Source organism: Saccoglossus kowalevskii, chromosome 18 (genome assembly GCF_978046115.1).
Source record: "Saccoglossus kowalevskii chromosome 18, keSacKowa6.1, whole genome shotgun sequence".
Lineage (NCBI taxonomy): Eukaryota > Metazoa > Hemichordata > Enteropneusta > Harrimaniidae > Saccoglossus > Saccoglossus kowalevskii.
Window position 1 is genome coordinate 16,994,875 of NC_140658.1, and position 62,827 is coordinate 17,057,701.

At 34.1% G+C, this 62,827-nt stretch overlaps 2 protein-coding genes and 1 long non-coding RNA gene across 4 annotated transcripts; 1 reads left to right on the forward strand and 2 right to left on the reverse strand.

The window, feature by feature from the left end:
* Window positions 1-4,734: 4,734 nt before the first annotated feature.
* LOC100367908 (serine/threonine-protein kinase Sgk3-like) lies at window positions 4,735-31,682 on the reverse strand. 2 transcript variants are annotated; one of them, XM_085492818.1, is made up of 12 exons: window positions 31,592-31,682; window positions 15,176-15,362; window positions 13,500-13,583; window positions 12,372-12,520; window positions 11,432-11,566; window positions 10,397-10,538; window positions 9,230-9,474; window positions 8,071-8,194; window positions 7,510-7,605; window positions 6,445-6,552; window positions 5,579-5,719; window positions 4,735-4,993 (listed from the first exon to the last, which is right to left on the reverse strand). In XM_085492818.1, the coding sequence occupies exons 2-12, from the start codon at window positions 15,248-15,250 to the stop codon at window positions 4,829-4,831; spliced, it is 1,464 nt and encodes a 487-aa protein (XP_085348944.1). In that variant the 5' UTR covers window positions 15,251-15,362; window positions 31,592-31,682; the 3' UTR covers window positions 4,735-4,828. The 2 variants fall into 2 exon arrangements, with proteins under 2 accessions (XP_085348944.1, XP_002730613.1); XM_002730567.4 differs by lacking the exon at window positions 31,592-31,682 and adding an exon at window positions 31,094-31,234.
* Window positions 31,683-31,896: 214 nt separating this feature from the next.
* On the forward strand, window positions 31,897-53,677 carry LOC100367604 (intraflagellar transport protein 52 homolog). Its single transcript, XM_002730565.4, has 13 exons — window positions 31,897-32,039; window positions 36,993-37,120; window positions 37,438-37,525; window positions 38,294-38,423; window positions 39,481-39,556; window positions 44,417-44,485; window positions 44,701-44,827; window positions 46,144-46,299; window positions 46,838-46,992; window positions 48,429-48,516; window positions 49,494-49,602; window positions 52,459-52,604; window positions 53,176-53,677. Exons 1-13 carry the CDS (start codon window positions 32,022-32,024, stop codon window positions 53,218-53,220), a joined length of 1,335 nt encoding a protein of 444 aa, XP_002730611.2. The 5' UTR covers window positions 31,897-32,021; the 3' UTR covers window positions 53,221-53,677.
* LOC146731632 (uncharacterized) lies at window positions 33,517-34,896 on the reverse strand. Its single transcript, XR_014926949.1, has 2 exons — window positions 34,318-34,896; window positions 33,517-33,821 (listed from the first exon to the last, which is right to left on the reverse strand). It is a non-coding gene; the product is annotated as an uncharacterized LOC146731632 (long non-coding RNA).
* Window positions 53,678-62,827: the final 9,150 nt, after the last annotated feature.

The following is a 62,827-nucleotide window of genomic DNA, read 5'->3' on the forward strand; positions in this document are numbered from 1 at the left end:
ACGAAGAAGGAAGCCAAAAGTGGGAGAAAAATATGTACAAAATGTAATGATAAAGAAGTGGAAAATGAAATCCGTGTTATTTTAGACTGTGAGCGCTATAAGAAAAAACGAAAATTGCTGTTTATAGAATGTAACATAATAAATAAACAGAATAGAATAAACAATTTTATAAACTTATGCAACAACAGTTTTCCACTAGTTAAATACCTAAAACAAACAATATACAAAAAATAACGTTTTTGTTTTATGGTAATTTTTTCTTTAAAGTATTGTTATTGTAATTTTCTCTTTATTGTTGTATTTTTCTTACCATACATTACCCACAGATGGTAATTGTTGAGTAATAAAGTTATTATAAAGTGAACATGACATTCTGAAGTGTTCTTCATCCTCCACTTCATTCTTTGAACATACCTCACATATTTTTTCCTTGCTGGGGTTTTTGGTCTAGTGTGTCTTCCCTCTGGCTTTTCAATTTATAATTAGTGGTTATAAATGGTTAATTTACATGTACTTCCATTCAAGATGTTCTTCTAATAGAGTGAATACAGTATCAGGATATCAGTTCATAGAGCTATTTGATACTTCTGTGGAATTTGAGGGTATTCAACCGTCAAGGCATTGTGCTTGGCAAGTTCAAAAGTTTTATGAAAGTTATGCAACAAAGTAATTTGAAATCAGTCTTGTCACAATTTTAATTAAGTTCAAATCCAGACGAATCAATTATATTTAATCGGCAGGCGCTTCTCCATTTCACAAAGTTGTTGTACATAATTAAAACAATTAGTAACCACCTTTTGAAGTTGATAAATACAAACATGCAGCGGAGCTAAAATACATACTGTTGCACTTTTCATTTGACGAACTCAAGTTCCACACTACTCAGTTTTTAAACAATGTTTTCTTTGTACGCCACCATATCCCTCGGCATTGCAAACAAAGATAGTATAACCGATTCACCACCAGACTTTCTTGCTCAATTTTGTCTGCACTTTTTTCTTATATTCTTCAATATTTCTGAAAATGAACCCTAATTTTAGTGCCAACAGATAAAATTTGAGTCAATTTTCAGTTTTTACTCAAATAATTTGGCTATTTTGGTCCCAATCTCCTGAAAGAAAGTGCAGGCTATAATCTGAACTGTTTTGTGAATTTGTGATGAAAAGAGGAAACTGGTAGTGAAATTGATGATCTCACTAAGGAGCCACATTTGGGGTGTTACATAATAGTCCAATGTAAACAGGTCAGCCTAAAAATGACTAGGAGCACCTCGACGTGGCAAAACAAATACACTCCTGTAAAAAATTTCATATTAACTTATCCATTTGTTAACTTCTTAAAATTCTGTAGAGGTGATTATTTACCGGTACATATTAAATCATCTTACATCATAATAGAACATCATTAATTTCACTAGGCACGAGGATCATACTCAGACATTGGAGCCACAACAAATCATTTAAAAAATATTTATTGCATAGTAAAATCTCTTACATAAAATTAAACATGTACAATTCAAAAAGACTTGACAATTTGACCCAAAAAGATACCTGTATTTCATTTTCCATGAATTGTTCCATGATTTTAGTAAACATGAAAAATGTTAATCTACGTCACTAACTATGCATCACATGGTACTTGGTTATTCCCTGCAAAAATACAGACGTGAATTTTGAATCTATGCAAATGAGCTCATATTTGAACACAAGTTTCCAACAATTGGTATGAAATTTACTGTGAACGAAAAAGCAACCTAACGAGCAGTATTATTACATTTGAATTTTTTTATATTGCTATTTCTTTTGCAAAACAGGGAAATATATAGAAATACTGCTGATTGGGTTGCATTTTCGTGCACAGTAAACAAGGAGTGGAAGACACGAGCAAATGAGTAGCGAAGATCTGAGAACTATGTCTATCTGTCTTATTATTTGAAGGCAGTGAGTAGAGCCAGGTGGGACCTGTGTCAGCCCACAACACAGTATCATGTTTATTGAAATAGGACACGGGAGATAAACTGATGTGATATCATCGATTGTGAGGATATCACATGACTGTCGCTAAAAATCATAGGAAATAGGAATATTTTAAAGATTTTACAGGCACTTTTTAAAGAAATTCATCTGAGAAAGCATACATAAGATGGCTTGAAACTTTCAAATGACCAGGAAACAACTGCCAATCTCAAAAAAAAAACATTACTCAAAACACCTCATGGCAGGAAAGCCTTCAAACATTACCAGTAGACAATAGTCATCACCAGAGGGCGCTAGTCATTACTGGTTTTGGCACAGAACAACACTGAATTGCTATTTACAAGCAATAACATGGAATCCAGAACTATATTAAGAGCATCAAGAATGCATAATACTTGGAAGATACACTAACCATGGATGAATAATACCTCCATGCACTAACCTAGCAGGACACTTCCTTTTTTTCAATATCATAAGGATACATACATACTCCCTAGGTTACCCAGCAACAAAAAATCTAGAAGTTACAAATCTTAGCATCAACAAAGATGGCCAACACACCATGGCAACCAACAATAAAATCACACACAGTAAGGGTTTGCACATCAAACAATGACAATTGTTGACATAATAATACTTTGTCAAACACAAAAAAATAAATTGAATGGTGAAATATTGTTCACAGAAATTCGGCTTTGGCTTTAGATGAAGGAATAACAAACCAATGTAGACCATTCTGTTCCAATACCTGAATATTTACAAGATATGTGCATAACAGAACTAAGGTGGCCTAGGGTTAAAGGTCACATAAGTGTGACATAGCTATGACCTTTGCATTTGTTGGTTGGTTAGTTAGTTAGTTAGTTAGTTAGTTATCTCCTCCATCAGTAATTATAACTCTGCAGATAATGTTATTCTTTGCAGGGAAAATCAACTCAAAACATAAAATTCATAAACTTTAAAAAGTTAAAACCATAAAATTCTTTTCTTTGGGCTTAATTCAAATAACAATATATAGAACAATTTAGAACTTTTGAAATGTGGCCTTGAAAATAAAATTTTCAAATACTTGTACACAATAAACTTTACACACTGAAACTAGTGAAGTTGTTACACCCCCCCCAAAAATATTCAAATTGAGTTAAAATTTGGCATGCAGATTACTTATTGCTGTTTGAGCAAACATTTTATCAACAAGCAAACAATTATAAAGTCAGTCAACCAGAATAGTATTTTCGATTAAATAATTTTGAAAGTTGAGAATTATCATATTATTCAATAAAAATGTTTGTGATTTTTGAAAGATTATTTCATGAGAAATCGAAGTAAAAAAAAAAACCCACCACAACAAAAATGTTCTCATCAGAAATTTAAGGATATTTCAAACATCTGATATTAATTTTATTGTAAAAGTAATAGGATTTCAGTTTTAATTAAAATGCAAATGTTAGAAGAATGGCTGATTATTCCAACAAGAAAATGTTCCTAGTAACACCTTATATGGGCATACAAAATTAACATCATAATATCACAGCTAAGTGTACATGCAAGTTATAAAGAAAGCCACAGAAGTCGTAAAAACCATGCAATATCATGTAATTTGCATAATTACAGAATTTAATTTCAACATGAAAATGTTTTAAAAACTCCACATCGTATAATGACTAAATCAAATAATTTAGCATGAAAATTTCTCAAGACAAACACTCCAGGTATCCATAATTACGGAATGTTAGGAAGACTGGCAGGTAGTTATCAATTGGTGGGTCATTATCACCTGGTAGGTAGTTATCACCTCGTAGGTAGGTACTACCTGGTTATCATTTCCAATCATTACAAGAAAAAGACTTCTGACACTGTAGTCATGACAACAGTGACTTTTGACCCCATAAAGTAATGGCTGAGACTACAACTACAACTACAACTACAAATTCATCTAAAACAGAAAAATAAATTGCAACTAAATTTAAAGAATTATCACATAAGGAAAAATCCAATGATTCCGATGTTTGGTAGTGGCTTGAGTTAGGAGGTATTTAGGAACAAAGAAAACAAAAATCTTGATATGCAAGGAAACACAATCTTTGAGGAATAAGTTATTTCTTTGAGGTATATTTAGACATCCTGAATATTTATTTTTCTTTGAATTTTATTATTTTTTATCTCAATATTGGCAGTCTTATTTTAATGTAAAACTGTGTAATCTGAGTGAACTTATAAAGCTTGGCTTTTTCACCAAAAATAAAAGAAAAATATCTACATCCTCAAAGCATAAAACCAATACATTACATTGATAATCATGGAAAACAAATATACAACGGCGCCATCTATCATATACAGCGCCCCCAATGGTAGAAAGTGAATGAGCACCATTCATTCAAATAAAACATTGAAAGCTTTGTAAAATTAAAATAAAATTAAAATTAAATTAAAATTAAATTAAAATTAAAATAAACATAAAATTAAAATAAAATTGAAGTTAAAACTTGAGACTGTTCTGTAGTTTACCTACAGTTTGTCTTGAATCATATAATACTTGTTAAGAAGTTGATATACAGCCATCACAAATGTTGTTCACCAAGTATAAAATTTCAGCATCAGTGTTTCACTGTTAAATGCCCAACCTGCACATTGTCTGTTTAGTTCAACCATTTTGCTGGCAGGGGTGAGCAGCATGTGTTGTGAAACCATCTGAGTGAGATTAAAAGTCAGACTTTCTCATTCCTTGTGAGGGGTGTGAAGCTCATGTCTGTGGTACTTTTTAGAAACTGTTGCTGCTTATTATTAGTGGAAGAACGCTCTGTAGTTGATGAAATCCAACCATTTTGGTTTCGTGGAGTGTGTAGAGCAGTCTAATCATAGGATTCAGGAGGAACATACGAAAATCCCATAAATGCGTTGTCTGCTTCCTGGACACTGGCACTGACACCGTTATGATCCATTGATTTGCCGACCGATTGGGGAACAGGTTCCCGTACAAACTCAGGATCGAAATGCCTCAAGTCCATGTGGCCAGTCTAAAGAAGATGATGAGAGACAATACATGAAAGAATACACCTATGCTATTATTGTACGAAAATACAAACTAGTTCAAGAACAAAAGATCGCAAAAAATGACTGTTGAAAAATTTGAGTTGTATTTTACTCATGTATTATGTACGGTCGATGCGATATGTTTATAATCAAACACACTGCTGTATGGATAATTGAATTGTAGCACAAGACCAACTGAATTTAAAGCCAGGGAGTCGTCACCTGCGCATGCGTCAGATGGTCATAGCGTGTCATTGTTTACAAACAAGCATCTACCCATGAGCCTTTGCGATGTTTGCGTGTGTTGCTATCATCGCTTGGGACTCAATTCCCGCACGTGCATAGGTGACGACCCTCCCGCTTTAACCTTTTGAAGTCCAAAGTCAATTTAAATCATCTTTCACAAAATAATTCCATATAAATTTTTCCAGATTTGCAGGAAATGACAAAATTAAAGAAAAATGAGAAAAGTTATGGTATTAAAAAGGTTAAAACAGTTTGTTAGCGATGTCAGGATTTTTATTTGATTCTTTGTAGACATCCCAGAATATTATCTTGTTTCTACTTACCACATTAGGGTTGTATGGTGGCGGTATTTGCCTCGCTTCCAGTTCATCCCAGTTGATGGTGCTGAAAAATGGATGATTTTTAATATCTAAGAAATCAGCCTGGCCCGCACCGAGTCGATTCTGGCGGTCTTTCTGGAGAAGCTGTGGGGAAAAAAGAGAACCATAGAAGAGATGTCAACAGAAGATGTTACAAAGGTGATGCTCTCTTATGAGAATCAAAAAAGCTGCTACTGAAGACATCCGTTCATACAACAAAACACTACATGATGAGTGCGCCCTCTAACAGGATTTTGTAGTGATTTGTTGTATGAATGAAAGTTGGATCGCCTTGTTAACTACTGTGGAATACTTTATTTTCGCTGGAATTAATTTTCTCTGAAAAGACTTTTTGGGCGTTTTGTATGGAATGTATTTTCACTGATTTTTGATGAGTTTAATGTGAAATATAGGAAAAAAGGTATATTCGCTGGATTTTATTTTCACGGTATCCATCCCTTCAGCGAAAATAGCGAAAATAAATTCCAAGCAAAAATAAAGAGTTCTACAGTATTAGGTATCTTCAAAATAAATCCAGATTGTATGTAGTTGTAGGAAGCTTGTGAAGGCACAAACCAAATTGTTGTGACACCTATTTCTTATGTATTTACATTTATTTTGTTTATAACACGTGATTATTACCATATCACAATCTCCATAACTAAGTTTATCGAAAGTTCATTCGAAGATTTGTAACTACGGGCAGAGGTCAATAAACTTTAGTCGAGACACCTAGGTTTATGATTCCTACGGCTAGAGATGTTCTCTAGTTCAGAAATTGAATGAGCTTGTTAAGACACAAAAACTCAAATGATCTCTTTGATACATACCCCTTCTAGCAGCATCCTTGCTGATTGTGATACATTTGTACGTAGACGTAGTGGCTTATAAAGTATATTATCGTACATCTCAGCGGTGTCGCGGCTATAAAATGGTGGCTGTAAAAAAAAAATATCAATAAAATAAATGTCATTGAAAAAATACGGCCTTTTAGTATTTCGGGGACTCAATATAATTCACATCATTTAAAATTTAATTTGATTTTTTGAAGTATGTGCACTTGTGCAAATCACAGAATTGAGCTTATGGGCAAAATGATCCAGTGAAAAATGTTGCAATTTGGTTTACATTCGCATCTATTGGAGATGCACTTCTAATAAAGCAAATATGATAACGGCATTCACCTCTGAGAAACACTTGTAGACATTTTAATTGACATCATTTTATGAAAAAATGGCCGCCAGTAGGACATATTCAATCGGATCTTGAAACAAATGGATATGCATATACATTGTACATGCATATGCCATCATGTATTTTTTTTGAACAAAACAATTGGTGTTCTAAGGACACCCAATGAAGAGAACAAAAGCACTGAGGTAAACGATTTACATCTCCGGGCAACAGCCTCCACGACCTCTGAGAATTTCAAGCTTTGAATTACTGTAATCAGATAGTTACACGTTTAAGTCTGTTTTAAGCAAAATTAGTGTATCAGATAATTAAGTTTCAAAGAGGGTTTAGTTTTATATTTAAACCCTATCTTTAAATATGGTAACAGTATACTGTAACACAGTTATAGCGCCCTCATTGGTATAACAACAAGACTGTAAGTGATAGAAGACCACTTTCTCGGAAGTCGAAGATACAGCATTTTGCATGTGCACAAATGCCATTTTGAGGTGTAACGTGACGTGCATGTGTGATATTGTACTTCTGAGTGTACCGATCAAAGTGACAAAAATAAAATTTCTTTTTATCAAATACCAACACTTGGATAGTTGTAGTTGCACCACGAATAAGGCAGGTGTCGTTCTTGCTCCCTAGTCCCACTACTTCTGGAAAAGTGGTCTATTATTTACAATTTACCACTGAGGGCGCTACACAGTACTCACCAGTCCATACATCATCTCATAGAGAACAGCACCAAGACACCACCAATCGACTGAACGGTCATATTCTTGTTTACGAAGAACTTCAGGTGCCAAATACTGAAAAACAAATATGAACAACAACAGAAATTAATCTAAGTCAATAATGTTTTTACGTTGATTTTTACAAAGCTTTTCAAGACTGTGGCCATATTCCATAGGTTTAACAATCAGAAAATTGGAATCTTCCATTCAGCAAAAAAAAAGAAAAATTAAGCAAAAAATAATTATTTTAGAGTAATTCATTTACACCGCACATTAACATTTTCATAATTTGATTAGAAAATGAATCTTAGCAAAATTCATCCCAGTCTTAGGAACTTGAGTGAAATTGATGATGCTGACAATTATTAGTTGACAACGATTTAGAATTGTTTAAAATAAAATCAAAGATCACAGTTATCATGTATTAAAATTTCAAGTAAAAAAATGCAATTCACACACATTGTAAATGCTGCATTGGATCCATATCAAACACAGGACAGTGACAGTCGGTTTTTAATAAGAATATAACAGATCACTCACTTCCGGTGTTCCACAAAATGTACCAGTTGTTCCAGTAGCTGTTATGTTCTCTTTACACAAACCAAAATCAGTGAGTACAACGTGTCCCTGAGCATCCAATAAAATGTTTTCTGGCTTTAAATCTCTGAAATTTGAAGAATATAGAAACAAAGGTCATGACAGTCAGTATGCACAACTCTGATGCTATCTGGGAACTACATTATGGTAGCCTTAATTATATATTTTCAATTCCTGATTCCCGAATTGACAGTGATTGCGTGTTCATCGCTTGTGTGCTTGAGCATAGAGCATGACTTGAGGTCAACAAAACAGGTGGGTAGAACAGATTTTGAATGTTCAATTTATTTTCTCAGCAAGAAAACATATTTTTAAACTGGTAATTCACATTTATCAGCAGTCTTATATAGTTTTCCTAGCTGTTCCTTTTTGAACCCACCCCTACTAATACCTCTGTTTCAAATATGCCACTGTCTTCGTTAATTTACGTCCCACCCACCCCTGTTTCATCGCGTCTGTCGGTGATTCAGAAATTATACAGTCATGTAATAACAGCGGTTGAACATTCCACAGCGCCATAGTGTCAACGTTATCTCGACAATATATTAATTATAGTAATTTGCATGTATGAGGGCAGACTGTGTCAGTTATCCTCGGGGCGGACATCCGGGCATTTTCACCGCCTGGCAACCATCGGTGAAAACAAAAGCAAAAAACTCGCAGAAAACGGTACTTTGGGATGGTTGTTGAGAGTCCCCTGAACAGTGTAACAAGATTAGCCCTACTTGTGTAACATATATAAATTCTGTTTTTCAGGATTACTTCAAAGTTGAGTTTGTGTTGTTTTCTCGAATTTTTACCGGCTCGACTGGCGTTCCACAGCAGCGCGCACATAGCCCATAGAAATGCATGTACAGTGGTGCGCGTCTTAGCAACGTGGAACGTCTTGTGACGTAGCTCCGCCCCCGAGGATATCGGTGATACAATCACTGTACTGCCCTTACACATTTCTCCTAGTATTCTTATGATAACCTTATTATTATATATTTTTTTCCTGCTTGTAGTACTAATTTTGTGAGAAATCGGCCAAAAATGACAGCAAAATAGAATCACATGGTACCCCTTAATGTCCATAAATGTAACCAATCACTGAGCAGCTCACCTGTATATGATATCAAGCGAGTGAAGATATCCAAGTGCACTTGCAATTTCGGCTGCGTAGAATCGAGCACGACACTCTGTGAAATATCTTTCTTTTTGTAAATGGAAGAACAGTTCACCACCGTTGACGTAGTCCAGGATAAAATACAACTTGTCTTTGGTTTGGAAGGAATAATGCAAGCCAACCAGGAAGGGGTGTTTAACATTCTTTAGTAACACATTACGCTCAGCCATGATGTGTTTTACCTGCATATGTAATATATAAAAAAGTAAGATACCAGAAAGTACAAACATGCAACAAACCCAACTCAATTACAAGATTTGATCTGTGTACTATAGTAAATAAGCTTACTCTAAGGTGCTTAATTATAGCTGCTAGGATAGTTTTAAGCATATGAAATTTAAGACTATATTTTTGAAAATTTTAGATCTACTTCTGCATCAAAATTTACATGTTTGGTAAAAAAATACATCTACGTTCTGAAAAGTCACGTTCCATGTTGAAGTTTGCAGATAAGCATGTCACTATTGGAATTCTTAACATGTTTGCTATAAAATACTTAATTTTCACTTGTAATTTATTTCGCTGAAGAGATGATTCAGTGAAAATACATTTTCCCCTATGTTTTACATTTAACTCGTCAAAAATCGGTGAAATTAAACTCCATACAAAACACCCAAAAAGTTTTTTACAGCGAAAATTAATTCCAGCTAAAATAAAGTATTTCATAGTGTCATTTGAAGGCCTCTGTGTAAAAAAAACAACAACAAAAACAGTGTATTCTGGACTATTCAAGTAAAAGTAAATACTGTAGAATACTTTATTTTCGCTTGGAATTTATTTTCACTATTTTCGCTGAAGGGATAATTCCGTAAAAATAAAATCCAGCGAATATACTTTTTTTCCTATATTTCATATTAAACTCATCAAAAATCAGTGAAAATAAATTCCAAGCAAAACGCCCAAAAAGCCTTTTCAGCGAAAATTAATTCCAGCGAAAATAAAGTATTCCACAGCAAGACATTTTTCAAGGATTGCAATTTGATGGGATTCTTGACCCCCCCCCCAAATACTTGCTAAAAATTTCACAATTTTTCTTGTGTCTTGCAAAAGTAAAGTGGTTTACAGTGTTTTAGGAATTTTGATCAGATGTCCAAAAAAACTCACCTCATTTCGTTTCATAATAGCCTGTTTTTGGAGCACCTTAACTGCAAAAACTTTGCCTTCTTTCTTGTGCTTGGCTAAGAGAACTTTACCAAAGCTTCCTTTGCCAATGACCTTTAAGAAATCATAGTCACTCGGCTTGACACTGAAAAAAAAAATGATTCATTGTTAAAGGAAAAGATATTCATCACTGGGACCACATCTTATTTCATTACATGCCATGAAAAATCATTTTAAAAACATCACAAATGCATGTCATGAACTTGAAAGGGAGGCAAGGTGATAATGAATTTATAATCTGATACTAATGTTGTGTTGACCCATACTATAAAACTATACTGCCTCCTTGGAAAATGAAATTACATTGGGCAAATAGTAAAAAGTAACATTATTTTTGTTTCATTAAAAGCCAATAATTTTTTTGAAAATTTAACTTAAATAGTTTTCTTGTTTGGCAAAACTGCTAAACTACTGAAATAAGAAAATATTCATTCACTTTTAGTCAGCTTGCTTCTGTCCCAATAAATCTGCTTCAAAGTTTATATTAAAAAAGTCATATTTTAATGATCCAGTAAATAGACACAATAAATACAATTTCTGATTATGTACACTATAACTGGATTATTATTCATCTAATTCAACTTTGTTCACATTTCTTAAGACATAATAATCTGATTTGAAATTATCGTTTTCAACTTTTGGCTAAAAACGCATCACGAACACAGATCAGACTTGAATTAACAAAAATAGAAGGCGCTGTGCAATAATTTAACAAAATGTATAGAGGGCGCTACTCTATTACCCACAACACTCGACAGAGGTCACTGTATCGTTAGCCCAGAAACCTACATAAGAGGACATTATACTATTGATATTGAAACCCAGACAACAAACATTATATGCTATTAACACTCAAAAAGAGACATCAAAACTATTTAACTATTTACTCATGCCATCTAGATTTGGATAACTGAAACATTATTACTTATCTCACATCTGGCTTAATAAGGTATATATTATAAAACACTAAATACTCACTTTTGTTTTTCGGTGCCCCCTAGATTAATTTTGTTAGTGTCAGAGCTACTGTCTTGGTCCTGTTCTTCATTGCTGTCTTCGTCCACAGATGTATTACGAGGGTTGTCAAGCAACAGGAACTCTCGTACATCAGGGCTATATTATAAAAGCAGATTTGATTTGAAACATTCTTCATTATTCATCATCTGTCATCATTCATTTATGATTTAGTAAATCACTGAATAGAAAATTTTTTACCTAACTATGATGTCATCATTTATTATTAATTTGACCAATCAATGAACAGAAAAACTAAAAAACTATGATGTCATCATTAGTTCTTTGCCAATAAGTATGTCAATACAGTAAAATCTGTATTAGAAGCCGCATCCCTGATAGAAGTCGCACCCATTCTTTTGAAACAATTGAGAACCAAATATTCATCATTTCTCATATGTGTAGGTGCTCTAGTAGAAGCCGCATCCTCTCTGTTGCATTGTACATTGTACCATTTCAATAGTAGTCCCGGTTTCTAATACAGATTTTACAGTAAATGCATTCATGTGGTACTGTAAAATCTGTATTAAAAGCCACGGCTTCTATTTAATGATACACTGCAACAGAGGGGATGCAGCTTCTATTAACGCATCTACACATATGAAAAATGATGAATCTTTGGTTCTCAATTATTAAAAAAGAATAGATGCGGCTTCTATTAGGGATGTGGCTTCTAATACAAATTTTACAGTAATATACTCCCAAAAACATCAAAATTTGAAATAATTTCTAGTCAAAAGAAATAATTGGCAATTGCTCCAATAGATGTATATTCACTTACAGTCATATTTTAATACAATAAATGCAATTATTGGTTGATGTCACAGTGTAATTTAAAATGCACTTCTAATAGAGCAAATACAGTATTTTGATTTTCAGAAAGAAAAAAAAAACCTTTACTTACTTGAGTAAGACTTTTTGATGTTTTAAAAGTTTTTGTATAAAGTCGTCCAGTCCTTCTCGTCTCTGTTTTATAAAGTCCTTATCAAAATTGTTGCCAAAGATTTTTTTTCCTGGAAGTTTTAGATTTATCTCTGGATATTGTTTCTTCAGCTGTGAGAACAGAGAATAAGGGATAAGAAATATTATTATATATCTGGCACAGAATAAAAATTACTACTCTGTAAAAAGCCATATGAGCACTTATTCCAAATTGTATCAGCACTCGATTACAAATTTTCAAAGTTTCCAAAGTCACCAACAAAATAGCGTTTGAGATTATTGATATCACATTAAAAACTATTCCCCCTTTTCAAATTGAACATGGAAGCGCTATATATTTTGCGATTTCAGACTATAATCTGATTAAATTATTACTACAAGCAAAGAAAAAAGACGTATAATAATAAGGTTATCATGAGAATGCCGCAAAGTATGCACTCAGGCAGTAAGGGATTGCATCAACCTCCAGATGTGCCAGCCAATAATGATCCCCATACTGCCTTTGTGTATACTTTGCGGTATTCTTGTGACAATCTCTTAGAATAGACCAGACTATACCAGAACAAAGCAGATCAAACCAGACTTGACCTGACAAACTAGATAAAACCAGTCTTGACTGACCGACCAACCAACCAACCGACCGACCAACTAACCCAGACCAGACTAAACCAGCAAAACACTAACCCTTTGAATGCAGGAGGTTTTCCTCTCAAAACTTTGGTGCCACATTTTGCAATTTTTTATAAAATTTGTTTGTTAATTTTGGACCAAACAGACAGCATTATCCATTGGTACAGATCTCGATTTTTGAAACAAATACTGCAGTTTTATTTTGTAAAATATGAAAAAAGTTGACCTTTCAAATTAAATTTACTGGAAAAAAATAACTGAAACACATGAACAAACCAAACGTTATCTTACAGTGTATTACTTTATCAGGAAATGGTAATTTTTTATGTACTTTACCTTGGTACAGTGTGACACTTGATGTAATCTTTTCATAATCTAACTCATTAAAATAAATAGGTTACAGGGCTAGCCAAAAACTTCTGGAACATTCAAGTGAGGAATATAATTAATTTAAACTCACCATATCATAAAGTCTGTTGAATTCATTATACCTTCTGAATATAAACCAAGTTTTGTCCCCTTTTGAAACAACAACCTTATACACCTGTAATGAAACAAAAAGATTATAATTAAACTTCTACTGTTGTATAGTCATAAAACATGGAGTCATACATGTATGGTAGTAGCTGAAAGCCCATGTCAGCTACCATTTTAAAAACTGACAAAAACTGAGTCAATTATTCCAAAACAAGATTGCTCAATACAAAGTATATGTAGAGCGGATAGATACGGTAATAGAGGAATAAAGTCACAACTAAATGAATATTAAACATAAAGCTCCTGAAGAGTGAGGTACTTGTACCTTACGAAAGAGTGTTGTAGAGTTTCAATATTCATGTAGTTGTGTATTAATTCCTCTATTGCTGTGTATATATTATGTTTGTAACTACATCATGAGTGAAACTAGAGTGAATTTAAGTACAGCGGCGGTGGCACAGGGGGGTGGGGTGGAACAGAGGGGGCAATCAACCCCTCAAATAAAATTGGGGGGGTCGCCTCTCCAAAATCAAGCTGAAACCCTTTGTGTCAGTAAAATTCGCCCCTCAAAATGCAAGAAATGGCATTTCAGAGGCATTTCAAAATTTGTAAAAGGGAGCACAGATTTGGTGAGCAGATCTCACCCCTCCATGTTAAATTTCGTGTCGTCGCCTCTGAAGAACATTTCACATAAATTGTCATCACATAATTGTATAATCTAAACTTGTTGTTATATGTACTTTCCTGTGGTTTCAAATACCAATGTAGGTCTGATTCCCTGTAACCATACCCTCATATAATCCGCCAATGGATTAAACAATTTATTATAAATTAATTTGTGATCTGAAATATTTAATAGTTCTCAAAATAAAATTGAGTTTTTAAGATAAATTTATATTTTGTGTCTACTGAACATATTACTGCTAGCTCATATTAGATTGAAAATTACATTTATAAACTTTTTTCAAAAAATAATCTTCAAGAAATTGTGCTGCAAAAAAGGGATCTGACTGATCAACTTCAAATTTGCAGTACAATTAGTTGTCTGTCTATTGAACAAAAAAATATAAAATATGACATGTACATAGTACCGGTAGTAGTGTTTCCTGGTTTTGATTATAACATCCCCAAACAGAAAGTTAATGGAAGGGAAATTTCAACTGATTACTATTGACAAATACATGTATTATCATAAAGGAATCATCTGAAAATTACAATAATGTTATACCACTATTGAAATTCACATCATTTTTTAATCTTTTCAGCCCATGTTACTATGGTTATTAGTAACCATGGTGAGACGGGACAAAGTTATGGGATATTAAGCATATATTTTCACCACAGAAACCAGGACAAAAATAAAATAAAATAAAAAATATCTGATGATAGGAAATTTATTTTAAATAGTTTCCAGTAAATTTCTTGGCTTACAAATACACTTTGCAAAGAGATGCATTTCTGATAAAGTACATGCAATACTGAAAAGTACACTTGTTGCTATATTTACAAAAATATCGCTGCATACAAAGAATGCAGTAGACGTGTATACAATCACACTGTTCACTTCAGACGCCATTCCCGAACACAATTCAATAGCAGATACACTCGTACGCACCACACATACCCGAAATGACAACATACTGCGGCGGTTATACTCACAGTGAATTTCTTTGACTTTTCCCACGTCTCAGCATCTGGAATACGCACACTAGTTCGATTGTCTGTTGTCGCCATCTTTACTCTATGCGCATACCCGAGTGGTTCACAATACTAATAAGTTTTTTTTTTTTTTATAATAATACGAACTGCTTTCTTAACACTGTCATTTCATGGTGATATGATATCTCTGAAACATAATTAAACAATACTGAGACTCAGTTAAACATGTTTGATATTTCAACTTGAGCCACATGCTGATAGAGACATGTCATGCTAAGTAAAGTAAAGGTCAGAAGAGGGACAAACAGAATCAAAGGTTGAATCTATCATACAAAGGTCATTTATGAGACATCCACTGATTTTTTACATTCTCTGCATGATAATGACCTGTACAGTGCTTTATTAATATGTATATGTGTTATAATGACCTGTATAAGTGTTATAATGACCTGTATATGTGTTATAATGACCTGTATGTGTTATAATAACATGTTTACGTGCATGCCATAATTCTATAGTATAGTATTAAAATGACCTTTATACGTCATAGTAACCTACATATACATGTACGTATGTATATTAACCTGTGTATGTCAGAATTAATAACAAAACAATATCTTAAATAACACATTAATAGAAAAGGAAATTAATTACATAAAACAGATTCTGAAATAATATTTCTCAAAATCACACCTCATCTAATTGCACTGAAAGTTTAATTGAAAATTTAAAATACAATTAAATAAAAACATTAGTTTTACCTGGGATTAGTTTCCTAAATTAAAATATTACATATATAATCACACACCATATAATTACTGTTCGCCATAATTAATTAAATGTCATTAGTGTAATGATTTACCAGTAGTTTTGAACAACAAATCCAAAAGTCAAAGGTCAGACGGCAATCAATGTACATGTATTCATTGATAATTGTATTCTGGCTTTTTAAAATACGACTTATTTTGACTACTATAAAATACTTTATTTTCACTTGGAATTAATTTTTGCTACTTGTGCTGAATGAATGATTCAGTGAAAATAAAATCCAGCGATTATCTATATTTTACAGTCAACTCGCAAAAAATCACTGAAATTCCATACAAGACATACAAAATTAATTCCAGCTAAAATAAAGTATTTTACAGTATACATATGCTCCTGAATTAAGCGTGTACTGTACGGTCTGGGCGAAACATAGCTTATAAACTGGCTCTGCACTGGCTTTGTCGTTTCATAAAAACTTGTAAAGCGACAGTGATTTTGACTTTGTATTACTGACCCATGTTACTAATATAAGTCATATTTGATATTTGATGATTTTATACCAAGCAAAATTGTTAAGTTGCGCACCGAACTTACTGTATGCCATTAATAACGTATGGCCAATGTATCATCCCTCATTATAAATCAGTTCACAGACGAATGTGCTAGCGACGCCGCATCCCTGACATTTTCACTAATGACCAAGTAGTAAATAGCTCCCATCTAATGCATTTCACGAAATTCGACTCAGGGGATCCTTTCTCATCTGCCAAACTAATATAGTTTTCTATATATAGTTATATTTGTATGCAGTCAGTGGTCTAGTACATTGATCATTTAATAAACGTCATGTCACTTTTACTGATTAATGACAACAGAGACAGATGATGCAATTGCCGCTACATTGTACACAGTGTAGTGTTTTTCTCCAACATGTAGTACAGTATACTGTCATATACTAAATATTCGGGATAATTCAGTGAAAATACCTTTTTTTTCTACATTTTACATTCAACTCATCAATAATCAGTGAAAATAAACTCTTTTTTTTCAGTGAAAATTGATTTCCAGCTAAAAAAAATGTATTTTACAAGGATAGGATGACATCATAAATAACTTATACCTTATACAAAACAATAAATACTCAATTGTAAGAAATTATTTTAATTTGTTATACAAACATTTTAAGAGATAAACTCAAATTAAATTCAGTGTACCATAGTTGCTCTATTGAAAGTGCATCACACATAAACAAAAAATCAAATTTGTTGTATATCGAATCATTAACAGTAGGCAAAGGGAGTCTCATGACAACACTTAGGGAGTTACAGTACACCCTAAGTATAGCATAATAAGTTCACTCTGGTCCGGCATGGAAGTAGGAAGCACTTCCCAGGATGTAAGGTGATCGGCACAAGAAATATATTTGTATGTTTCCCATAAAGGGAAGTGGTCATCATGCATCATGTATGTAAAACAAATGTAAAATACATTGTTTATTAATTTGAAATTCGAACGTGCACTGAGTGACGACCACCACCCTTTAAGGGAAGGATTTGCTACTGCATTGTATGTATACGATATGTACCTAACAATGAGAGTAACAGTCATGACCAGTAATGACCAGTAATGACCAGTAATGACCAGTATTACCGTAAAATCTGTATTAGAAGCCGCATCCCTAATAGAAGTCGCATCCATTCTATTTGAATAGTTGAGAACCAAAAATTCATCATTTCTCATATGTGTAGATGCTCTAATAGAAGCCGCATCCTATCTGTTGCATTGTACCATTTTAATAGAAGCCGCAGCTTCTAATACAGATTTTACAGTACAACCAGTGTTTTTCCTAGCTAACATTCCCGTTTGAAGACAATCCCTCATATACACTCTGCAAAGGTTGATGTACATGCACATCAAAGAAATTACACATTACATTAAAACAGTGCTCCAATACAGAAAATAAATGACACATTGATTTAACCAAGACTGATCATTTATTGGATACTGTGAATACTCATCCAATGGTAAAACACTTTGCTAAGTATGTATATTATAGTTTTTAAATAACAGACTATAGATGTATTTATTAATTATCGCTGAGAGCTCCTTGCAATCAACATTTTAAATTTATTTACATGCATGGTTCAGATTTCACCTGTGTTGTATAACAGTGTATTACATTGTACTGCATCTTGTTTATTGATTTAATGTTGCAAGTTAGATGTTGGTCTTGCCCCTCTTTTAATGAGCTTTGACCCTGTAACTAAGACTAATTACTTGTTGTTATGATAATGGAATCTTCCACTCTGAGTTGAACCAATCCCAGTTCTGTATTGAGAACATTATGCAAATATTCAAGTTACCAGATTTTTGGAAGGAGTAGTTCTTGTTTACTTCAATGTACTCTGATGTATTTAAATAAATGGGACCTCATGGATCTCTGATTTGACTTTATGCCACTTGAATCTATTCTACTCCACACAACACAACCCTTATTCTCTAAACCTCACTTTACCACATTAGTGTTGATACTGCTGTACTATTTTAAGTCAGTGTTGTGTCAAATAAATAAAAACAAATATATAATATACATATAACTTCCTCTCAACAGGCCATTTGATTGTTCTTATTACTGAGGAGATTAGAGTAAAGCTTATTTAAAATCTCCACTACTTTAATGTTGTACTTTGTACTCTATATGCAACAACACCCTGCACAGTATAGTCTCACAACAAATTTACTTAAACTGTAGGGGTTTACCATTAGAAGCTCTGGAACAAGAGTAGGTAGAAAAATTTGCCAATCATTTTTTTTCTAAATTATTTTCGGTAGGTTAATACACTTCAGCAGTGAGGTTAATACATTTCAGCAGTTTTTGTTGTTGTTATTTTCCCTGCAGAATTTTTAAATGTTTTCAGGGCTGATTTTATAAAGCCAGAATTCAGTTTTAGTGGTATACTCCTTTTAGGATTAAAAATTAAAGAGAGATTTAATAAGGTTCTCCAATGAGTGACTGTGTTGTATTGGATTTCTTAAATGAGTGTACTGGTAGTAACTTTAATACTTCATGAGTTTACTAAATTCAATATCACATGGTCATGAACTAAAGATCCTAATTATCAAATGCAACCGTTTCACAGCTTTTTGAAGCCATGAATACTGCATAATAGCAAATTGCATGCATGTCCATGACTTATTGTCCAATATCTCATTTGCATTTGGGGGTTCCTTGAACTCAGATTAACGTTAGTGACAATTCATTGCCTTCGATGAATGATTTTTACCCTTCCATGGACAAATTGACATTTTACTTTGAAAGTAGGTAATTCTATCAGCGGTCTTAAAAAATCTCAGACATATTTGGCTCCTAGCACATCATGTAAACGAATACCAGTGTGTTGCCAAGTCAAGATCAAGAAATTAGAAATTCATATATGTATATATACGACTATGAACACTAACACTACTAGACTATAGATGAGACATTAATATTTAATATTAATATTTTGAACAGAAAAGAATAATTGTCTAGTCATCAAATGAGACATTTTTTGACATCATGGAAATGACGCCATAATATTAAATTGCATGTCTCAAACAATCACATCATCAATAGTCCTTTTGATTCTGGAGGTGGGATATCGTAAATATCCAGTGGTCTGTATCACATGTACATGAGATGTACAACACATTACCAGTGGTATATAAAAAGCAATATGCATTTTTTTCCTATAGTCCAATTCTAGTGATTGACAATTTAATTCACTTTTAACTCTTTATTTACTAACTAAAATTTCAGACAACAATTTGGCACATTTTAATGGCAATTATGTCAATATTTTTTCAAATAATTTTGAATCAGATTGACAAAATTACAATTTGGCTATAGATTTTGAGTAAAATATTAGGAAACGGGTTACATGTACATTTGTATATGTGTTTTATTTTGTGATAGGTGACAAAGGGATTAAATTAAACCTTTGAGCGCTAAAGTAAAATTTTGTCACCTTGACATTTTAAAAATCCACAAGACTAAAAAAATTAGCCCCAAAATATATGGAAAAATACATAAAAACCATCAAAATTGTATCAAAATTTTGGTGGGAAAAATAATATAAATGATTTTTTCTCAGTAATTTTTATTTTCGCTGATCTTTGAAAAATAAAGTACTTGCCACCGTAATGAAATACGAGGAAACACGCCATTGACTATTAGGAGGCGGGGAGGACTAAATATTATCTTTGATATGTATGACCGGATTCCGACAGTAGCATTTAACTGCTGTGGGCGAGTATAATGACCAGACTGTTACCGTAAATGCCACCATTCATAATGCAACAATGGGACATGTATGTTACACACGGTACATTTATATTCATCTCTATGAATGTCCTTGCTATTTCAGAATCCATACATACGTCAATGCTAATTTACTGTCAACTGTTGTCATCTTTCTGTCAGTCGTGATGACTTACAATAAGGTGTAACTCATTTGCCACCAACCCAAAGCCAGCAATATGTCATCACTGAACCATAGTTCAAACTTGAGACAAAGCTGATTTTCCTGATACCCAACAACAACCTTCAAAATATACACACAAGTCTAAAAATAATATGTCACTTTTCATGGACAGAATGATATAATAAACTTTGACAGTTGTATTACTGTAAAATACCTTATTTTTATTTTCGTTCGGAGTTTATTTTCGCTGAAGGGATGATTCAGTAAAAATAAAATCTATAGCAAATATATATTTTTTCTATATTTTACATTCAACTCATTAAAAATCAGTGTAAATATATTCCATGAAATACACCTAAAAAATCTTTTTCAGCAAAAATTAATTCCAGCTAAAATAAAGTATTTTACAGTACTTACTAGCTAGCACTTAATGAAGACCTTTGACTTAGTTATTTATACAGGGGGGGTTGAAATTAGAAGAGTTGTTTGTGCACTGGGCTTAATGGAGATTAACATTACCGATCCCAATCACAACCAAGATCTGGACTTACTGAGAAGAATTTTGACATGCATAATTTGTATTTTCATTCTTGGTTCCTTGTGTTTGCATTGTGCAGGAATGGTCAACAAAACTTACTCCAAGATATGTCTATGTTCCACCTGTTGGAGCTGATACAAGTGTTGCATAAAAATATAGTAATACAACAAACAGCCACTGGAATGTATGAAGCAATTACAGTAAGTCTCAGAAGTATTGGGGTAGCCAATGTACAAATTCGCTAGCGAATTGGCTAACTGCTTGGGTTTTGACTAAACAGTTGGCTTTAAAATCTCGCCGGCGCCGACTCATGGTCGAGTCCACTCTGGGAATGGAATGCTTTCACGTAGCCTGGTACGTGGTCTGGATTTCCCTGAATGATTTGTTTTGCGAGGCGTGATAATGTGAAAGTAGTTTCCCTGGTCAGCCTGAGAATGGCCAAAGTCATCTGGCGTACAAGTGATAATATGATAAATGCGATTAATCCACCGATATTTACTATATCGGGGTAGCCATCTTAAACACTGATTGAAGCTAAATAATGAGACAAGTTGAGAAACAGTTTCCTACAAATCAGGGAGAAAATAAATCTTCACATCCAAACGATTTGCTGGGGTAACATTTAACCAACCGCTCATAAAATTCGACTTCATTCCTCGTTTTTGCATGGACAATCTCTGTATACAAACACCCATTCCACAAAGAAAATAGAACACTTGACCGTTCAGTCAAAACCAAAGCAGTTAGCCAATTCGCTAGCGAGCTTGCAAATAAGAAACAGGTCAATTTGATAAGCGAAATTATGCCGAGAACTGCAGGCATGTTATTGTTTCAGATGTAATGCAAGTACAATACTGGCAATAAAGTGAAAATTAGAGAAAGCGCATCTTTGACGTTGGAGCGTGGATTAATCAAGCACGAGAAGTAAACAATGCGACAAACAAACCTGCTATCACCTTCTAAGCGTACTTTGACTCTTGTGCGCAAGTAAATAAAAGGAGAACAATGGACCATACTGCTGATTGTTCTTACAAGTCAGTAAGCTGACGCAGCAACAATAAAGATGAACAAGGGCAGAGAAATATCAAGCACTTGTTACCATCTCACATAAGTTATATCGTATAAATCAGAGTCTTAAGGAATTTCCTTTACAGGTACAGCAAATACTTGAGTTTCTATAGCGATGAGTCATTATTATTGATTTCACAAAAAGTCAATGCCAGATTACCTGTTCATTGATTTCACGAATCGTGGCAATCTATTTTTACTTGTAATTTTCTTTCAACAAAAAGAGAAAATCCATTTCATGGCAGGAATACTTTCATATTTCAGATATCCTTGAAATATATTGATATTTCCGGGTACATTGCGACGTCCATCGTTTATTTTCAACACTTTTCAAAAGATTTCTCATAAATTTTAACTAAATTTAAAAATATTACATGGAAATTTGACACTGTAAAATACCTTATTTTCGGGCCGAAAAATGGAAGTATCCGACACTGATAATATTTTTAAGCAGCCCTGAAGACCAAAAAAATAATAAAAATAATTTGAGTACAAAATAAAATACAGGTTGTACAGGAAAAAATTTTGCTGAATCATTGTAGTCCCAGTGTAGCTATGGCACAACAGTAAAAAGGCTAATTACACATGAACAAAACAAATTTGATCTAGCATGGAAATGTATATTGTAACAGTAGAATTTCCTGGTAATGATGCCAGAGTAAACAACATCATAGCAACAGGTGCTGTTAAAAATAATACATATATCTCATAAAAGTCCACAAGTTAGCAGAGTATACATGGATGGTGCGAAAAATAGTGTGCATTGTTTCTCTAAGTGGAACAGCTGGGTTATTGGGGGGGGGGGGCAATTATTATAAGAAACATAAGATTAAAAGGATATGGAAAATAAAAATAAATAAAGTTATTACTGTATTAATGTTGTACATTGAAAAATGTATTGTGATAAGGCGGAGAAAAAAGGATTGTGTTTACACCAACCCTTATTTGAGGTGAAACTTTATTATTATTCACTTTATACAAATTAGGATGTTCTACCCACAAAAATAATTTTCTACATTTATAATTTTTGATGTAGTGGATGACCAGAATATGACAAAGGGAGCTCTCTATACTGACTACGATGACTGCCATTAACGGTCATTCTGTTTTAATATTAAGTCTGCATAAACTGCATGGTTTTGATAGAAATAACCAGTAAAAAGGTAGTATCATTTTTCATTCATTTTGGCTATGATATAGCTAATTAAATATAAAAGAAAAAACTCTAATTGCCTTCCTAATATTTTGATAGCTCCTTACTAGAAACATAGTACATACCAGAATTTGGTCCTCAGTCTAAATAATATGTAGGGAGAGTAAATTGAGGAGTGGGTCGAACAATTTACAGGAAGTTATTTTGCCTTACGGGAGGCGACACCAAATAAAGTTAACTGGGGAAAACAGCAATTATACATATCAGACTTCTAAATTTTTTTTTTCCCCTAAAAGTTCAAAAATAAATCACTAGTGATATCTATTTACATCGGGAGACACACTCAGGTAATCTACTTGGGTGGCAGTTTCTTGTTTATTTTCAATGAATTAATTCAGCCACTAACACAGCCTAATGTGTTTTCTTCTGAAATAAAACATAATAAACAAACAGTTTTGCAAACAGCTTTGATTTTTAGAGACAATTTTTTGAAAATTTGATGAATGAAAACTGAACATTTCGTAGCAGTAACAACTTTTATGGAGTAATACAGCATGAAAAGTTGCTTTGACGAATCCTATAAAATCCTCAAATCAAAAAATTTCTCAGCACGGAATTACATTTAAAAGCACATACACCCAAAATTGCATTTTCGGTATTATTTTCCAAATATCAAATATGACTAGTTTTAAACAGAGAGACGTTTCAGTCATTTCACATACCGGTACATGTACATTTAACCCTATGTGCTACTAACAAATATGGTAGTAAATTTTAACTGTATTGACCTGACTTCTCTGGAATGAGGAAACAATTTTTGTCAGTAGCGATTGAAATTTGTCCTTTTACCTACTGTATACAACTCACCAAATGTCTCTGGTACACAAGTTATTCCTGTACTCTGCGCCAGAAAATTAGAATACAAAACTCTTTATGGGTTTACCAAAAATGTTTATTGAGTACACTTTTGACTTTGTAAAAGTTGCAACAAAAGTCAACACGATTTCTTGATTACAACACAATTATTAGAAAGTATATTTAAATCAATTTATTTTGGGAATTTTTTTTTTTTTTTACCAAGTACCTTGTGCTAGTGAGTACAGTCAAATACTGTAAAATACTTTATTTTAGCTGGAAATAATTTTCGATGAAAAGTGTTTTTGGCTGTTTTGCATGGAATTTATTTTCACTGATTTCTGACAAGTTGAATGTGAAATATAGAAAAAAAAAGCATATTCGGTGGATTTTATTTTCACCGAATCATTCCTTCAGTGAAAATAGCGAAAATAAATTTCAAGCGAAAATAAAGTATTTCACAGTACCGATAGGTCAGGTATGCTGAATATCAGCGCGGTCGATTGAAGCTGAATCAATAAATATGCAGTTTTACATGGATGCTGTAAAAAATGTACAAAGACAGAAGAGAGTATTGACCCGTGTCTAATCATATGCTTTGTAGTATACATTATTATTGTTTGAGCGTACCTTAATGCCTCAGATGGCTAGCAGATGGATTTGCCTTCACCAAAAAACTTATAATTTTTAAAGCGAGTATCGTTCTTATCAATAATAAAACTTATCCTTTATAGTATTTACAAATATGAGATTTATATAAGTAAATATCAGATAAATGTTCGGTTCAAAAACAAGCTTTCGGCCAGCTTTAAGGCAGTTAAATGTGAAGTAACTTGGACTATACTGTAACCTTCCTGATCTAACAGATGAAATCCAACAATGAAAAGTGTGGAATATTACTGGACAAACTTTTCCGCAATCAACTTTGTTTTGAAACATGCCAAACATCTTTGAAACATAAAACATTACTTACATAAGTACATTACATTACTAAAAACAATGTAAGATACAGATACCACAGTTGATTACAAAATTACTGAGTCTATTGTTTGGTTTTAAAAATGGTGATTTTTTTTTATCAGTCATATGCACATATGACTCCCTACTTCCGGGCATACAGTAGGTTGGTAAATAGTTAGGAAACACTCCCCTTGAAGTAGAAGTAGGGTAGAAGAGTCAACCATTATTTTAATATTCATATTGAAAAGCCAGAGTTCCTTAAAATGAAATACATATATTGTTGTTTTGAAAAAGAAAATTGTTAACAAACAGTTTTAAAATGTCAACCCTTTATCTGTTTAAAAAAAAAAAAATTGCTTACCATTTTTGAGAAGGATTCTTGAGTGATTTGGTGAGCAAAATAATGCAAAATTGTGTCCCCACTTATCCAACAAGTGAAACTTGATATTATGGAGTATAAACTAGTGGCACATGGCGGTTATTCTCGAAAACATTATAGGTATGATAAGCTATGCATAGTGAGCCTTCAAATGTACTTAGGACAAGGCTACAGGAAATCTACTCTATCCTTGTTCCAATGACAAAGAGGTCTCAGATTTACTAATGCCTTGAAGATTTAGAGTATTCATTTCACAGCAAGGCTATATCCATAGGAATAGTAAATAGTCAGTGACCTGTACATAGGTTATCCTTGGTTACATAAATAAATTTGAATTTCTTATGGGCAGAGATGACATGTCAATACCGCTTGTGCAGTTCATATCATAGTTTAGTTTGTAAATGATGATTCCAAGAAACAGTGACTTTGGTGAAATTCCATCATCATGAAAACACCTAATTTATCAAAATGTCAAAATTTGCATGAAATTCCATAAATTATCTAATTGCAAAAATTTTATTAGCCACGATAATTTATTATTTTACATACAGTACATGAAAAACATAAAATTGAGCAGGAAAAAAAATTCAAACTGATCTGAGAGATTGTGAAAATATCAGAAATGTTGAAGCTCTACAAACACAATATGGACGAATCTGTATTTACGGGCAGGAGGTGCAGACATATAGGTAATTGATGCAACTTACACGTACATCAATGACAGCAGAATGACCGGTATTGTACAGAAATTATTGTATAAAACCTAATCATGCCAACCACAAGTACTGAGTACTTGACAATTCCATAACTTTAATCATTTTCAGCTGGCCATATTGATCATAAAATATACAAATTGGCCTGTGTCTACTTGAGTGATGTACTTATAAGACAAGCACACAAGTATTTTTTTCACACTGATTTTTAGTATTAATACACAAATTGTTTTGTATTTATCGAAAATTGAAGTCAATCACAAAAAAGTATCGTAAAATTATTTTAGTACCCAATGAGTATACACGTATGAATGATCGATGAAATGTGTGACGTATGTCAGCGGAATAAACAAGTTATTTTTAACATACTGACGCCAGCAGAACTGAATTGGATGTTTACTCACAATGGAGCAATTCTGAAAGTATACTTGTACATTTCATGTATATTCAACGGCACGATGCTGCCAATCAGAAGGATTTGGCAGATTAGGAAATATAAATACATGCAAAAACATTATAGTGGACCCGGCCTAAATACATTCACATATTTTTATACATTCATAACAAAATAAAGACTTCTGTATCTGTATAGAATATGTCATAATTAAAAAAAAATTAAATATTTTATTTTATAGATATATATTTTTATTATGCTAGAATGGTTTTAAACTTTACTGTGAACCATGTATTCAAATCGTGTCTTTGTAATGTATATTATTGTGTAACAGTTGTCATATTAACCTTAGATAATGAATGCATTGTAATATTTTGTGTCAAATAAAATAATTTACTCTATTCAGAATATTTTTATGGACAATATTAGATAAAATATCCTCTCTAACTCATTAGGAAATTATTGCAACACAGCATGTTTCTTATAGACAGAAACATCATATGTAATAAATAGTCGTATCATATTGTATACATATGGATATCGTTATATAATTTCAACAATACCTTACCAGAATTATCCCACACATAGCATATAAATAATATGGGGGGGGGGGGCTGAATGCTCACGCTATTACTATTACTATTATAACCAGACTCAGTATTAATTGTATTTTCTCGTCTATTTATTTATTTATTTATTTATTTATTCTTATTTATTATACTTTAGGATTTACAGCGATGATATGGTTTGTCATTTTAATAAAGTTTTATATTGCAGTGTTCATAAAATTATATTTTATTATATTTATTGAAAATGAATCACAGTTGAAGCTGTTTATGGATATAATTTTTTTTTTTTCAGTGAAATTATTGGAATTACAATATAAAACTGGTAGTTTTGAAATAGATTGGGAATTTGAATTTGTAAGTAATTAAATGAAAATCAGATATGTTTTTCGCTCTCACTGGTGTTAGTGGACAGAGTACATGAATCTGATACCTCATTTTGAAAGATGAAAAAAAGTAAATGGTCTTGGGTAAATTAAATCGATGAAGATAAACAACAAGAGCATACATAAAATATTTATAGTAAACGTTTTACACCCACTTCGTTTTTCACAATGCACATATTTGTTATATTTGTTATAATTGTTTGTTTTTGTAATGAATTCTATAACCTTCCCAAGTGACGCAAATCCAGTTACTTTTCCACGATATGTGAAGCGCACAATTTACTTGCCAAGCAACAGTAAACAATACAATTTTTTAAGTGGTAGACTGCGGATATTTTTTCACATCCTAAAAAAAAAACCCACAAACAATAGCTGATACTTGAGACGATCTAAGGTACACTTTTCCCAGGCATGGCGCCACTCAACACGCTCTAAGATAAAATAATGAATATCAAAGTGACTTAGTTGGTAAAACTATACCTGTTTTTTTGCTACTGGTATATGGACTCTTCTACCAATACTACTCCAGGAAAGCCTCCCAAAAATTGCTATCTAAAAAAAATCTAATTGCAATAGTTTCCTTATTGCAATCTGTGTTTACCTACACAGAAAACATACACAGTGTTTACAAGCGCTGATGCATTGCAACGGTTTATATTTAACTTGACATTCACTTCTAATCAATTTACTATTGGATTATTGCAGCAAGGGCATTATTTTAACCCCAAGACCTTGTGTCTCATTTCCAGAGATCAAGGTCGAGGTCAAGACCAGCCCTTTGACTTTGAGCTAAACTGACCTGGGTCAGCGATGTGTTTTTAACAGTAAGTATAAATTAACTCGGGGTCGAACCCCACATTTTGTTACATGTACATTCACTTACACAGATTTCCTCCTTTCTCAAACCAAAGACATTAGAAAGATTGTCTTTGCTCAAACATGAACAGTTACTATTATATGTATATATGCAAACAGGAAAATTACTACTGTAATATGTGTAATTCCATACAGTGCCCTCACTGTGCATTTAATGTTTATCAATGTCAACTTGTATGTAGAAAACACAGAAGGTGGGTGTTGCTTTCTGGGTTGCTTTAAAGTATGAAGTTAGTAAATCATGCAAAAAATGACAGAGTGGTTAAAAATAAACCGTAGACCATAGAAATAAGATCTATGACCAAAACAACTAAATTTTTTTCTCCCTAATGTTTCATAGAGACAAAGTTATTTTAAGAATAAGAAAAGTTAAAAGAAATGATGAAGTTTCACATTATCCAAAGAAGCTGTTATCATCAATAAACTAATGGTAACATATTGCATGTATAAGAAGCACGACCTGATGATACCGTGAACACAATCATTTTTCACTGGGCTTTAATTTTGCTTATTTACCTGATCAGTGAAATCTGCTACATTAAATCAGTGCAAACATAGAACACAATAGAGTGTTGTTTCAATAGCACAAAATATGTGAAGTAAAATGCATTGAATAAAGCTGTAATTAAATCCACGTGAACAATAAATTCTTCTACAGTATGTGGTTTTATTTATCGGTAAATTTTCTACGGAAGCGCATCATAGATTAGACATTTCTAATCAGCATTTCTATCAATACATGTACTGTCCATATCCTATTATCTCCTACTGCATTCCATACATAGCCACACTCAGTATTCGCATTAATATTACTACTAGTATTATCTGATCATCTAAAAGTACATGGGGCTTATATGTTAATGATTATTAGAAAAAATAAAAATAAAAAATATAATAATAATAAAAAAAATAATAAAAATAAAAAAAAATAAAAAAATTAAGTGAATGAATTAGCAATGAAGATCTTATTGTTATTACTAGTACATTATTTAATTTTAATATTACAGTCTATTATATCACTACTTTAACAATTTACATGTACATTGCAAGTATATTTAGCCACATAATGAGAAAAAAACTTATGTAACCAATTCAAAAATGTAATTACTTCAACAGAAAATGATACGCAAAGATAATAATATTGATAACATTGCCAGAAAGATGGTTGTTACAATATAACTTCAAATTTCCAAATTTTATGGGAAACTTTATTTCAATTCACAAAATTGTTTTGCGAATGACTACTGTAAAATACTTTATTTTAGCTGGAATTAATTTCCATTGAAAAGATTTGTTGGGTGTTTTGTATGGAATTTATTTTCACTGATTTTTGACTAGTTGAATGTAAAATATAGGTAAAAAGGTATATTCGTTGGATTTTATTTTCACTGAATCATACCTTCACTGAAAATAGCGAAAATTAATTCCAAGCACTGCAAAGAAACCAAGTGAAATACAAAGGACATACAAAATACAGACTGATGTTTTTACCAACAAAACACTGCAACTTTCATTCAACAGTATTTTATTGACTGTGTCAATTAAAGAAAACTACTTTTTGGCGGTTAAAGTAACAGTATGGATAGAGATAAACCTGTTTCTGAATTCAACCTCTGACCTGACTATTGGCCCTCATTACTCGTATAATCAGATCACACCACAGCGACTAGTTGAACTGTTCTAGAATGAACACTGTTTTAAAAGTCTGTACAAATTATTTAAACCAATATTTAAAAATATTCAGAAGGATCATACTAATCTCAGCATATCCAGTACATTAAAACTAAACACACAACACAAAAGAAATAGTTTGCTAAAATAAATCCCAGGGATTGCCAATATCCCCTGCAAAGATATGTCATGAACAGAAGGGAATGCTTGCAAAAAAACAAGATTTTACAAGTGATATGGTTAACCTTTAGCTAACAGAAAGGCACATTTAAAACCACTGAAGACTTCAGTCTGAAGTAGACTTTTTATAACATTTAGTTTAATTTCCGTAGCTACTGTACAACACAGTATTAAACTCTGAACAATGATAATGTGTCTAACACAATAGCTTGTTACTGATGCAATAAACTTCAGTAAAAGCCTGAATACTGTAAAAGCATTTACTAGTATTTTCACAGACATTTAATTAATTTCGCTATTTTAATGCTTTGAGCAATTTCACTGGATGTTAAGTTGGAAAACTTGGCAGGGAAACAATGAGTTCTATTGTTATTTTACATGTTCTAATGGATTTAATTCAGCACATCTTACTTATCGTCGAAATAGCGAAAATAAAAACCAGTGAGTAATTAATGTGTTTACAGTACTCAATTCAAATTGCAATGTGTGAAATCTTAATCTGTGAAAATTACATTGCTCTTAGATACCGAAACACTGAAAAGTGTTGTATCAAATTGCAATATATAATTTTTCTAAATTTAACGATTATGTTTTACTTTATATGCTGAATTTTGTTTTTGCAATATATTACACCAGTATCACATATCAATACTAACAGTATGGAGTTACATAATATTATCAATACAGGGTAACAAAGAATCATGTTACTATACTATGTCTTCAAATAAATACGACAGTTTTACTGAACTAAATTAACACGCCAGCCAACCATGTCACTAGATAACTGCGAGGACCGAGAAAGATAAAGTAAATTATACCGGATGTCCAACACGCCAACAATATGGACAACGTGGACAGCACTTAACGATAATTTTCAAAATCGACTCGCATGAAAGATCGCTATCAAAATACTTTAAAAACAAATGTAACCCGTTTACTGGAACTTACCGACCACGAGTAAAGAATCTGACTGTGTTGATGGTGGCGTGATCGATACCGATGGGCGTAAACTGAACAGCTGATTTGGCAATGTGGTGTCGATGACAGCGCTCGATATTCCGGGAATTCGAAGCACAATACTAGCCGGATAGTGTGGTTGCGATGGTGTGAGACAACTATATACCAAGTTTGTTTTCAAAACAAATACTGATCACAATTACTTTCGTTGGCGGATTACGGGGCGGTAAACAAACATGAGGCCATAAAATACGTCACACACTTTCGTCATCCTCGCGGCTAGTTAGGATGAGTGACCTTTGACCGCCCAATAACAAAGCAATGTATCAACGAAAACGTACACATACCCGGCAAATAAAATGTCAACACGGTTGTATGCTTAGCGGCAGAGATGCGTATATATCACGTGTTATTTACGTATCCACGGATTCCAGAACATATTGCTGCATCAATGTATTCGAAATAATAACATAACACGACGTTACTTACCGGTAAACACTGCGTGAGTTCTGAATTCATCTTAGAAACTACACTAAACCATTCGACGTGACTTCACTTGGGCGATGACAAGGTCACATACTGTAAGGTTAATTTATCATTAAAAATATTTCCGTTCAAACTAGAAGATATTTCAGCATTAAATATACTTAGATATTCATATTTTGCTTATGATATTTCTAAATTTGTTTTCACATAATGGATTTTCTTACAAAGTTCGTTAACTGTTTTTCAATTTTCGTATTAGTCGTACCGCGTTAACCTATGCAGTCCTATAATCTCTCCGCTTATTTTTGTATAAGCTTTTTTGATTGGTCATTGAGCGAAGCCAAAATGACACCAAGTCCAATGAAAATGAAGATAACAAAAGCTGTTTCCCATAATGCTTAGCTAGCGACTGAAATTCTTGAGCATCCGAAACATGGCGCCGACTACGGAGGTGAGATTTGTATTCATGTTCTGTTTTGATTACGATAAAAATGGGTTTTCATGCATTTACGAAAGGTGGCATGTACCAGAAAACCACTTTACTCTCTTGAGCTATGTTTTTATTCTTAGCAATGTAATTCTAGCCTTGAAAGTTTTGATTTAGAAAAAGCAAACGAGCGATAACATTTTGACATCTTAACTTTTTTGTGATGATTATGTACATACTTTTCTTCAACTTTTTCATTCAAAATTATTTCTTCAACTTAAAGTATTCTAATTTGTAGTATGCTACTCGTGTTCATAATAGTACTGTGTTAAGTGTTATTTGAATAAGAAATTTGCGTATATGTTTCTATGACTACTGCCAACAAATTTAACAATTATTAATAGCGATATAATAACAATAATATTAATGTTGTAAAGATCCGTACACAAAATATTTTATTTATCATTTGGACAATAATTGTCATTCTCGTCAATTAACAAGTGTTTTTGTTTAACCTAAGCATAGAAAATTAGTTATTGTACAGCATTACTGAATCCATTTTTTTTTATAAAATTTTCCTGTGGATTCACACATTAATAGGATCATGTTTCCTGCATGTTGTTGAGTAACATACAAATGTCATCTTTGTGGACATAGGCTTGTGCACTTTTTACTCAATGCTAACATTTTCATGATTTTCAAAACATAACATTCTGGTGTCAAATGATGTGAACACTTCTTGTAGACTGTGTTTATATCATCAAACTAAAATCTGAGAATCATGCCCCTGAACAAACCTCGTACCTTTTAACAGTGTGTGCCCTTGAGTGGACTGATTTTGTTAAAATTTAATCCAAGAAATCAAGGTGGATCAAGAAAATTGATAGTATGTGGGGAGCAAACTGAATGCTTTCTTTTCTTCGTTGTTTATACATCCATTTGTAAACATAAATGTGAATTTAATTCAAATTGTAAATTTTATAGCTATAACAAATGTTTTTCAGGATTACTAAATCAATATATAGTTTTCTTTTACCTCATCATTGATGTGCAAAGAAATAAGCCTAACTAGTTATTGCGCCACGGCGAGTCTTTGCATCAGTGACACATCATATCGATTTAAAGGCATCTAACATGTGAAAAAACTTTTAAAAACATATTCAAAACATTTTCCACTGACATAGCCCCATGAGTCAGCCTAAATGTCACCTTGAGCACAACATGTACGTTTATGCTATCCTTAGACAACTATTCTGCAAACCTGGCTAGTAGTGTTGTCACACGCAACGTAATACTGTACTACCCAATCTGATTAAAATCTGATGTAGTGTACGGGCTTTAATTATTTTGGCTATAAACTTATTTTAATTTTATTTTTTATTACTTTTGTTATTAATGCCTTTTTATTTTATTATTTTACTTTGATTTTGATTTTCTTTAATTCCGCCCTACATACATCTGATCCGACGCCTACGTAAGTCCCGTTCAAATCTCGCATAAGTAACAGCCAATCACAGGCTCCCTTTTATACAGGCTGTCGGTTGCTTACTTTTCAGTGTAGGGATACTCTACGGGCAATCTTTCTGTACATTATATTTTGCCCACTTGAATAAACCATTAATAGAACATTGCTAGTATATTTTTATTTACAAAAGAAATTCCACAGCATTTTACAATTGTTGTCATTACATTGAATATTTTGTTCACTTCCAACAAATGTGTACACTTCCTGATACATCTTCGCCAGCCACGGTTCGTTTATTCAGTCATCGCTTCAATTTTACATCAAACACTGAGCATAATTATCTAGAATGGAAGCAAAAAAATAAGTAAATCGTAATGATTAGAACACTGTAAACAGCTATAGTAAACAATGCAAATTTTAAATTGTATAACGGTCACCGGCCCACGGCATCGACGCAGACAATTGGAGCAAAAAATATTTCCTGATCAATTGCGATGTGTTCCAAATAAAAAATATTTTATTCCAGTCCAAATCAGCTCAATTACTTTAATTAATAAAGAGTTATTGTATAATGTACAAAATGTTGATACATTTTGATGATTATTTACAGCTACGGCTTCAATACCGTAGACGGTTTTGACCCGATCGTCAACAAAACATCACCCGTCTCCAGGGCAAGCGACTAGAAAAAGACACCGGTGTTCGGTCGAACCGGTGGAAACAAAATCGTCACTCCCAGAATAACTACGCAAAATAACGATCTAAACTCGAACCATTCGAGCCACAATATAAACATAAAAAAATGACTTTCGTTGCATTTGACAATGATAAACTTACCGAAAAGCAGTGTTCTTCTCGGTCGCTAACGTCGGTATAATCCGCCATTTTATTTGAGTGTGTTTGCCACCTGACTCTGCCCAGTGACGTCATCATGTGCGCTATAGAAGAAGGTCTGTGATTCGTTGACTAAAATCGTCGACAGTGGGTCTCATTGAAATCTCGTTACATAGGCATCGGCTCAGATGTAGGTAGGGCGGAATTTAAAAAAAAAATCACAAAATCAAAATCAAAGTAAAATAATAAAATAACAAGGCATTAATAACAAAAGTAATAAAACATAAAATTAAAATAAGTTTATAGCCAAAATAATTAAAGCCCGTACACTACATCAGATTTTAATCAGATTGTGTACTACCGTAATTGGTATAGTACTGGTGTGATGGTTCAAATACCAAAATGGCAACAGTAACATAAAGACTTTCCTGGCGGCGATGATAACATACGGACATGGAGCCAACAGATGAGGTTTCAACTGGTACTGGTATTATTATACTCTGCAAACATCAAGTACAATAACGCGGTAAAACTCCACTACTCCAATAACTAGATACTTAAACTCCAACACAATTCAACGAGATCTCCGATCTGAAGTCAGTGCTGAACAACTCCTCTATAATATACCCACACTGTTTATAAATAGACCATTACATCAGCATACATAATGAGTCTGGAACTTACTACCAATTTCTAGAATGTTCCATTACCTTCTATTGCCTCCTACAGTGTTCTATTACCTATTCAACCATTTTCTAAAAAAAATCTAGAATATTCCACCCAGACACAGTACAGTTCTAGAACATTCTCAGTGACACGGAAGTGGTAAATAAGTCGTATGCGACAAGTGTGTCCTCTAACCGGTCTGATTTTGTAAGAATGCAGAGTCAAAATGGAATTCGTCAAAATCAAGTTGAGACTGCTGGAAAGATTGGTCTTTAAGGAAAAATGATGCTGTATGTGGCTGTATAGGATATTGATGTTGTGGCCTCAGATTTCTTCATTTTTATGCTTATTTTGTTTATAAAATGTGAATTTCATTTTACCAAAATACAAAGTTCACAACTATAGTAAGATGTTTTTTGCGATCACTATACTTATTGTAATGTAACGCAGAAAATATGACACCATGAAAATGTGACGGTGAATAAGTACAACTAGTTGTTGCGTCACAGCAAATCTTTGTGTGTCTGTGGCAGGTTATGGTTTAGTGAGAACACTGTCTAGCAAAACCTGTTATTATGAGTGGCTTCTTTTGGCATCAATGGTGGAAGTGGTTTGCTACCATTACTCTCCAGTCTTGCACATCAAAATTATGATACATTTTGTTTAGCAAACCAAGATCTGCCTCAGGCTAACTTGGAGTTGTACTATAATACTGTAATGAGGCATTTCTGTCTATCAAAGGGAATACTAATTGCTAATGGTCTTTTAAAATGTACTGGTATAGAATAAGGGGTATCTAGGAGTCTCACCTGTTTATCATATTTGCCAAACATTTGTACTAAACGTAAACATGTTTTGTTTTTACCTTTGACCATTTCATTGAGATACAAGTGAAATTATCGCATTGCCTAAAATATGTATTTGTCTGTATTTTGCTATAAAAGGTATTGTATAGTGAAAATGTACATAATTCCCAGTGTTTCTTGAGTATTCTACTTAAATTTGGATCTTGCATGACTATGTTTTATAGTTAAAGTCATTGAAGTGGGAAATAAATGTGTCTACCAGCTGTCCTTGGTTCCTAAGTTGTCCAATCTAATCTCTAGAGATAGGCTTTGTTATTTTTTAATTCATCTTTCATTATCTTATGTAATCTGTAACTTCCTGCAAATGTGAGAACCTTTACAACCAGTAACATGCGTGCATACATGTATTAGATGATAACATTTCTTAGAGTACTGTAATTGAAATTGTATGCCATTGATCCAGTGTTGCATCAATCATCGGAAAATATGTGATCGGAATGAACAATTCCTATATTTCTAACATGGCTATGCGCCCTCCACCAATCAGATCGCCAGAATCACGATTTATATTCTCTGTATAGATTGAGAGAAGTTAGTTAGAACTTAGCTTTGTCAGCTGATATTGATTGACTGTACCACGCAAAACAAAAATAAAATTGAATAAATTGTTGCTATGTTAGAAGCCTGTTATAAAATGACACGCCCTTTATACAAAACCATGTATAAAGGGCATGTCATTTTATAACCTATACATAATAAAATTTACACAAACATAATATCATAAAAATTGTTGAAAAGGAAACATTTTGAGGTAGATTGTGAAAGAGAATTTTTTTAGCATCAAACACATTGTCAATATTCAGATCTGTGTGTTGTATTGTTTATATTTATTTATCACTCTGGCTAGTGTGCAAAATACAGACTGGTAAAAAAACAACGACGAAGTATTACTATCATGTGAATGGTAATGTTACATAGTAGTGATTCAGAATTACTAACAGATTAGAAGGAACCGATCATAATCCATGTGCTATATTTAGTATCAACTACAATTTACTAGGGTCAAAGTATTTCATTTTGTCATGATATCTATACAATATATGCAATTGTTGGCTAATGTAAATGCTTCCATTGAAGATGTGCTCCTAATAAAGCAAATATGGTAATTTTCATCTCTCAAATGGCATCCTTATTATAATATTACAGAACGACATGGATGAGAAAGGACAGCGTACTACCATATTATTCGACAGTTCAAAAAAGGAATTATTTTCTATACAGAATGGTTTCAAAACCCTTCACAGGAAACTACGGACAAACTGGAAGATTGCAACGTAAGTGTTTAACTCACGAGTTACAGTATATTTCTACGTTAATATTCAATGTTGAACTCAATATTGCTTCATAAATTGATTATTTGACACTGTTGAATAATTCTGTTCTGTCTGGTATGTGTTCATCTGAAAACATGCAAAACATCAAAAAAACCAAAGGTTTCACAACTGATTTATTGTTTATTCTACCATTTTCATTCACACCAACTGCACTACAACAAAACGATCAGGTGGCAGGTAACACCGTCTACAAAAGTTTGTGTTCTATTGCATCAAATTAAAGTAGTTCTAAAAAAGACCAATGTTTTGTTTTACAGACATAAAGATGAAATCACGGAAGCCAAGCTAGCACAGGTGAAAGTCTTTGTTATTGCAGGACCAAGGGAAAAATTTACAGCACCAGAGGTAGGAATAAAGATTATGATTGTTGAAGTTACTGCTTTCACAGTTACATGCAAAAAGTAATTTAAAAATACAAAATTTTATTTTTATCTTCATACTAATAATCTATTTTCACAAAAGTGTTCTCAATGAGTCTATCAGGAAATTGGATAACCAAATATTCTTCATGAACAGACACACCTATGCAAATTTGAGAGTGATCACTCCACTCTCCTATCACTCACGCAAATCAAGACCTACATTCTTGCATAGCTCTGCTATACACTCGCTGTACTGTGTTGAAAAGAACTAGTTTTGGCTGGTCTACTATTTTTGAAAAGACAAGGCCTGTTGTTGTGATTTCTTATGAAAAATGAAAACATGACTGCATAGAGAGGTACAAATACATCATCATGTATATCCTTATTGTTAACAAATCCTTGAAATAATAAAATAATCTGAGGAGCGTTACTTTCAGTTTTATGCATTTTTGTATTCAAATACACCTGATTCAAGGTGTATTTGATATCTGTTTCTTTAAATTTCAGTTGGAATATGGATCCTAACATTATCTCTAGTTCCTATAAAACTACCATATTCATAACAGCAGGGCTTGAACTTTGAAATTGGAGAGGTAACCCATTTCAAGGCCAAAATTTATAAAATTGCCTTAGCACATAGGAATAAAATATCAACGGTATTAAGGCAAACTCTTTGGGCATCAAGGCAATTGCTTTCAATACCTCCATGAAGTTCAAGCCCAGATAAAGAACTATTGAATTTTGTTTCTAGTTTGATGTGATCAAGAAGTACATAGAAGATGGCGGCAGCGTCTTAGTTCTCATGGGGGAAGGCGGAGAAACCAAATTTGATACAAATATTAACTTTTTACTAGAAGACTATGGTATTATGGTGAATAGTGGTAAGTGCAAAATGATTGTTTTGTTGTAGTGCAGTCTAATATTTGATTTGTGAGTATTAAAAACACTGTTAGACCGTATTTGCTGTATTGAAAACACATCACCAATAAACATGCATATAAACCAAGAATAATATCTGTTGTATACTGAATCATTAAAGTTAAAATTACATTCAACTGAATGGTTTGCAATGTAGGTTTACGAAACATTATGGTGCCCGGTGCAATTAACCATCATGTGAAAACATGTCATCTCCGACAGAAAAGTAAATTTAACACCAGTAAAAAATATTGATTTATATAAAGTGTATGTTGCAGTAGAATACGCAATTTGCTACATGATTCTCTGTATATAAATTAGCTGAATGAGTTGTTTTTTTAACCTGACAAAAAAAAAGGATATGAAAGGATATGAATCTTTTAATCTGTGCTGTGGACAAATCTGTCTAAAAGCTCAAGTCAACAATTCTTATTCATCCATGCATTTCTGTGGCATATACATTTTCAAATGTGACGTAAAAAAACAAAAATTAAATTTATGTGATAAAATGGCCAATTGGCTGATTATCAAACTACATGGATGTGGTGGTTTAGTTTTACAGTACGGTCCGAGCGCAACTTCTGGGCTGTCATTGCATTTTAATAAAAACATGCAGTTTTTGAAATGAGTAATTTTGTCATCAATAATTTCAACTTATTATTTGTAGTATTTAACCTTTTTATAGTAAAATACTTTATTTTTGTTTGGAATTTATTTTCATTATTATGCTGAAGAGGTGATTCTTTTTCTTTTTTTCTATATTTTACATTCAACTCATTCTGAAAATAAATATCGTACTAAACATCCAAAGAGTTAGATGACTTCCCGCTAAAATAAAAGTATTTACAGTTAGTAGTAATGAGATATATTTAACTAGCTTACTCACAGTTTAGATGTATGGTGACTTTGGAAGGTAAATTTTAAGTTACACTCAGACTGTTAACCAAAGACCAAAAGTGCATATTACCTAATATTGTATCGTTAAAAATTGCTTGATATCTTTGTGATTGTTTATGACAGATGCTGTGGTGCGGACAAGTTACTATAAATATTTCTACCCAAAAGAAGCACTTATTTCAAATGGAATACTTAACAGGTAAGGCTCGACTGACATCTTGTGAAGTGAGGTATATTTTACCTGTTGTATGTGTATACCATATGTCTATTTTAGACATTAGAGGGCACTCTTCTCAGCAATGATGGGTAGAAATACTTAACATTTATTTACACTGGCATTTCATTTCACTATGTTGATATTCTAAGCATACCGTTATTTACTGGGTTTCAATAATTAGCCACAGGGTTCTTTCCAGAAAAAATGCATAGCGCTGCAACTAAATTGCATAATAATTTGCATATCATTTACGTACATTTCCTTCATTAATTAACAGAACTCATTTACAATTATGAATATTAATGAGCTCAGTCACAGTGCAAATATTTTTTTTAATGGAATCAACACATTATGTTTCACAATTTAGAAGAGTTTGAAACATTCTTGAAATACTGATGCTGCAGACTAAAAACAAACACAAATAAATTTTTGTTGCAATTTAATTGTCTATTGTAAAACGTTGAATAAAACGCATTCGAAACGTTAAGCCAGAAATATGTTCACGAATTTCATGATTTTATTGACTCCAAAAACATTCACCTTCAAAAAATCGACAACGTAATTAATTGGCGTATTGTTGTAATTTATTATTCGTACCATCAACTTCTAAAACGTTTACATTTACAGTAATGAGCGAACAAATTAAACTTCAAAACGATCATCAAAGTTACGACGTGACATAACTTACTTGGCGATGTTATACACCGGTTATACCAATAATTCCTCACTAAATGTTACTTCTTTTTTTTTATATGAAATTAAAGTAAAATCTGACTTATTTTTATCGGGAGCGATTATTTTTGATCACTCGATCGCTTCGGTAAAAAAAAACAGACCCGCCATGATGTTTGTGAACATTAGCATGTGTCCTTTGACCCGATGGGTCAAGAATGTCATTAACCAATCAAAATGCCGCATGGTAATGCCGGTAGAATCCGAAGTTTCCCGAATGGTAGTGATCATAAAAATTTACATTGCGGAAGTTAAGCGATGTCGTAGCACGATGTGTTGGCATGGATTTCAATTGAAAACTGCATGATGGTTTTCGAAAGAGGTGATTAGCAATTTTTAAAAGGTAAAATAGATCTTGAAAGAAGAGTTTTTACCTGATTCGTGATGATAACAGTTCAAATGTCTTTTACCAAATCACGCAATAAACACATTGTTTTTTCTTGAGTAGCGTAAACTGATCGTAAACTTCGCTTTGACCATGTTATATCAAGGTGGAATTGATTTTAAAAGAATTTTAGCTTTCAATCTAAAGACTGTGTCTATCGCAGAAAGTATTTACTTACAAACAAAGAGGTGCTAATTTCACAAATTTGACTAGCCGCTATGTATCGTGCGACTAGGTCTATTGTTTACAAATTATAATCCATGACTAGCAGGATGCGTGTCGGTCGGTACGTAATTATAATAACAATCGGACAATAGTCCTGGTCGGAAGCGTTTCCGTTGTGGTCACTAATTTTGAGTGACGGTCGGGGCTGACCAGTGTGGCGAACAAAGCTTTTGCACATCTGATATTGGCATTTCAAATATGAAATCAAGCGCCGAGGTCGGAACAATTAGCGCCGAGGTCCCAAGTAAAGCGCCGAGCTTCACAAGTATAGCGCCGCAGACCTCGGCGCTAAAAAGACCTGGGGAGAACCCTGAGCCAGAGAAACACACTGAGTTTTATTTTAGCGAATTGTACTTACCGGGTATCAAATCAAAATCCAGTGAATGAATTCATTCAGTCAAGTAAGATATAAAATTTGGATACTAGACAGTAAACTTCTAGTTATATGTTTATGAATCATATCCTAGTATGAAGATGCGCATTTAGTATGCAAGTGAGAAGCCTAGTGGGCTCCTTGGCAAGGAAAGCTCAGAACATTGGGAATATTTAGGAGACTGTCTCTGGGAACTCCCTCTATATCATCATCTTGTTATAATGGGGGACAGTCTAAAAATGACACTCGCTTTACCCGTGTTGATTCATAGATGCAAATCTAAGAGAGAGAGGATAGATGATATGGCCATTTCCTTATTTTTAGTCCCCGTTCGGACCAAGTCCGAAAACGGGGACTTATAATTCGGTCTCCGTCTGTGCGTCCGTGCATCCGTCCGGAGTCATATCTCAGAATCCCTTCTCATATCTCAGAATCATATCTCAGATCGATTCCGTTAATTCTTTGCATGTGCCTAGTACTTTATCTGGGACATATGCACATGCAGTGGTTTAGTGATTCGATTCAAAATGGCCGACTGGCAGCCATCTTGGTTTTTGAAAATGTTGTATTTTGGACATGCTTTGTCGGTTTTCATTCAAATTTGGTACATAGATTATATATACATGTTAGGATACATGTCCATGATGATTTATTTCACAATTGGATCAAAGATGGCCGACTGGCAGCCATCTTGTTTTTTGAAAATGTCGTATTTTGGACATGCTTTGTCAGTTTTCATTCAAATTTGGTACATCGATCATACATGTTAGGATACATGTCCCTGACCGTCCTTGAGTTCCTGAGTCTGTCCGTCCGTTCGTGCGTTAGTCTGTCAATAGTAATATTTCAGAATCCTGTGGACCGATTCCGTTCATTCTTTGCATGTGCCTAGTACCTTATGTGGGACATATGCACATGCAGTGGTTTAGCAATTCGATTCAAAATGGCCGACTGGCAGCCATCTTGTTTTTTGAAAATGTTGTATTTTGGACATGCTTTGTCAGTTGTCATTCAAACTTGGTACATAGATTATACATGTTAGGTTACATGTCCATGACAATTTATTTCGCAATTGGATCAAAGATGGTCGACTGGCAGGCATCTTGTTTTTTAGCTCCGCTGTTGACTTTGTCGAGCGGAGCTTATCATATGAGTGATTGTCCGTCGTCGTCCGTGTCAATGTTTTACTTTTTCGACTTCTTCTTGAAAACTACAAGCCTGAATGCTTTGATACTTGGTGTATATGTACCTTGGGTAGACCTCTCTCAGATTTGTTCATTTCATGATGATATCTTCAATTCTCTAATTTTGGTGAATATTTTTGTCATTTTTGGTAAAAAGTGATATTTTCAACTTCTTGTTAAAAACCGCAAGTCCAATTGCTTTGATATTACATATATAGGTACTACATGTGGACCTCTCTCAGATTTGTTCATTTTGTAATGATATCTTTAATTCTCTAATTTTGGTGAATATTTTTGTCATTTTTGGTAAAAAGTGATATTTTCGAATTCTTGTTGAAAACCGCAAGTCCAATTGCTTTAATATTACATATATAGGTACTACATGTGGACCTCTCTCAGATTTGTTCATTTCATAATGATATCTTCAATTCTCTAATTTTGGTGTCTGAATATTTTTGTAATTTTTGGTAAAAAGTGATATTTTCAACTTCTTGTTGAAAACCGCAAGTCCAATTGCTTTGATATTACATATATAGGTACTACATGTGGACCTCTCTCAGATTTGTTCATTTCATGATGATATCTTTAATTCTCTAATTTTGATGAATATTTTTGTCATTTTTGGTAAAAAGTGATATTTTTGACTTCTTGTTGAAAACCGCAAGTCCAATTGCTTTGATATATTATACATATAGGGACTACATGTGGACCTCTCAGATTTGTTCATTTTCTAATGATATCTTCTGTTCTTTAATTGCCATGTGCATTGCTAACAGCGAAGCTATCTCAGCCGACAGGCTGCTTGTTTTTTTATGCGGTACCTTGGAAGTGCTCTGTCAGTTTTCATTCAAATTTGGCACATGTTTTTTATACATGTTAGGATGCATGTTCATGACAATTTGTTTCAAAATCTGGTCAAGGATGGCCGATTGACAGCAATCTGACTTTTTGGCTTTACTACTATATTTCCACAATTTATGTACCATTTTCATTCATATTTGGCACATACATCATACATATCAGTGTGTTTCATAATCAGAACAAAGATGGCCAAATATTTTTATTTTTGGCCATATTACTACTACACGGAACACGTGTTTTGATGTAAATAAACAATCTGTTGTATACGCCACTTGGAACTCAAGTTTCAAGGACACGCTCGCGACAACCCCTCCCCCCTTTAATATGACAAGCACAAAGAGAACTTTCAAAAATTTAACGGGGACTGTGCCATTTTCAATGACTTGTTCTTGAAATTATTCCTTACAATAAAGCTCAGACGCAAATGGACACAGAGATCACATTAAAAGCGAGAAAGCCACAAAACTTTTTTTTAGCCCTAAAATAGCGTTTCAATCTCTCAAACCATCCTGTCCACTGTTCCTCTGACCAATATAATCATTGTGTTTGGAATAGCGGATATACCGTACTCGACCGCGATAGCACCCATGCCCGGTCAAACGCCCACCGCCCACTTTTGCACATTTTTTATATTCGGGGTCACATTCAGCAAAGCGCCCACCCCTTCAATATGCCACTAATTTAAAACTTGGTCTTTTGATCATTGCTTTAACAAATACTCGTAATCGTTTTTATATGATACAGCGAGGAAATCGACCTCCGTGAATATGTTGTGAATATCCCTCTTAATCTGTCTCATGGCGAATTAAAATTATCATTTGCATTCTTTTCCGAGGGGGGTGCTCGGGTAAGTGCCCACCCCTAAAAAATCATGATTTTCTGAGTTGAGGACACTGGTCGCTAACGCGGTTGAGTACGGTAATAATGGAATAGAATGGAACACTATTTTAAGGGTAACAACAAGTTTATGGATCTCTCACTTTTGACAATATCTCTGCTGTAATTTTCTTCTAAGGTCAATTGTTAAGCTATTCGTATGTGCTATTATGATGTAATTCACTATTTTGTTATCTCTCATCCAGAGCCATCAGCCTGGCTGCTGGTAAACTCATACCAGGATTAAATGAAGAGGAGGCTGCAAATAACACTCAGTAAGTGTAAACTCACTTTTTAGTACAGTACAGTAAAACTGATGACTCAGAACTGAATAGTAAGTCTGAGAGAGAAGGCTTTAATGTCATATAAACTGCTGGCAGTAGGAAACTGGTCAACTAATTAAATCTGTTTGTTTTATGCACTCATTCTTTACATACATGTATAATTTTAAATATTCTGTTCTGATCACATGCTTACCTTTTTGTTACAGAGCACTGACATTTCTGTATCCATTCGGTGCGACTTTGAATGTAGCCAAGCCAGCTTCGGCAGTGCTGTCTACAGGAACAGTTTCTTTTCCATTAAACAGGCCTGTATTGGCTCTACATTCATCAAAGGTATGTACCTCGCTTCAATATGGATGAAAATATGTAGTTGTTAATATGGTTGTTTGATACTGTATATTTGACTATTATTAGTCCCCTCATATTTCAGAATCCTGTGGACTGATTCCGTTCATTCTTTGCATGTGCCTAGTACCTTATATGGGACATACGCACATGCAGTGGTTTAGCGATTCGATTCAAAATGGCCGACTGGCAGCCATCTTGCTTTTTGAAAATGTTGTATTTGGGACATGCTTTGTCAGTTGTCATTCAAACTTGGTACATAGATTATACATGTTAGGATACATGTCCATGACGATTTATTTCGCAATTGGATCAAAGATGGTTGACTGGTAGGCATCTTGTTTTTGTTTTTTTATGCGGTACTTGGACGTGCTCTGTCAGTTTTCATTCAAACTTGGCACATACATGTACTTTATACATGTTAAGATGCATGTCCATGACAATTTGTTTCAAAATCTGGTCAAGGGTGGCCGATTGACAGCCATCTGACTTTTTGGCCTTACTACTATATTTCCACAATTTATGTACCATTTTCATTCGAATTTGGCACATACATCATACATATCAGTGTGTTTCATAATCAGATCAAAGATGGCCGAATAACTGCTGTTTTTATTTTTGGCCATATTACTACTACACGGAACATGTGTTTTGATGTAAATAAACAATCTGTTGTATACGCCACTTGGAACTCAAGTTTCAAGGACACACTCGCGACAACCCCTCCACTGTAATATGACGAGCACAAAGAGAACTTTCAAAAATTTAATGGGGACTGTATCATTTTCAATAACTTGTTTATCATGAACTGAAAACACTGTTCCTGCAGCACACATTTTAGTATTCTATTGAAATGAAATTCTCTGAGACACATGTGTACTGGTTTTGGTTTGTGCAACAACAATTATTGTGTATTAGTGTTTCTGATTTTTTGGCTCAATGGACCATAGGTCCGCTGAGCCTATGGGATGGGTTTCTGTCTTGCGTCTTGCGTCTGTCGTCTATCTATCTATCTGTCTGTCTGTCTTCCTGTCCATTCGTCACATGTATAGGGAAATCAAGATGATGCAAATTATTTTATTTCTCATTTTCCACCAAGGAACATATTTCTTTTATACCACAAACATTTAGTAACCTTTCAAATGCAATCGTGGTGCCTTTCATTAAAAAAAACTAAAGCTGGTATGATATTCTGCATACTCATAATTATACTGTAAAATGCCTGTTAGTAATTGTCTTGTTGCCATGGTAACTTGGTATGTTTCGCTCTGATTTTCTCAAACTTATTATATTTTTAATTTCAGTATTCCAAGGGTAAATTAGCAGTTTTGGGATCTGTGCATATGTTTTCTGACCAATACCTTGAGAAGGAAGAGAATGCCAAGATACAGGATGTTATATTCCAGTGGTTAACCACTGATGAAATAGTACTGAATGCCATTGATGCTGATGATCCAGAAGTAAGTTAATTATATCTGCGAATTGTAACCTTAAGTTAGATGGGAAAAAAAAGATATTGGTCCTGTGATCTGCCCCCACTTTTGTAATATGTCCACCCTATTCTATGATCTGCCCACCCTTACATATATAAGGGCAAGCCATGTGTAGTTTAACTATGTTATTTAGGGGATTTACTAGGAAAAATAAACAAGAGGGAGCACACACAGGTGATAGACCTGGAAACGCCATATCAGATGGTTTCTGCGTCGTTTTAACAGTGAATCTATCGCAATTGAAATATTTTTGGTGTAATTTTAGTGTATATGGTGTCCAGACATTGTAAGCTGGTGTTTGCTTGGAAATTTTCATAGAGACAAATATATTTGAGAAAGATTTCATGTTGTATGGGAGCACGGAAGTGTGAGGCTCGAGAAATATTCAAAAAAAGTTCAATCAGCAATTTGATAAGAGGGCTCCGTGCCAGCCACGAGTATCAGAGCGCTGTTCCCCGGTTTGGAAAAAAAATGTTATTAAAAGGTTTTACATTTGTTTTTCAAGATTTCAGATTATAACATGTTGCCAGAGACCGCTAAGCTAGCTGAAAGGTTACGTGTTTGCCTTCAGGAAAGTGATGATGTGCCAAAAGACTTCACTGCACTTTTCAATGACACACTGTTCAAGATGGACACAAGTGTGGTACCTAAAGTTATAAAGTGAGTCACTGATATTGTTATTGATAGTGAATAGTTATGCAGTTCATATTCTTGGGACTCCTGCGCATGCGCATGTGACTACCCTCCCGCTTTTAATAATAATTTTGTTGAGACATGCCCATCAACTAATTAGCTTTCTGCTTTCTACCTTCTAAATCTAGCCTACTTCAAAACTTGGTGACTAATTCTGTAAGGTACTATGAATTGGAATTATTCGCATACAAGTCTCAACGTATTTTTGTCTATTTCAAAGTTGAATCTCACTTTGTATTTGATGCAGAAAACCTTCAACTGATTGTCGTGATCACCATAAACAAAATAATAAAATCAGTATTAGAGCATTGAAGTTTGCTGAAAGTTGTGAGATAATTTGTGTTGTTGTAATCAGTCAAAGGTATAAAACTAAACAACAACAAAATTTAGTTTCAGCATTCTGCTAATTTGGGAATGCAACACACTGATGAATATTGTACCAACAAAACAAAACAAAACAATAAATCGTAATACGTTCCATTCATGATGGTATAAATATATAAGAATAGAATATACTTTATTAACACACAAGACAATATGGGCGCATCTGCAAGGTTTTGGATTTTATTTCTGAAGTCAACTGTTCACTTCGCAGTATAATTCAGAGTATAGTCAGCTCTGCCTTGGTTTGGAATACGATGTATTAAATGCAACTGTTACACTTTTCTGAATATGAATTTTGAAATTACATTTCATTCTTGAGTTTAGAATACAATTATGCCTTGTCAATTGTTTCCTTTGGGTCAATTATTACAATAGCTGTATACTGTACTGTTAGGCTAGCTAAACTCACTTTGTTGTGTCAGTATAATTTCTGTAAAATTTACATTGTCATAGTGTCTCCATGGTTACATGACAGAATCCTCACTTTGACTGCTTCAGGCATTCAAAGTAGTCATGTGCCTTCTATACGAAATGCTTGGAATTCACATTGGGTATATGTTTTGATCAACGTTTTGAAAAATATGGTAAAATTATGCAGGTTTATTTCGCAAAAATAACACTTGGTTTTAGTATTCAAAGTTAATGTATTCCAATATTTCTTTAATAGACCATTTTCTATTCACCCGTTATGCGTGAAATTGAGCGAAAAACAGGACAAAGTTTGTAGTGGTGTCAAATCACATGAGAGTCAATTAACAAACGCAAAAGTATTTTGGCGGTAATTTCACAGTTAATAATGTGCTATTCACATTTGATGATGGTCAATTTTGATGAAGTATTCCCCTCCTCATAGATCAGCATTTTGTCATTCAGGTTTAAACATTTTTTTTTTTGCCGCAGACACTCGCTTTGCACCTCTCACTACGTCACCTATTATATATCAATATGTTGAATACTGCCATTGTTCACATCAGTGTTTTGTTGATAACTATACACATGTATATTGCTATTTCTTGTAGGGCTATTGATACACTTGGCTGCAAACATGAACCACTTACACTGATCCAGCCACAGTTTGAAACACCGCTACCACCACTGCAACCTGCAGTAAGTTTTCCCTGTTGTATCACTACGCACATGATGTATCGGTTCATTTTTTGTACAAGGTTAAAAACTTATGGAATCAAATAAGCTTAGATTGCTTAGATGACCCACTCAACGAACTTATTGCTTTTCTTCATGTTCATCATGACAATTTGTTGAATGCACTTTAAGATACCGTATTAGCTCGTCTAGTTTCACATGTACTTATGTGAAGAGGTGTGTTCATTGTCAAAATAAGTATACCCAAAATACAATAAATTTAATTCAGTTAAAGCGAGGGAGTTGTCATCTGCACATGCAGCAAACGGCCATAGCGTGTCGTTTACCAACAAGCATCTACTCATGAGCCTTTGTGTTAGCGTGCGTTGTTAGCGTCGCTTGGGACTCAATTTCTGTGCATGTGCATGTGACAACCCCTCTGCTTGAAAAATGCGCTTCTGGTTAGTCATAAATGTAAAAATAGTTATTTTCACTGTTTCGCTATGTTTTGAGTACATTGTATACCCACAATATAATTAATAAATACATTAAATTTTTGCTTTACATTTTAATAGACCAAATATGTATTTTGGCATTATACTTTTGTGTCTTCTGAAGTTCAGGCCCTGTCATACAATATACCTGGTTAGTCATCAAGTATACTGTAAAATAATTTATTCCCACAGGCTTTTTTTCACTGTGGGCAATTTCCCTGGGTTTTAATTTAAGTTCACAAACTTGGCAGAGAAACAATTGTTTTTATACAAGTTCATGTGGATTTAATTTAGCAAATTTCACATATCAACGAAAACAGCGCAATTAAAAACCAGTGAATAATTAATGCATTTACAGTATTTTCATTACTATATACGTTGTACTCATTTTGTATAGAATTGTGTGTTTCAAACGTGTATTATAGCCATACAAAGCTTATTGCTGTGAATGTCAATTCAGTGAATCTTGGACATTACCCACTACATTAATCTTCTCTCTTTTTGCAGGTATTTCCTCCTACATTCCGTGAATTGCCACCGCCATCACTGGATTTGTTTGATTTAGATGAACAGTTCTCATCAGAGAAAGTCAGACTTGCACAAATCACGAATAAATGTAAGTGGATTCGTTTTTAGACAACTTATTAGTCCCCGTTCGGACGAAGTCCGAAAACGGGGACTTATAATTCGGTCTCCGTCCGTCCGTGTGTCCGTGCGTCCGTCCGGAGTCATATCTCAGAATCCCTTGGACCGATCCCGTTCATTCTTTGGATGTGCCTAGTACTTTATGTGGGACATATGCACATGCAGTGGTTTATCAATTCGATTCAAAATGGCCGACTGGCAGCCATCTTGTTTTTTGAAAATGTTGTATTTTGGACATGCTTTGTCAGTTTTCATTCAAACTTGGTACATAGATTATACATGTTAGGATACATGTCCATAATGATTTATTTCACAATTGGATTAAAGATGGCCAACTGGCAGCCATCTTGTTTTTTGAAAATGTCGTATTTTGGACATGCTTTGTCAGTTTTTATTCAAATTTAGTACATAGATCATACATGTTAGGATACATGTCCCCGACCGTCCGTGAGTTCCTGAGTCTGTCCGTCCGTCCGACCATCCGTCCATGTGTCCGTGCGTCAGTCTATCCAACGTCATATTTCAGAATCCTGTGGACCGATTCCATTCATTCTTTGCATGTGCCCAGTACCTTATGTGGGACATATGCACATGCAGTGGTTTAGCGATTCGATTCAAAATGGCCGACTGACAGCCATCTTGTTTTTTGAAAATGTTGTATTTTGGACATGCTTTGTCAGTTGTCATTCAAACTTGGTACATAGATTATACATGTTAGGATACATGTTCATGACAATTTATTTTGCAATAGGATCAAAGATGGTCGACTGGCAGGCATCTTTTTTTTGTTTTTGATGCGGTATCTTGGACGTGCTCTGTCAGTTTTCATTCAAATTTGGCACATAAATGTCCTTTATACATGTTAGGATGCATGTCCATGACAATTTGTTTCAAAATCTGGTCAAGGATGGCTGATTGACAGCCATCTGACTTTTTGGCCTTACTACTATATTTCCACAATTTATGTACCATTTTCATTCGTATTTGGCACATCATACATATCAGTGTGTTTCATAATCAGATCAAAGATGGCTGAATAACAGCTGTTTTTTCTTTGGCCATATTACTATGACACGAAACAGGTGTTTTGATGTAAATAAACAATCTGTTGTATACGCCACTTGGAACTCAAGTTTCAAGGACACGCTCTCGACAACCCCTCCGCTTTAATATGACGAGCACAAAGAGAACTTAACGGGGACTGTGTTATTTTCAATGACTTGTTTTTGACGTACTGTAGAATACTTTATTTTCGCTTGGAATTTATTTTCGCTATTTTCACTGAAGGGATGATTCTGTGAAAATACAATCCAGCGAATATACTTTTTTGCCTATATTTCACATTAAACTCATCAAAAATCAGCGAAAATAAATTCCATACAAAACGCCCAAAAAGCCTTTTCAGCGAAAATTAATTCCAGCGAAAATAAAGTATTCCACAGTATTCATGTTCTTAGCAAATGAAAATATAACAAGAAAGAAATTTGAAATGTGGAGGTTGTTTTGTGTATTGATTATTGGAGCATTTAAAATTAATAGACCATTTTCTGTTCACTGCGAGATCCTGTACATGTGTGAAATTGAATTGTAAATATTGTAAACAGGACAAACAGCATTCGGAGTTGTGTCAAAACATTGTGTAGGATTTGACAAAAATATTGTTGGGGTATTTCCTCTTCTAATAATGTGCCATACGCATTTGGTGATGGTCAAATTTGTAAAAGTATCTCAACACAATATTCCTCTCTTAACGATTGACTTTGAGCAATAAAAATTAGATCATTAAACTTTTGCAGCAAATGCTCAATCTGAGCCTTTGGTGCATCATGCAAGATTTTGCAATAAATGGAAAATGACATGTTACTGCATATGAGCAATTATTGATAAATTATGATTCAAGGAAAAAAAAAATGCCCACATAATTGCTGCTGAGAACAAAACCAGCATCACATTGAGATGTCCAGTATTCAATCTAATCCGTATTTGCTAAAAACTTGCTCAGTAACCATGCTAAGTTGCATGCAAAACTCCAATAAAAAAAAGCAATTTTTCACAGGTTAACACAACAAAATTAACGTTCACAGTGCTATTGACAGTACATGCTAAATATGTATTGTTCTGCCATGGATTATTATGGGATATCCAAACAAATGAATATGTAGTCAGTCTACATACTTATTAGACAGAAGCATAAATATACTAATCAGTATGTGGACAAAATGGAGAATTTTAAGAAGATGTTAAAAATCTGAGTTCCTTACACATTTTTTTAGTTAAAAATATTTGCTTCTGCATGGCTCTTTCCATACATGACAGTACAAAGAGATGTCAAATTCTTTAAATACATGTTTTTTCCTTGGAGAATATAGCCAAGATGCTCACTGCCAAATTTGCTTAGAATTACCAGTGAACCTTTCTTAGATTAAAAAAGTCTACATACAACATTGGATCATATCTTTAGTTCATCTACATGTTTCAAATATAAAATATTACTAAACATTTGCAAAAAATATTATAATTTACTTTTCTATAAAAAGTGTATCTGCACTCGTTCCAACCTTTAAATTTATATGGGGTAAACTACTTCACCATCATTGAGTTAAGTTTATTGATATCACATTCAAACACCTTCTTTGTTTACATTGACTGCAAAAGCATCGTGTGATAAAAATACAATCCCATCACTGGATGCAAATGTTTAAACAGCACAAACCTTTTTTTTAATTGTCATTTTTTGCTGTAACATATTACCACAAAATTAATACTACATTTTGTACAAATAACCTCATAATATGAAACCTGTTTACATATATTATCTTTTGTTCAGGTAATGATGATGATCTTGAATACTATGTACGTGAATGCGGCGATATTCTGGGAGTGTCAACAAAGCTGCCATCTGATAGCAGAGATGCCAAGCATATATTAGAATATATATTTGCACAAGTTGTTGAATTCAAAAAATTGAATCAGGTGAGCACGCTTTAACTTCACAATAATCGGTTTACTATTCCATGGCAACCACTGTGTATTTCTTCCATACTTCATTGATATACTTCAGGATTTAAAATACTGTGAGAAACTGCAACAGTGTATTGGCTTTCATGCAGTAATGACTATCTACCACCCAGAATTACATACAATTTAGATAAATAAGAAAGGAAGAATAATTCTCGTACTGGATTTGCGAATCATAATGTTGATCATCTTATTAGCCAGGAATTTGCAACTGCTAGTCCAAAACAATTCAACTTCATGAAAAATGTAGATGGTTTTAGATAGATTTTGGTAAAATTATAACAGAACAATAAGAAAAAAACAAAAATAGGAAAAAGTTGCCAGTCCAAAATCAAAGTTGCCAGTTCGTTTGGTGGGTGGACTGGTGCCTGGCTTACACCCTGAGTGTCACTGTCAAGTCTAGAGGCAAAGAAAACACCAAGTATTTTGTGGATCATCTTGTTAACTGACAGTCCAAATAATTCTCAGAATCACTGCCAGTGTATATTTGATATTATTTCAGCACTCTGTGTGTTTTCTTTGACAGGATCAAGATTTGGATCTGAATGAAGGAGCTGACGGCTACCAATAAATAACTATTTGTTCTATCAGACTGTACACACCATATTGTAAATACCAAGTCAAATATCAGGGACACATCAGTCTGACAGATTCCACTCCTACCACTAGTGATAAATGCAGATACATGTAATACTTTTCAATTCTTGCATATATTTTTTTCCATCTCCACCCATAGAGCTTAATTTATGTACACAAATTTGTGAGTGATGATGAAAGTTCATTGTAACTCTATCTGTCATCCAAGGTATTTGTTGTTTTCTACTCAAGATCAACTTGCCCACATTTGAAGCAATAGCAAACTAGAAATGCTCATTTGAGTGAAACTTAATGTATACAGCTATGTACTCTTCATGGGCTGAGTTCTGTTGTGTTGATCATTGAACATATCTATGTGCGCATTTGTTCCTATCTCTTTACTATTGAGCCTCTGCAAATGCTACAACACAAAATCATGATGGGTCTTGTGTAGAGTTGTGTATATCTGGTCCTGTTATTTAACACTGATGGCCTTTGTAGCAAACATTTTTAACATTTTTCTTCTAATTCCTGCTATTTTTTTGGCATTCATGTTTAATATTTCTGAATCTCCAGTAATGCAGATTTCCCTGAAAAGTGGGATAGATATCATACAAGATCAAACTGATTGAATGTTTTTGCATTTCAGTAAGCCTAGAAACATCCAATAGTTAAATAGTAATTATTCACTTCATGTACTGTGAATGCTTGAACATCTATAGTAGCAAAAACAGTAGCAAGACGAATAGATCATTGTGACCTCAATTAACCAGAAATGTTTGTTTTGCTTCAGTTTCTGCGATTTATTCAGATCATTTTGACGTTATTATATTGATTATTCCATTCACGCTCCATAGACAGTCTCTATACGGCTCCTACTTGAGCCTACTTTTATGAGTTTGGCAGGGTTTCAATGGCTATTTATCAAATTTGCAGAGTTTTGGCTTAAAGTAATATCTGTATGTAAAATATGAATAAATATACCCGGTAATACAAAACTATGAGTACCTATAGCATATGTGAAAAAACACATAATCCTTTGAATTGAATTGAATTGAATTGAATTGAAGTGTAAAATGTCACATACGTCTGATTCTTGACAAAAAGGTAGAAATGAGCTGAGGCTTGGAGTTTGGATTTTAGTCTGACATTTTCTAGAAGCCTGACAACTTCTTGTTGTTTAAAAAGCATTCATCTAAATTTCATACATATACAGATCAACAAATTTGCATTAGCTTTTTCTAAATCCTGAAGTTCTATGTGTTGTATTTAAGCAAATTACAATAACAATATTCACAGAATTCTTGTATTTATGTAATCAGGTATTGTACAAAAACTGAAGTACTTCTGAAAGAGCTTGGTCACATACAATGATAGCTACAAAATTACCTTGATTGCATACTTTTTAAATTAAACACCCGTCCATGTTGTATATACATATATTCATATTTTAAGACTTAAGTTTAATTGTATACCTTTATTCTATTACTGCTGTTTTGTTTTTTTCAAATCAGAACCTCAATTATCTAAGCTTGTGTGCAGAATTAAAATTGTGAATACAATACAACTTTCCTCTAGCAACAAAGTGCCCATGTCATAAATTGGCAAAAAGGAAGAACGTTCACAGGGTTGATATTGGGCCAAAAAAATAAAAATTGTTTTGTTGCCCTCAGCGACTGATCGAAAAATATGGAATATCGGGTCGCGTTTTTTTTTTAAATAGGCCCTAATATTAAAAATTCACCATTTAATTTAAGCAGTAAAAACGTGTTTCCTCTAAAAATCAACGATCCCGTATCGTTGTTTGATCCCCAGGGTTCCTGGGGGGTTAAGTGGCGACTTTTAACCTCGTTTTCATCTGTATTTAAATACAAAAAGACTGAAAGAAACACTTTGATTTTTGTGTTTAATATCTAGCATGCGTTTGATTGATTCCCATATACCTCGGGTATTTACGATACCCTTAGTTTTCACGAGTTTAAAAAAAAAAAAAGTTTGACCGACCAACCCAATGGTTAAATTTTCCGACTTGAGGGCAACATAAGTTGTTGTTTTTTTGGCCTTATTTTGGTCTGTATACACAGCAATATCAAATAATGTTTTGAGATATTTACAACCAATGTGTGAATGTCTAATAGTCCAATAACAATTGTCGCTAACTAATCATCACTACTGTTTGACCTGTTGTTTTATTAAGCAGGGGCACATACACGTATATTTAAATAACAGCAGGAAACAGTACTATTACTTTATTTTCCGGTACGAATGACGGGTTCTTATCACCCAGCCACTGCGTGCACACTTGCATACATACAGACCTATGGGAAAGCTGTATTGATGGCTTACATAAATAATTTCATTATGCAAAAATGAATCTCTAACTTGAACTTGGAGGTGGGTAGTATGCACACAGATTTGGATAATACAGGTTCAAATATAAAGCTCATACCAATTCAATTAATTGTATTTTGTGTATATTTTGTACAAGATTCTTTAACCATGTACATTTCCAGTAATACATCATCCATGTCCAATGAACAGGATAATACTTTTACTCCTATTCAACTGACAAGTATTTTGTACTGTAAAATTTGCACATGGACTGGTTGTCAAATGTAAATAAATGAAATGTTGACTTCCTGACTGCTTTCTTTGGTTTAGTGCATTCATACATCTGGTATCAATACAGGTTTGCTCTTAGCAATTTTTTCATTCATTGGTATCTTTCTGAACATTGTCCACTTTAAAGGACAGTGGTCGTAACACAGTGCATGTTCGAATATCATGTAAATGAACCATATATTTTACGTTTGTTGAATACGCCGCTATGATCCCATATCTACCTGATGTGGCACAATGACTCTTGCTCTTTAACACTTTGAATACCAACGTACATTTTTCAAAAATGTTTAAAAAGAGGAGGCAACGGTAAATGTCCGTTTGGTCCATAATTATCAAATGACATAAAAACACCAAATTCAAATGTTCGCGTTTTGGCTGGAAATTTTGATGATTTAGTATAGTGATAGTTCATCAAATTTAGTTTGATGGTAGTTGTAGTAAAATAATCGTCAAAATCACAAATTGTCTACCGATATAATGCAAAAAGTATCCATGATAAATGTGCAGTTCATTAATTGCCAGCAAGGGTACATGTATTTTGTCAACTACAAACAAACAAGCAAGTAGCTATAACTATGAAATGTCTCCGCTGCCACTTACACCCACTTTGTCTGTTCTGTGTTCATATAATCACATGATCTGATTTTTTAGCGTACAATTTTTTAGTTTAGACCCCATTTTAATCGAGTTATAATTTAATTTCCGGAAGGGGTGAGTTTCCTAAAACTGGGTAGAGGGGTGCCACTGAGCATTCCAAAGTGCGAGCATTTTTATTCCCAGGAATTGAAAAAATCCATACTCTTATTTATGGCGCAGTACAATTTTAGACATTAAGAGCTTTATGCCCTCTATTTTTCGGTGTATATTTGCGTAGACTACATGAAAGACGTGCCTGTGCGTAATTGAAAGATTTTGATTCTTATTCAAAAACAGCTATCCTTGTCAGCAACAATCTGCCAGATTTTTATACCTATTTGAACAGTAAATAAGACCCCATATATATACCTAGAGTCTTGAAAAACTGGGACATAGATCCAGCGTGACATATAGAGGGCACTTTTTATCTCCGCAAGTCAAATTTTAATCAGTGTAATGCAGCTGGATATCAATTGAATATCAATTAAAAGTCCAACATGGAGGGCTTTTTTAACATCTTGATGGAAATATATAGTATAATATTTGTTTTCATACCCACAATGGGTGATATCGCAACGATTACGTTCAATTACCCACCATAGACTCCGGTCAGTCAAAATGGCTATTTTGAACTGTAGGCATTAATCTGTGATTCAGCCAACGATAGAGAGAGAAATCTAGGTCAGGGGAAGCCCCGTGAGATTTTCTTCCATTTCGCGCACCACGTGACCGAGCCAATGAGGGTGACACCTTGCCTTATGATCACTGTTTTCTCCACACCCAGTGTGCATCGTAGTCAAAACAGTGCGATTCAGTCTGCAGTTTTTTCGACTGAGCTTTTTGAAAAGAACCTGTGAACCATTGGTAACAGTAGACGTAGTGGCTGGTAGGATAAGTTTTTTTCTTATTTTGAGGCCTGTGTCTTTTTTTGTTTTGTGCAAAAAAACTGACGCATTTGGCCACATTGACGGTTTCTTTGTGTCTGAAATTCGTTTCACTCTTTCATGCCTTGTTCATTTTACTAGTGTGGTTTTCAAAATAGACAGGAATAAAGAGAGCAGTCCCTTAAGCTCCTCACCTCCTAGGTTGTTCCCCCAGAACCGATTCGGTCATGCAGCAATGAGTGTGAGTGTTGATGTGACTGATCGCGTTGATCAGTTTGAGGGCCTTATAGGGCTTGAGCAAGTGGAGTGCTAGCGTGAGGACGTCCTCAGGCAGGCTATTGCAGGCAGAGGTTTGTGTTTTCATGCTGACAACGACGAGGCTGTGCCCCTGTAGCTTGTTGCTCTTATGAGGCCTGTTACGGGTCCCTCTGTGGATTCCTCCTAGCAGCATGCCTGAGATTCAGGCTTTGGTTGAGGGCCTGCCAGAACAAATTGCGTCCCTTGCAGGTCAGGAAGGCAAACGCAGGTGGAGCAGGTTTCCTCCACTGCAGTTGCCTCTTATTCGTCAAGCAAAAAGAAGCACACCAGCAAGCGATATTCGTGTTCAAGGGATGCTTCCTCCTGGGATTCCTGAGTCCAGACCTTCCCATCGTTTTTGGAAAGCAGGTGGGGCACAGGTTGGCTCTCCCGGGTCTCCGCACAGAGCTAGTCCGCAGATGGCCAACAGGGGGGATGGCGATCAGGCCTCCGATTTCGGAGGGAACCAAGCAGGGTAGGACATTGGTTTTGTATACACACCCCACCTGCACTCATCCAGCCTGGGAGCGTTTGTCAGATCCAGTGACTGAACTAGGATTTAGTCATGTTGTACAAACATTTAGTTCAAAACAAGACAAAACAGAGAGGTAACCAAGATAGACAGCCAGGAGAATTGGATGGTCAAGCAGTCAGTATATTAAGAGACACTGGATGTGATCAAACAATTGTTCACTCTGTTTTTGTATCCCCTGAAGCTTATTTAGTAGATCAGTTTGTAAACATAGAATTTGCTGATGGTATGTCCAAAGTACTACCAATGACTTTTGTTAGTGTAAAGAGTGTTTGTTATGATGGACAAATTGTGGCTGCTGTATTAGAAACTCTGCCTGAAGACATACCACTTGGAAACAACATTGAGGAAACAGATGACGAAGGGTGCTCACGTGCACTACTGGTAATGCGTAGTCAGGCAAAAAAACAAAAAGAAAGGTTGCATGATGAACTGATTGACATACAGAAAACTGATGTCGATGTAGTTGAGTTACACAAAATACACAGAACAATGATATTATATTACAGAAGAGCGATAAACCGGAAGTTAGCAGGTGAAAGTGTGGTACAGCTTGAAGAAGATGTCCTACCTAGTTTATTTGAGAAGAGAGATGAAGAAGCGTAAACATTGAATCCAACTGCTGAACCCGCTAATACAGAACATGTTCCTGAAGACAGTATGGGCAATATGGAAATGACACAGAAGGAAGAGTTGGTTGTGTTTGATATAGGCAAACAACCACACTAATCATGACCACATACATCAATCAACAAACAAATCTGCAATCACGTTACAGACAGAAATCTCACAGGAAGCCACCAAATCATGATGGTGACCAAAAAACTTCTTAAATACACATTTAAGTCGAGGAATCAGAAACCCTTGTCTTATGAAATTGGCAGTCAATAGCCGAGAACATGCTCTCGAGTAACATACAAGCTGTGAAATATATAAACTTCATAAGATGGTGATGTAGAATGTTGTTATCAATATATATCAATAGCAAAATTAAAAATCGTCAAGTTTGTCATACAGCCTAGTTTTCCACTGCTGTCAAATTCGAGTAGTAGATCAATTTATGAAGCAGAATTCAGTGTGTCAGTAGTATCCTTAATTTGAAATTCATTGGGAAAATTATTTATGGGAGCATCACAAGCAATACATTGTGAATCATTTAAATATATATTTCTGAATTCTCTTGTCAAAATCAGTTTTTCACAATGTCGAAAACCGACAGTCTTTATCGTAGTGTTACACGCACAGATACGTTGACGACCTCCCGATATTTCCAGTTACCTGTGCTTGATTTATCCCAAAGCAGAGGACACAACAGAGTACATGGATTCGGCTTCATACTTTACCAATTCCCTGTATCTTGGCTCCTGCTTATGGTATGTACGCACAGTACATAACCTATAAGATAACGCAACGCATGTAGGTCGTATGACGATTTTCGAGTAAGACATAGCTCACTAGCTGCAAAGCTCAGTGGCGGATCCAGAGGGGGGCCAGGGGGGCCAGGCCATGCCCCCCCCCCCAAACGCATGACGATTCGTATTATCTGGATTACGCATAGCTTCTCTGCGATTTACGCTCCGTATATCTTAAGCGTAACTTGGACCCCCCCCCCCCCAAATACATTTTGCTGGATCCGCCACTGGCAAAGCTAGTTAATTAAGATTACTCGAGAAATAGACTGGTAAAGACCTTCATAAAATGGTTTTGGAATACACCAACTGATAACTGAATAGTTGTGAGGAAATCAAATTATGCGAGAAATCATTCCCAATTACGACTCTATACAGAACACCTATGACTTGTAAATATTAGATCCTTATTACTTGCATTACAATAGGAGACCAATCATGATGGATGTTACTAGTCCCGTGGGACGTCAGTGGTCCATGATGGTCAGTTATCGGTGTAATTGGCAGTGGTTTTCTTCTCATGGACCTACCAACACTGTATTGATTTGTAAGGCAATAAACACTCCTCTTATTGTGGTACTTATTTTTCAAATTATTTTTGGATATGGTCCAAACGCTTGTAGTCTGTGCAACTTAATTTTAAGTACCTGTTTCCAGTCATACTATGCCCTCGTTATTTTACTGTCCTTTTTTCTCTGTTGATGCTGTTTGCTACATTAAAGGTAGTTTTGTTATACTATCGTCTGTTTCCATTACTACGCATTACTATGAGAGGGCGCTACGTTGAGTTATGTCCCGTAGATGTCCGACCCTTGTTCGTGTATCAGATAGTCGTGATGATTGTGATTCTAAGAACCAATACAAGATGGAACATCTGCATTATTTGGCTTTAATTCATGTGACCTCGCATATGACATTTGTATTTTATAATGCAGTAATATTTTGCAAGTATACTAGTACATTGCCAATATCGCATAATGTACACATTTGTGTGATATTCGAGTACAACTCATTTTCAAGTCAAATTATTTTATTTCCGATAATTAATTAATTCAGGGCATTAGTATAGATATTGTCATTGTACCAATGTTTTGATTTGTCACAATCATGGTACAACTATCATTTGTAAAAGTTTCGGCTAAGGGGCAATTTGTCGAATAAAAGAAAAGTGTTTTACGTTAATTCACGTCATTTTGAATTTCCACATATTTTTTTACTTAATTCATTTAGCTTGGGTTTAATTTTAGTCTTGAGATAATTGAAAAAAAAAACGAAATGCCAGGTCCGATAACAACAATTGTTAAATTGTGGCTGGATCTAGCAGACCCGCCAAGAATCTAATTGTACTTGTCTGTGTGTGAACACCCAGTGAACTAAGTAATATGCAAATTGAATTTATAATTAAACATTAGGGAAATACAGATTGCCTTCACTTCATCAATCTGTGTTATTGCTAATAATAGTTGCAATAATTTTAATGTTTTGTCTCGTTATGGAAAAAAATAGTTATCATGACATTCATCTTTCAATTTACTTTCCCCATTAGAGTGCTCAATGTCACAATGGACTATATCTTAGTGTTTTTCTATGTGAATATTTATAATAATACTAATGACTAATGGTAGCGGATATACCATCTTTCTTGAGAAAATTTCAAAACACTTGTTCTTTGTAGCATCTGAATAATTTGATACGCCCTCTACTGGTGTGTATGTAATGTTAAACGTGTTAAGCCTTGGAATTGTAGTAACTTTAAAGGGTAATGAATTAGCAGCTTATGAAGACGGGAATTGAGCTAAAAACACAGAGGCTCACTGGGTAGACGATTGTTTGGGCACCTGACGCATGCGTAGGTGAAAGGAGAAAAAGGAGCAAAATGATGCGAAATGTTTTGTCTCACTGTGTGTTGTAAATAGATTACATGCCTAAATTATGGACGCTATTTCAGCTATTGGGTGTCAGAAAATAGTTTGAGTATTTGTAACAGTAATGCTATAATGTCTAACAGCAATGTCTAATGAAATAAATCAGATGATATATTTTTCGTTGCTGGAACTACAGTGTTTAAACTAGTTAATTTTTTTATATTTTCTTATTTTCAGATTCTAAGTCTGTTTTCACAATGGTAACGTCAATATCGAGAACGGGTTATTACTTAACACGAATAATGTCAACTGTTCAACTTCAACCATGCTATGACTGTAAGAAGGATGTTAATTATAATATCCCTATCGTCGCCATTAACCTCATCATTATCTAACATCAATCTACACAAGTGCCACATCGAGCATAATATGTATATAAAGTTTTGTCTCAATTAAAACATTGTGTAATTATTATTATTTATTTTCATTTTAGGTTTACCCCTATGCTTGAATATAAAACGTTAACTACAGACCATGTACATCAAGCCAAGTACATCAATGATTAATACACCAATAATATTTAAGTGTTCCATATGATGTTATCTATCGATACAACAAGATTCTCACTGAAATAGCCGCCCAACATGGTGTGGCCGCTGTTGCTATTGATACAGATTCAAATATTATTGTTGGTGTTGGTTTGACATTTCTTTACTCTGATGAATCACAGCTGGTTAGTACATCTATCGATGATCTACCATGGTTACACACTATGTAAGCGATTGCTGCTCACGACCAGTGAGTATGGACAGTAGCTAATATACTGGTAAATGACTGTTTTCTTGCATTCTAATGTCTAAGAGTTTACAAAATGATCAAGGGCATAATTTTGAAGGGAATATGACAAGCGTTGTCCAGATCAACCTAATGTAATGCATGGTGTTAGCAATTCAAATAAACCATGCATGATCGCCTACGTAACTTAACCTCTGCAAAGAAGATGTTTGGTATGGATCCCCACCTGCCTGTTGATCATTTATTAGGAATATACTTACAAGTTGTAGAACCTACAACAACTGATGAATGGGTTACTCAACACCAATATAAGCATTTAGACACTTTTAAAATTGCTGGCACCAATATGAACAAGGGGGTCTTGTCCAGACAAAACGCTGTAATAAGAATGCTTCTGAGTTTCCAATTCCAGTTGTTCTTGCTGTTTCATATGAGGTAGTTGACAGACCAGATCCACATGGTGATGTTTATACAGTGCATCCTGTTGGTGTTGGCAAACTGGTAATCTGTTCATCGCTTTGAACTGTTATATAGTAAGACAATAGCCGATATAATTTTAATG

Bases quoted from the DNA above. Each gene is read 5' to 3' on its own strand.
- LOC100367908 (XM_085492818.1), bottom strand. From the start codon at position 15,250: ATGGCGACAACAGACAATCGAACTAGTGTGCGTATTCCAGATGCTGAG. The intron at 13,584-15,175 runs GTGAGTATAACC...GTTTCATTACAG, and splicing joins AAAAGTCAAAGAAATTCACT to GTGTATAAGGTTGTTGTTTC. The intron at 5,720-6,444 runs GTATGTATCAAA...TTTTCCCCACAG, and splicing joins CAAGGATGCTGCTAGAAGGG to CTTCTCCAGAAAGACCGCCA.
- LOC100367604 (XM_002730565.4), top strand. The intron at 37,526-38,293 runs GTAGGAATAAAG...TTTTGTTTCTAG, and splicing joins AAAAATTTACAGCACCAGAG to TTTGATGTGATCAAGAAGTA. The intron at 39,557-44,416 runs GTAAGGCTCGAC...TCTCTCATCCAG, and splicing joins TCAAATGGAATACTTAACAG to AGCCATCAGCCTGGCTGCTG.